At 46.7% G+C, this 72,089-nt stretch overlaps 1 long non-coding RNA gene across 1 annotated transcript; it reads right to left on the bottom strand.

Moving 5' to 3' along the window:
• Positions 1–36,734: 36,734 nt before the first annotated feature.
• On the bottom strand, positions 36,735–50,120 carry LOC132652255 (uncharacterized). The gene is made up of 2 exons (XR_009589725.1): positions 49,877–50,120; positions 36,735–38,079 (listed from the first exon to the last, which is right to left on the bottom strand). It is a non-coding gene; the product is annotated as an uncharacterized LOC132652255 (long non-coding RNA).
• Positions 50,121–72,089: the final 21,969 nt, after the last annotated feature.

The following is a 72,089-nucleotide window of genomic DNA, read 5'->3' as shown; positions in this document are numbered from 1 at the left end:
AAAGGTGACCTGTTCACTGGAGACAGCACTGTGGGAGGCAGTGAGATGCAGGAGAAAACGCATGCTCCTCCCCTCCCCACTCCCCTAGCCACAGATCTCAGCTCTGGCGCTCAGCTGGCTGCGTGCGTGGGTTTGTTTGGGGGAGTGACAGGGCCCCTTCTGACTTGGTTTGCATTCTGTTTAGGAAGGGTTGTGGCATCCAACAAGATTACTGCGGAGAATAAATAAAATAATGTGTCCCAGACAGCCAGTGTGATGGCTGGAATTTAGTATGTGTTTAACAAATGCTAATTCTTTCTTTGTCCAGCATTAATCATACAAGGAGCTGTGTATCTCACGCAGGACTTCACATTCTCTCCTTGGTCTCCTCTACCAATCCACCTCCCCAGTGAGAGCCCTTCAGCTTGAGCGTACTGAAATCCTCAGCTAAACAGAACTCTCAGAAGAGTTGAACTGCTGTGAGCATTTGGGTAGGTCGAAGAACTAAACACAGACTAAAAAGTGCCCACCAGCCATGTTGAGCAGACAATTCTCAGCCACAAACAAATGGTCCACAAGTTAGATGGATTAAACGTCTCCTCTGCTTACAGTCTTTTCAGTTCCTGATTGATTCATCAGGAGGCAAACACCGGTAAGTTAAGCAGAACTGGTGTAAGCATCAACCTTGTGTTGGGGGGATGTTGATCCTCCTGTACCTAACACAGCCACCTAACAGCTAAACCCTAGGGAAGGGGTACACATTCCACCAAAGCAAGCTGAAGACATGTAAACCCATGCAGCTTCACCGTTTCCCAGGCCATGTCTTGCCAAAACCTCCACTTGTGGCCCAGTGACAACGGGTCGTTTGCTCAGCAACCCAGCTTGCCATGCAATCTTGCTCGGCTTCCTTCCTCGGGAACAAACAGCGCTGCTCCCAGCCCGCCTCCCGCCAGTGGCCTGATCCCAGTACAGATACCAAGCTCCCACTGAATCAACCAGCTTAGAAAACTGAAGAATCAACAAAAAGAGGAGGCTGCAACCTTGATCTCCTTCCAAACAGCAACACGGCTGTTTGGGCTGGGCAGTCAGGAGCCATGAATGTAATCCTGACCAATGCTGAGATTAAATCCATGAATGGCTTGGCTTGAGCTTTTGTGAAAGATCAGAACTGTGTAGCAGAGCAGTGTTTACAGGTTTATAGATCTGCCTAGGGCACCCGACGCCCTTGACTATGATTTATTATTACAGGACAGAGATTATCTCAGACTGCGCTGGAAATGGATCTTGGCCGAGTTATTTAACTCAGCGGATGCAATGTGTGAGAGTTGATGGCCTTGTTTCTCAATTTGTCAGTTGTAAAGGGAGTCCCGGAGGCTCAATTTCAGACCCAGTATTGTTTACATAGCCCAGCAATAATACATCACATGTGGCAAAATATTACAAATTCATTTTTATGCTGATGATACGGCTCATGCATAATAGTAGCTAATGTGATTCTCCTTTTATTTGAAACTGCAGCAGTCTCTAAAGGCACAAAGGGCCCTTTGTGTTTTGAACCATAAAGAAGAGAAAGTATATGACAGTTTTTAGAAGGACTAATGAAGGGCTTGATCCGGCTCGGCTGCCATCTGTAAAACAGGCCTATTATAGCAGTTACGGTGATTATAATGCCATGCCATCTGAAGGTATCTGGCAGGATAGTCTCAGACTGTCGTTGCCGTCATTATTGTTTGGGGAGCCATGGAAAATGGCTTTCCATTTCGCTGTTCACATTTAGGTGATGGGAAAGGGATAACAGGGGAAGTGGTTTCCATCTGGTATTTATTCAAATGACCGGCACCAGTTACACGGAGGTGACAGTTCAGCATGTGTATTAAGTACAGAAGCATGTCATGCCTAAAACGCGGAGGCTGCTTTCAACAGTTGCTGAATAAACCAGCTCATTATGAGTCACAACAAATTGCTTGTGCTCTCTCCCTGAACAATCTTTAGCAGCGGAAAAAAAAATTTAAACAGCATATTTTAGAGAACTCAAAATTCCCCCAAAATAGGTAGACGCTGCTCTGAGTTTTTGAATGTGGAATCTGAGAATGTGAATCATAGGCAAATTTCTCAAGAAAGAACGGAGCCTTTAAAATAAGATTTCATGCTCTGTGACACTCACAAATCAAAAAAGTAAACAAATAAAACATCAACTTCCTTGGGAATTTAGTGTTTTAAATGAACATTTACAAAGGAAAAGGCTGAGCCATTTTTCACTTTTTTTTTCCTAGATATTTTCTAGCCCCACAAAACTGTATCTTTCTCCACACTAAAAAGATGGCCAGTGGCTGCCTTTCCACGGGTAATTTGCATTTAATTGTGTTTGTGTAAGCCATACATTCCACTCCCAAAGCAGAAAAATGAACCCTAGACATTGCAACAACTTGAAACCCCTACAGTCCATTGCCCTCAAAGAAAGATTCCCAGGAAAGTTTTATTGCAGCCTCTGTTTATTTTGGGGATCATTCTAACACACACTAAGTTATTTAGAAGGAGGTAGGAGAGACCCAAAGATGTAAACACAGCGTCCACAAGTAGCACCACCGTAGCAGAGGTTAGCAGAGGAATAGCGGAAAAAGCAGAAACTGATCCCAAGGCCTTTCTAAGAGTTTGCTTGACAATGGGTTCTATGTGCCAAAGAGACAAAGGACAGTGACAGGAGCTCAGGCTCAGCATCTGCTAGGCCTGCATTTGGGAAATGGCTCCTGACTTTCTCACCCGGCAGGCAGGCTTAGGAGAGCTATTCAACCCCGCACATCAAGTTGTATCTGCTGTGATTTAAACATGTCCTTCTGAGTTTGCAGGTCATAACAACCCCATCCTGCAGAGAGGTGACCTGTGTCCTCATAGAATGCATCATTGCGGGAGGGGCTGTTATAAGAGCAAGTCTGGCCCTTCTTTTGCTCTCTTTCCCTTCTGCTTTCTAACCTCAGATGATCAATGTGCTGGTCCTCAACAGATGTGACACCCTTGGACTTCCCACTTCCAGAATCCCTCAAGAAAAGATAATTCTTCCAGAAGGAGGCTGTTGTCCACAAAATAGACAAGACAGAAGTCTGTGGAGGTTTTTCAAAGACTCGGCGCCGACTTCTCAATCCACACAGGGCTGAGGAGGCTACTTGCAGGGTAGTTAAGGCAATGGTGGAGAATGGATGGGCAGTGCCTAGCGAAAGGGTCAGTCCTTCCTGGACTACTGGACTCACGGAGATGGCAAGCCACTCAACAATCATTCTGTTTTGTGTGAGGTTGGATGTCAAACTGAACCAACCCTGGGGTGGAGCATAAATTTCGGGTGGAGCCAAAATTCAACAAAGGCTTCCCAAAGGAAGTTAACACTTGAGTTAAGTTTCGCAGCACAGATAAAGCTGAGCCAGACAAAAGAGGGGCTCGCCTTCTGCCAAGGCAAAGAGGATGAGGCCGCGCTGTGCCCCGGACTGGCAGCCCTGTGCAGTTCCGCCCAGCACACAGGCAAAAGATTGGGTTGCTTTCAAGGTTTCAAGCTCAGCTGCAGAACACACCAGGACCTCATACATTCTCCAAGCAAATGCTGGAGTCTGGGTCATAGGTTTTTTTGTTTTTGTTTGTTTGTTTGTTTAAAGCCACCTGCAGGCAGGAAAGCTGTGCATCACAGTCATAACTGCCGGCTTGGGTTCAGTCTTCACTGAAGCCACAAGAATGTGTGCAAGAGACATTGGAAAACCTAGTAGGACTCGACTCTAGACTTCTGGGGTCAAAGTTTTAATACTTTTAGTGGTGAATTTTTTTATTTAATTGTTAATTTCACCCATTTTCACTTTCTTTTTTTATTCTTTTCATTACATGAGCCTTTTATTTTACCTCTTCTTTGTGTTTTTAAGCTTTAATCTTAAACACCACCTATTTTATTTCACATACCTTATCTTACAAGGATTTTACATTTTATTTTTAACTAGTACTGTATTCTTTTACAACAAGTTGTTTTATGTTCTCTCTGGCAATGCCTCAGTATTGTTTTCCTTTCTTTCTCTCTCAGTTTCCCTCTCCTCCTCCCTTCCTCCTTCTCCTACCTTGGTTTTCTTTCATTTGGTCTTGTTTTGGTTTGTTTTTATTAATGTCTAGGAAGACAAATGGTGCTAGAGAAGGGACCATGGTGAGAGGCACCCCACAGACAGAGGCCGCAAACAAACCAAACCTTCTCTGTCCTTCTGGACAGCCCTAACCCCTCTTTGCCCCTGCTGTCCTTGAAGCTGCTCTAAATCCCACCTCCACCTCACCAGCTTCTCCAATGAATGGTCTGGCCAACACCTTAAAAATACATTAAGGAAGAGAGAAAGGACAAAAAAAGACTTAGAGAACACTCCAAGAAAGAGAGAAGATTGCGTGCAGAGAACACTGAGTCACCCCTTGCCCAGGCTGCAGCTCTGTGCAGAACACACAAAACTTGCTGCATGAGGTTTCCCTCTGATGTCATAGCTTTCAGGCCTGCATGTTTGGAACCTGATGAGAGAGAAAGAGGAGGAAAAGAACGATTAGGTACCTAGTACTGTTCTGTCCCTAACGTGAAGGGGTTCTTTGGACATTGTCCCAGCCCATCAGATGCTCATGAAGCAATGGAATTAGAGAGAAGCGATCCATGGATTTCCAAGAGATGCTCCAAGGCCTTCCAGAGTAAGGATGCAGAGCAAAGCAAGAAAATGCCTCTTCTTGTCTTACCAGAGTCAAATGTTATTCCGATGAAAATGGGGCCTTGAAGAGCCTATGCATTCCCGAGCTGTAGGCTACCGGGGACATGTAAGAGTAATCCAGGTACATAGTTTAGGGGTCATATTTTTCAGAAGCACTAGAGGTTTTGATCCTAGGCACGAAGGCCAGGAGTCTAGATAGTTTGCCAAGAGCCCCAGGATATTCTGATGTGGGTGGTGGTGATGGCTAGCCATTTGGAAACATTGCCTGGACTGAACACTGGCATGCCTCTGCCCACATTTCTTGCTTCAGTGCCTTTGCGGGTTTTATTTGCATCACTCTTCTAGGGCACCTCCCTACCTAAGATGTGTTTTACTCCCTAAGTGTAAACCCAGCCCACAAGTCCAGCCTTTCTCTAGGAGACAGAGGGCAATGCCACCACTCAAAAGCTACAATCCAGGATGCTCTCGTGCGCCAGCTCCGCAGGAAGACCCCCTCTGGAAAGGAGGCGGTCAGCCTTGGCTCTGCCTTTGAGGCTCTATCCTGTGTTTGGCTGGTCAAATCAGGAGCGAGTTGTTCTGTCAGGCACAACTGCGCTAGTGGTTATTTGATGCATGCTGCTAAAGGGAAGCCTGTCACCAGCATGTATGTTCTGGGGCCCTGCCAGCTCAGGATGAGTGGCTGTTGTGTTGAGCTGTCTGCAGATTTTGGTATCATTGGTTTATTGTCATCCCCAGCTTTTTTCATCATCATCATCATCATCATCATCATCATTATTTACTACAATTTATTCACTTTGTATCCTGGCTGTAACCCCCTCCCTCATCTCCTCCTGGTCCCACCCTCTCTCCCTCTTCCCCCCACCATTTCCCTCCCCTAGTCCAATGATAGGAGATGTCCTCCTCCCCTACTATCTGACCCTAGCCTATCAGGTCTCATCAGGACTGTCTGGATCCTCTTTCTCTATGGCCTAGTAAGGCCACCTCGCCAGGGGAGTTGATCAAAGAATAGGCAACCAAGTTTATGCCAGTGACTGCTCCTGCTCCCCTTACTAGGGAGCCCCATGGAAACTGAGTTGCCCATGGGCTACATTTGAGCAGGGTGTCTAGGTCCTCTCCATGCATGGTCCTTGGTTGATTCATTGGTCTCTGCAGGCCCAGATTTTATTTTATATTTTTTGGTTCTGTTGCTCTCCTTGTGGAGCTCCTGTTCCCTCCAGGTCTTTCTATCTCACCCTTCTTCCATAAGATTCCCTGCACTTTGCCCAAAGTTTGGCTATGAGTTGTCTCCAGCTTTTGTGGTCATTGTTTAACAAGCTGGATGAGTACCCTTGAGTCCTGAGAAGGAATAGGTTTAAGGAAGCAGCTAAAATGAAGGGAGAGGTAGGCAAACATTGGAAGTGCGTTCACCCACAGTTCCTCCACTGTGAGTGGCCTCACCGACAGACAGGTAAGCCTTCAGGTAAGCAACCAGTTCTCTCTAGTAGTCCCATGGTGGAGTGGAACTTAAGGATGAGTTACAGCGGATTAACTCAGAACTTTCCCACCCAGCCAGGATGCAGCATCTCCTTCTCCAGAGCCTGGCCCCGTGGGTCAGCCTGACCACGTCTTCCATTCACCCTCCTCAACCTTCCACTTTGAGCCTGGGTAACAACTTGCAGTGTCCCAGCCTAGTCTGATGGTCCCTGCCTGCACTTGAACCAACCTCCAGGCATTGGACAGGGCCCATCCTGCCTGTCTCCCAACCTACCAGCCCCTTTCGAATCACATCCAAATGCTCCATCCAGCTAGATCTTCTCCCACGTTCCAGGCTTGGACCAGGAGGCTCAGCCTACACGCCGTCCACCTGAGACATTCATTCCCGACCTCTAGATGCAACCCACCCTCACACCTTCCTTTCCACACAAACACAGAACTAACCATAGAAGCCCACATGCCCAGATCTCATGGCAAAAAAAAAAAAAAAAAAAACAGTGTGAAAAATCATACCAGGATCTCCCCTTCCCAAATCTGCTAGTCCTGCAGAAAAGTTTGCCAATGAGAATTACCTAGATGATTCTCAGGACACAGAATTTAAAAGAACAATCATAAGCTTCACCCAAGAATTCAAGAATTTTAAAGAGGACATGAAGGAACAGCCCTATGAAGCTATGTTTATAAAACTGAAGGTCTCAAACTTTGGAGCTGGAGAGATGGTTCGTCCCTTAAGAACCCTTCCTGATCTTAAAGACCAAAGTTTGGTTCCTAGCACCTGCCCCAGGCTGCACACAGTAGCCTCCAACTCCAGCTTCCTGGCAGCTGATACACTAGTACAGACACACGTACGTGTGCGCCCATTCGTGTGTATGTGAAGAGAGAAGAAATAAGAGAAGAGAGAGAAAAATACGTTTTTAACAGAGAGAATAATTTTAAAAATCTTTAAAAAACTGTACAGGGGAATAGCAGGATACAAGTGTGTGGCGTTTGTCCTTGTTCGTCCATGATTAGACAGTCATGTTGATGAGTATAGGGGAATAGCAGGTGATCGGAAGTGGGAAATGGGAAAAGGAGGTTCTATTTAGGAGGAAGGGCGATAAATACAGACGGAGGGAGGAGCGTAAAATAATAGTAAGAATGTCTGAAGAAGTCATAAGGGAGTTTACTATTAACACCATCTTAAAAATACCTATAATGCATGTAATTTGACGTATAAATGCACACACGTAGTTGCGGCGAAATTTTCTCATCTGGGATAATAGTGCTGGGCCAAAGACCACTTAACAAAAACCTCAACAGCAGGTTTGAGAATTCCTCTCCTGAGGGTTGTCTAGGAGACTGCCAAAACATTACACCCTTTTACTATTGGCCTTTGTTGCTCCACAGAGGTGGAAGGTAAGTCCCTATTGCCCCAGGCACAGGGCCCAGCCGGCCATTGAGAGGAACTGACTAGTGTGCACGAAGCCAGAGGGTGTCAAACAATATTCCAACATTAAGAAGCATCCATCTGTCCTGCCTAGCTCTGATGCCGAGGAACCAAAACGGGACCAGCATGGCACGACAGCACTAAGGGTACAGCAGTGGCAACCATACCTTGGCAGTAACCAATGGCTCTCTAATTGGACTTAAGACCCTCTCATCACTTGGGAAACCATGCCTAGTAATGGAAACGTAACCAGCTACACAGGGCTGGTGAAGTTATGGATCATGGAGGAGAACCTGCAATCTCCACTTTACTAAAACAACTTAAGCCCTAACTACATTCTAAATATTTATCATCATGCCCACAAATAAATGTACTCCTCACCCCTCATCAAGAAGACTTTTTTGCAATAGATGGAGACCACTAAAGAAACCACAGCTAATCAAAATACATAATTGCGGAGAACAGTCACAAATGACACATCTACAATCCAACTCTTGTACCTAAGGCTCAGAGAGCATCAGGGAAATTGGGCCGTAAAAGCCAGAGGAACAGGAAGTTTGCTGTGAGATTTTTGTCAATAAATGTCAGAAATTACACCCATAATACCTCATCCACATGACTGTCTAATCATGGACGAACAAGGACAAACGCCAATAGCCATGCTAATGTCGATTAGGGAAGGTCCGGGAGGCCTCAATCCTACACAAAAACTAAAGACAACTAAGGAGTGCTGAGACCAAGAGAAATAGTCTTTTCCAGGGAAGAGCATACCAATTGGTTATCCATGCTGAATTGTCAGCACCTGAAAATATACATATAAGTAACGTTCAGCAGGTTGTAAATTTGTATGAGCATGGGGTAAGGGGGTCTTATAATTTTGTAGGGCCGAGCACTTAAACCCACGTCCACCAAGCTAGGCCTCCAGTCTTGATTTCATTTTTAAAATATTTCGGAGATGGAGGGCGAAGGGAGGCTGGAGAGACGGCTCAGGAGTTAACAGTACTTGCAGAGGACCTGGGTTCTGACCCCAGTACTCACATGGTGGTTCACAACCATCCTCAACTTCAATTCCCAGGTTCCGATCCCCTCTTCCAGATACTGCACATGCCTGCTGCAAATATATACAAGCGGGTAAAGCATTCATATATATAAAATAAAAACAAGTAAACCTTCATAAGTAAGTAAATAAATGTGTGAACTGTTTTAGTAGCCAGGAAGTTGGCCCCGTGGGAAAATGCGCTTGTCGCTAAGCCTGATGGCCTTGGTCCCGCATGGGGTATGTGGAGGAAAGAGAAAACCAACTCCTCCCAGGTTGTCTTCTGAGCGCCACTCGTCATGGCGCGCCTTCCTCGGTCCTCAGCTTCCTCAGCTGTGATTATGTGTTAGGATTATTTGCCCATGCTGCCATAACCAGTTCAATTTTTTTAAATACATTTTTAAAACATAAATTTCATGCAGGAAAAATCATGTTTGTCCTATCACCATATAAAACCGTCATTCACGTGGCAAATCTCATTGCACTTTCAACTAATGGAGGAGTGAAAAAAGCGGCGAGTGTGTGTGAGAGATGTTATTAAATCAGCCGACTCTCCACCGCAAAGCTCTCGCTCTGTACTTCCTTGCATCTGAACTCCTGACACCGTTGGTGGAGATGAGTCTAAGTGTGTCTGCTAACCAAGCACAGCAGACTTGGTCCCACACTGGAATGAGCATCAAATTGCCCAATATGCAAGCATTCTTCAAACTTGAGGGCTCCATGGTGGTTAAAGCCCACTTAATCTCAGCATCTGAAATGTGGAAGCAGGAAGATCGGGGCTTTAAGGCCATCCTTGGCCAGTCTAGAAACCTTACCATATATATATGCATACATTATACATACATACATACATACATACATATATATATATATATACATATATATATTCACATCTGTCCCTGCTGTCTACTATCTGTCCCTTCTGTCTACTACCTGTCACACCCTTTAAAACAAGTGACTAATCTGTGTTACATTCATGTAGACATGAAAGACACTGGGCTGGACGGATGGTACAGTCAGTAAAGTGACTTGACTTCAGATCCCCATGTGAAAGCCGGGGGCAGGAAGTGCACACTCGCAGCCCCAATACTGGGCTCTGAGGGGGTGAAGAGATGGATTGTGGAAGCTTGCTGGTCACCAGCCTAAGTAATAGGTGAGCCTCAGCTTCGACGAGAGGTCCCTTCTCAGAAATAAAAGGTAGAGAGTAATACAGGAAGATGCCCAACACTGACCTCTGCCTTCACACAGGCATGCATGGGGATGAGTACACACATGCACAGGTGCACACGCAAGCATGCGTGCATGTACCCACACGTATGTCACACGTATGTGTATGTGTGTGCACATGTGTACACATGCAGGTATGTGTGCACGTTCGTGTACAGCCTCGTGTGTACTTCCTTAAGCACGTAGGTCTGCAATTATGCTGTACTGTCTGGCCAGTGAGCTTCGGGGGTCTGTCTGTTTCTTCCTCCAGCGCATTGGGATTACAAGGACAGATCATCATATCTGGCTTTTTCCATGGATCCTGGGAATCAACTCCTGTCCTCTGCTTGTGTGGTACGTACTTTCCCAACTGAGACATCTCTGCTCTCCTCCATCGTATCTCACTATTCATCCCAGGCTGCTCTCAAACTCATAATCTCTCTACATCTGCCTCTTCATTAATGGCGTCATGATCATGAGTCGCCATGTCCAGCCATACATCTTAGATCGATGGGCCCCGGGTGTGACGACTACTGTCATGAATATCTTGATATCCATGACTTCTGTCTCTGAAAAATGCCAATGTCTTGGTCCAAGAATGTTTTTAATGTGTATTGTGTGCCCATGTGTGTTGTGTACATGTGTGCAGTTGCCTACAGAGACCAGCAGAAGGTACTAGGTCCTCTGGATTTCCAGGTGGTGTGAGCTGTCCAGCGTCGGGGATGGAACTCAGGTTCTCTGAAGAGCAGCAAGTGCTCTTAACCAAGGAGCTATCTCTCTACTCCCACCCATGTCCATTTTCTTGTTGTTGTTTGTTTGTTGTTTTATCTGTAGGAGAAACAGTAATGTTTTTCTTTTCTTTACTCATTGAAAGGTTTATTGCTGGGACCCCATAAGCAAAGACAAAATAGCAAAAGAAGGACACAACAAATGTACTTAACAAGGTCATATTTAAAAAGCAGGAATACAGATATTATTGCATCATTTTCCATGATAAAATGTCTCTTCCATAATAACAGCAGTGAACTAAGCTTTTAACCACAATGCTTTATTTATAGTAGGAAAGATACCTTTTAACAGCTCTAAAAATGTATTTTCCTCATTCTCAGGACCAAGTACGAAATACCACCCAGAATTTTCTGGTTGACAATGAACTTGGCTATTCTGAAAACATACCCCTGGGCTGGGGATATAGTTCATTGGTAGAGTGCTTACCTAGCACACACAAGGTTCTGAGTTCAGTCCCCACGCATCCAGCAGGCATGATGCTACATGCTTATAATCTCAGTACTTGGAAGATAGAAACCAGAGGGTCAGAAGTTCAAAGTCATTTCAGCTCCATAGTAGAAGGGCAACCTGGACCATGTTAGCATCTGTGGTTAAGAATGTGCATTACTGTAATGGAAGGCCTAAGTTCAGTTCTCAGCACCTACACTGGGTAACTTACTACAACCCGTGACCTCCAGCTCCAAGGCATCCGGTGCCCTCTTCTGGCCTCTACAGGCACCCGTGCATGGACACACACACACACACACACTTAAAATAATAATAATAATAATAAATAATAAAATAATAATAAAATAATAATAATAATAAAATAATAAAATAATCTTTTAAAAAAAAGTAACTTCCTTTTATATGCAATCAAATCTATTCAAGCTTAAATCTTTCTCCAAGCAGTCTTTGAGTAGCCTCCAAAAGGTGTAATTACAGTCTCAAAAATTGTGGGTGTGTTTAAAAATAGTTTGGATATTTGTTGGAACAAATTTATTTAGTTTTCAAATAAAAGCTCTTTTTTAATTCTTTTTATTAATTACAGTTTATTCACTTTGTATCCCCCCATAAGCCCCTCCCTCCTCCCCTCTCGGTCCCACCCTCCCTCCCCCTTCTTTGTGCATGCCCCTCCCCAAGTCCACTGATAGGGGAGGTCCTCCTCTCCTTCCTTCTGATCTTAGTCTATCAGATCACATCAGGTGTGGCTGCATTGTCATCTTCTGTGGCCTGGTAAGGCTGCTCTCCCCTCTCAGGAGGAGATGATCAAAGAGCAGGCCAATCAGATTATGTCAGAGGCAGTCCCTCTTCCCATTACTATGGAACCCACTTGGACACTGAACTGCCATGGGCTACATCTGTGCAGAGGTTCTAGGTTATCTCCATGCCTGGTATTTGGTTGGAGCATGAGTCTCTGGGAAGACCCCTGTGTTCAAATTTTCTGGTTCTGTTGCTCTCCTTGTGGGGTTCCTGTCTTCTCCAGATCTTTTTATGAAAAAATTATCATTAGGAGTACAAGGATTTAAGTATCAGTATATCATTCATAGCTTGGGTAAAATGTGTTATATTTGAAACTACTTTTCTAATACTCCAATTCAAACCAAGTAAGAAAAATAGTATCTATATCAGTGAACATCAAAAAACGGATTTGAAAGTATTACTCTTGACAGGCCACCAAGGAAGAAAGAGGATGTGCTCAGTCCTGATGTGACTGGATGTTCTAGGGTGGGCTGTGTGGAGACTCTCCTTTTCTGAGGGGCAGAGGAGGGGAGATGGGGAAGAAGAGGGAGTGAGGGTGGGACCTGGAGGAGAGGAAGGAGCAGGCTTTGATTAGAATGCAAAATGAGTATCTTAAGTAATTAAATTTAAAACAATCATTGAAGAGCCCTGAGTGAAAGGAAATGGGTTTTCTTACTATATGATTTCTCAGGGACTTTAATGTAGAGTTGTATGTTATCACCCTCCACAAGGCAACTATGTTATATGCTTTTGTCTTAGGCACCTTCCCAAAAGGTGGAAGAGTATATTTAACAGAACAAAAGCTGGCTCGTCTCAGATGAAAGATTTTGACCCCTAAATAGCCTTAGATCAGAAATCCTGTCCCACTGGGATACTGCCCTAATCCTGAGTGACTATTCCTAAAGCAAGTGTTCTCACAGGCCCAGCAGCAGCAGCAGAGACCCTCAGCTGGGCCTGGTCCCACCACCTGCGTCAGGTACACGGAAGCCCCCAAGGCTTTAGCAGTGCTCCCTCCACCAGTGGAAGCAGTAGGCTCTGCCTTCCAAGCTGCTGCTACCTCGGACCTGAATAGCTTCTGTGCAAGGAAGGAAACAGAGCAGACAGATTCTGATTCTGGAGCCAGATCAGAGATTCTGATTGGTCTGGTCTGGTTGCAGAAGACGGTGAGAGACAGCCATTCTGAGCATGGAGAGCCTGCAGAGGAGCCACCAGGACCTGAGCATAGAGAGAGCCTGAAGAGGGCCCACCAGGCCGACACAGTGTGGCAGGGGAGATATGGACAGGCACGGCCTGCTTGTTTTTAGACCAGATCCTTCCTGGAGCTGATTGATAGGGCCGCAGACCTAGCGGGACAAAAATCAAAAATATGTGGGCTCGGACTCCAGAGACAAGAAGGTTATGTTTTCAGAGGAGTCCACCGGAGGACAAGAGGAGTCATTATCCAAACCTTTATCTGTGAGCACATTTGCTGCCATCTGCCTATGGGCTCTTGGCAGTTCATATTCACATAGACTTCGAAGGCAAGACTATCTGAGCTTACTCTGAATTATACTCAACTGAGTGTGGTGATGCCCCAACCCCAATTCAAACTGCTCCTTACTGCTGCCTGAGAGCCCAGATTCCTATCACTAAGACGACTGCTGAGCACAGGTCTCAGGACAGATGTTTGTGAGAACGCAGGGCTGGTTGGAGTTGTAGCTCAATGGTAGGGTATTGCTTAGCACTCTTGAGGCCCTAAGTTCAATACAAAGCAATGAAAAAAATGCATGTGTTTTAGGTTTTAATCTCGTCTGGAAGATTCCCAAAGCCAGCAGCAAGAGAGGTCTCCATCAGCTCAAAGTAGGGAAACCAATGTCATCCTAAGAAAAGAAGGAGAGCAAGCCCCAGCCTCAGCGAGCTCACTAACTACCCTTACCATCAAGTTTGCTTTGAAAGAAACACCTATATAATCTTCATTACTGGAAAATTGATAGCACTGGTCTTCAAAAAGAGGCACAGTGTAAAGAAACTCACTGAAAATAATGTCTTGCTTACTCCCGCTCTAAACAACAGGTCAAGGTGAGGTCCAGGGACCCGTCTAAACTTCTCACTGGTCTCCACAGCTCCCGTTTAAGATTGGGAGGCTCAGCCCACCCGCTGAGATTCCTCTCAGCTTGTCGGAGAGGCCAGGTTCATTGAGAGAAGATCAGAACCAACCTTTGGCCTCTCCAGATCCGAGGCCCTTCTCACGACCTGCTCTTAGACACTGCAGTCCTACCACCACTGCGTAGTCTCCAGGGAGGACATTCTGCAGCGGTGGAGAGCTCACTTTTTCCCAGGGGCTCATGGGCTTCTTCTGCTGCTGGTGTAGAAGAAGAAAGGCAGCGGGGCACTGGCCACAGCTCTCCGTGTTGTGAGTATTTCCTCTACATTCCAGATGGAAACTACCACATGACAAAGCTTAGCTCCCTCAGTCCAGCCATACTTCATTAAAAAAAAAAATTACACTCCCTAGAATGATGCACGGTATTTATTACAGCAACAAAAGTCAGTGGTGCTGGGGTGGATGTGGAGAAACTGAAACCCTGGACTCCGCTGGCAGGGACATAGAATGGTATACTCACTGTGGGAAACATGAAAGGCTCTTGAAATAACAAAGCATAGAATTGCCATTTGATCTAGCAATTCCACTTCCGGGCACAGATACAAAGTAACTGAAATCAGAATCTCAAAGTAGAACTTGCACAGCCTCGTTCACAGCAGCACTACCCACAGCAGCCAAGGAGAGAAATGGCTCAAATTCTCATGGACAGACGAATTAGCAAAATGCTATATCTTCATGCAAAGGAATACTATTCCACTGTAAACACAAATAATGAAATTCTGACACAAACATCGCAGCTTGGTTAGGTCATGCTCTGTCCCTGAACTACATCCCCAGCCAACCCCACAATTTGGATGAACCATGAATAATCATGGGAAATGAATACGGCCAGAAACAAAAGAATGGGCGTTGCATGATTCTATTTATACAAAATACCTAGAGTAGCCAAATGCGTAGAAGCAGAAAGTAAAATGGTGTTAGTGCTGTGTGGACGAGAACGGGAAATGACTGTCTGCTGGAATACAGATGGGTGGCAGTGATGATTCACGCAGTGTAAATGTACTTGATGTACAGGAAAAATGACCAGAACATGTAGCCACAAATATCAAAGATCAGCAGTTAATCACATGGTTTAAAGTCTTTTTACTGTGTCAAAGTGAGGCTTTCTAAACTCGACTAAACTTGAACTGAAGATAGAACGCTACAACCTTGTTATCTTGGGAAGCCATATATGTCATTGTCATTTGACAAATTTTAGGGAAAGACTCTACAACTTCTTTACCTGCTGTGTAGAAGAGGATGGCATACCTCAGACATAACTAAGTGGCTTTCCCAATATCACATACAGCAGGAGTAGCCTGTCAAGTCGTCTTCTGGCTCCTGGCTGAAAAAACCCTGCTAGCCCAGACTGGTCTTTCTCCCCATCACCCCTTCTCTTCTCCTTTGGCACCTCAGATGTTAACCTCTGGCTCTCCTACTCAATTTCTTTCTCTGTGTTGTAGTACCTTTTCAGAGAGTAATAAAGCTTTTTTTTTTCAATTTTTAAGTAATGTTAGGTTTTATAGAAAAAAAAGAATAGAAAGTATTGGATATTGTTTTTTCTAAATAAATTTATAAATATGTGAGTCAACTGAAAAACAAAACGACAACAGAAAAAAAAAAACCTTAAGTCTGCAACCCTAAAGAATAGCAGGGAAATATCCTTCCTGATGACCCCTGAGGAGTCCTGCTGGGTAACACCCCCTCACCAGTGCCCCCAACACTATTGCCTTGCTCCTTGTGGGGCATTTGTTAGCTGACATCACACAACATCTTGGAGTGTCGACATGTAAGGCTGATTTTTTGAGAAATGACTTGTTCCCACCATCACAAAGTCACATAAGACAGTTCTGGGACCCTGAAATCCTACTTCTTCTTCTTCTTTTTCTTCTTCTTCTTCTTCTTCTTCTTCTTCTTCTTCTTCTTCTCCTTCTCCTTCTCCTTCTCCTTCTCCTTCTCCTTCTCCTTCTCCTTCTCCTTCTTCATTAGCTAATTTTTAAAATTTATTACAATTTATTCACTGTGGCCCTCTCCCTCGTCTCCTCCTAATCCCACTGCCCTCCCTCCATCTTCTCCCTCTATGCTCCTCCCCAATCCACTTGTTTCTCTTTTTACAAGTAGACACTCCACTCTGAGAGTCTGGTCATGGGCCTTTCACTACTTGCTCTGTTCTCTTCTGTTCTTTGACTCTTCTCCTTATCCTTTGAGGCAGAAGCGGTGAAAGGGAGGAGGGAGGCTGTGACAGGTTGGAGGCGCATCTGTGAGGAGCTTAGACTCCCTGGCTGCAGGAATCTATCTTCAACTCCTCTGACCCATTCAAGGTGAGTGGCAAAAATAATGACCTGGTGGAGCCAGCAGCCAAGCTCACAGAAGAAGCCCTTCTTTGTAGTCAATCTGGGAAAGTCCTTTCTCCCTTTTCTTCACATCAAACAGGTATTCCCCTCCCCGACCCCAGACCCCTGCAGTCTTTGATGTCTCTCTTCCTGACCTGGGTCTTGGTGCTGGTGGGAAGATAGTCAGGGTCAGACCAGATCTGCTGATCACCCACAGAATGATGGAGTTTGTTGTGTGAGGTCAAAGTTCAAGGAACTTATTACGTGTTTCTTTTAAAATATAGAATCATCAGTTTAATTAAAAATTCACAGGGCTAAGAATGGCCTGAAGTCTGCCCTCTGGGTAGCTTGCTGGGGAGGTGTGGAGAAGTCTAAGACAGTGAGTGATAAGCCAGCAGGGTGGTGAAGGGGTGGGGTGGGGGTGGAAAGCAGAGGGCAGGGCAAAGGGGGTGGAAGGTGGTACTGTCCTGTGTGGTGTGTGGAGAAGCACAATGACCACAGTGATATGTCAGTCAGGGCTCATCTTTCATCTGATAACAAAAGGTGCCAAGCTTGGCAGCCTGTGGCAGAGAGGAGTCTGCGCTCCACGAAACCCTTAGGCCCCAGCCTGCTTCTCCCACCCTGCTAGCTGTCCCCAGTCCTCCTGTATATGATCTTCACATTCAGGCTTACACTGAATGTGAACTGCTTACACCTCCAGACACAGGTGTAAGCCCTGGACATAAAAAACAGGTCAAGGTGTAAGACTTGGAGAAGGAGGAGAAGAAGAAGAAGAAGAAGAAGGATTTCAGGGTCCCAGAACTGTCTTATGTGACTTTGTGATGGTGGGAACAAGTCATTTCTCAAAAAATGGCAGTAAGACTGCCCAGTCCTAAAAAGAAGAAAAAGAATTTGCCTGGAAGTTTCTGCTCATGTCATTGATTTCCACTCATGTCTCATTGGAGAGAATGGTGTCATCGGTCCCCTGAGGTGCAAGTGAGCCGCTGTAACACGGCCGTATTGCTGTAGTGAACAAGATTTGAGAGCAGTAGGAAATGAAGATTGGAACAAGCCAGTTGCCAGGACTCCATCAGCTCCGTAGAAATTCCCACAGGGAAGCCACTGGGCACTGCTTACTCAGACAGCTGCAGCCCAGCCCACTGGCTGCACCCAGCCCACTGCCCTTGGAATTCTGTCTTTATCTGTTCAACCTAATACAACAATGCCTAAGACACAGGCCAAGGATGTGGCTCGGTGGTAGAGGACTTGTCTGAATTCTCAAGGCCTTGTGTTTAATCCCAGCACGAAAGAAAAAGGGAGGGTGAGGCGGGAAAATGGAATGTTTGAGGCAGGTCTAGGTTGCACTCTTCAATCAACAACAGAAGGAAAGAAGGATGAGAGAAAAAGGGAAGGAACGAAAGGCTTTTTTACATCCAGTGACTTATGCACAATAGAAAGTTATTTCTCACAGTTCTGGAGTCTAGAAAGTTCAGGATCATGGTGACATGAGGATACAGTGAAGGTCTTCTTCCTGCTTCATAAATGGCTCTCCTGTTGTTGCTTCCCCACACAGCAGAAGGATCAGAACTCCTCAAAGTCTCTTTCATAAGGACACTAACCCAGACCATGAAGCTCTGCGCTCCTGGCCTCCTCATTTCCCAAAGTCTTCACCTCTTCAAACCACCATGCTGAAGGCTAGAACTTTACCAAACAAACTTTAGGGAGACCCAGACCTTCAAACCACAGCAACAGTAACCTCAGAAACAGTATAAACTCATCTATGATTGGTGGTGCTCTCTTTAAACTTGGGCATAATTTGCTACATACAGCAATGGGAAAACAAATACAGAAAGTGAGGAGGAACTGAAAAGATGAAGATTGGGCAACTGACGAGGAAGGTGGATCTCACTTCCTGTCAGAGAGAGCAGACCACACAGGCCTTGAAGTCCTCTGTAGGAACCATAGTTTTCACCTCACGAAGGATGAGGAACCATTGCATCCCTTAGAAAGGAGGATCGTGATCTGGTAGGACTTTAAAAGATCGCATTAACAGAAGTTAAGGAGCATAAACGAGGTAGACGCCCTATACCGTTTAAGGGGGGACTCTGCTTGCACGTGAACACGTGCAGTCTTGGGAAGTGACATAGCATCGAGCTACTTCCTGTAAGGTCTAAGAGCAACCCAGGCTGTTCTAACCTTCTATCTAAAACAGCAGTGGCAGACCATGGGTAGGCCATGCCAACCCGGCTAGAGACAAAGTTTCTGGCATGGACCTCACTCTGTCCTCAGGAAATGCTTCGCTGCTCTGAGCCTCAGAGCCATGGGGAATCTGGGAAATAGCATGCGTGGAGATGTGAGACAAACTTCCTGGACCTCACTGCCCTTGGGAAACTGCTCACTGCAGGAGACAGCGGTTGACAGAATAGCCCTCTTCACCAGCCAGGAATCTGAAAGACAGATGATGCGTGACTTACACAGAGCCTGGGTTTGAATCTGAGCACCCTGATTGTCACCTCCATGCCATTCCATTCAGACATGATACACAGCCAAGGGGCCGCAAGGTCGCTGGTTCTGGGTGACAAAAAAAAAAAAAAAAAAAAAAAATCAAAGTTAAGAAACTTCAAATGAAAAAATAAAATGCAGAGACAAGATTAGAGCGGAAGATTATTTCACAAACAGTTGGGCCTTCTTGATCTCCCTGCTGCCAGTCCCCGGCTTGTCTGAGTCTCCTCTGGCAAATGCTTTGAGGTGTGAGAGAAGATCCTGCTTTTGCCTCTGTGAATGGCCACTTGGTTGTTCCATGAATAGGAAGCCCTTGGTTTGGTCACAAGTACTCTCATTCAGAGAAACGCTGCTGTGCGCTGGCTGTTGGGTCCGTTCAAATCAGGAAGAACGGGTCTGAGTCCTGGAGAAGTTTTAGACTGGTGCGGCTACAGTGTTTGAGCAGGTGGCTGTGGGACCAGAGGGCAGGTCCTCCCAGACAGCGCACACTCCCCTGAGCAGAGAGCCAGGAACTATTGGATCTGTTTCACCGAGGCAGAAAAGAGATGGTTATCAAGGAGGACACCCTTGAATTTGGTTTTGAAAGATTCGTAGAAGCTCGCCAGAAAGAAAGCCAGTGGAGACAAAGGACATTAGCATGATGGCGGAGATCAATAGGCTCTTCGAGAGGATTAAATAATTTGGGTACCTAGTCGGGGCTGTGCCAGGGGTGAAGCAGGAAAGGAAAACTGAGGCAGCAGCGCAGGGAGAGAGGCAGGCTGGGCTTGGATTGGAAGGCTTTGGGAATCAGGGGGTGTTTGCAAGCACTGAACTCGCCATCGGTTCACCTTTTGGAAAAGGTGACCTCAGGGCGCCTGTTTGAAACCCAAGCCTCCTCCAGCCTGGAGTTTTCTCAAGCAGCCAGCTCCGCAAAGAACTCAGGCTACCCACTTTATTGGACGCTGAGTCTGGCCCTTGGAGAGAGCGTTGGAGTCACAAATGAGACACAACATGAATAAATTGTGTGATCAAGAGACATTTAATCTGGGCCAAACCCATTTGGTCATGAGGGTGATTTATCAGAAAGCAAACACACTGCCAAGATATGGAAGGGGGCGCCTCCGGAGCTGATTTACGGGCCGGGCAGAATTCTAACATCATTGCAGGTCTTCCTGGAGCCTGCACAGCTTCTGGACCGCTCACCACTCTCGCTGCACCCGACCAGGCTCTCTGGTAGGAGAACCTCAGCTTTCAAACCACCCCAGCGTGTGCTCAGCACCAACCAACCAGAAAGGTCTTGCAAGTTGTTGTTGCAAGTTCCCCAAGTTGTGCTGATGTGACTTAACTTCTGAACAGTGACCTCATCTAGAGGCCACCCGGACGTTCTCGGAGACACTGGGCGCCACTGGGACTGAAGAAATTAATCACCTGCGTTGCTAGGCCCAGGAAACGGCTCCCATGGTTCAAGGAACATCCTGCCTAAATATTATTCCGCACCAGGCGTTTACTGCCTTCTCCGTTGCCTCTGGATTCTGGCTCTGGGCCCCCACCACACTCTGGGGGAGGAAGTGAAAGAGTGTCCCCACCACCCCATCCTGCTTCTCAAGTGACATCAGGCCGGGCCAAGTAGCATCCCGATCTCCCCAGCAATGGCGTGCCTGGCCAACTGTGAGACACGTTAGAGTCTCGGGGCAGGACCTGGCATTGTTGTGTAACATAAACGCTCTCCACCCGGGAAGCGAGTCACAAGGGGGTTGACTGAGGAGTCGGAGCAGTCTATCGCACTGTTATTGTAGCCTCCCGCTCTTCCTTCTGATTACTGTGCTCAGCATAATCTACGGCTCTAGGTGATAAACCCACCGCACTCAGCTTATAAGCAAACAATTCCTGGCTTTTTTTAGGCACTTATCTCCTCCGGCAGTCAAAGGAAAACTGTATTTAGTGTCTCCCTGGCGTCTAATCCTTTTTTTTTCCCCTCCTCCTCCTCCTCTTTTGACACAAGAGAGACAGATTTTATGTTGGGTAAAGGAGCCGAGTTTAGCTCCTTCCTGGATCATAACAAAACGGCTGTATACCAAGGAGCAGGCTGAGCATCCAAGGATGGCAGAAGAAAGGAAAGTTGTGGGCAAGGCTGGCTGGAGGCGGGGTCCTCATGTGGCCCGAGGATGATGTGTCTAGAAGCCCAAGCCAGAAGTGAGAAAACCAGAGTCGGTGTTGGGAAATAAAATGGCAGCGAGGCAAAAGACCAGTGGCAGACCCGTATAAAAACTGTTCCCAGGCTCGGGTACCGCAGCGATGCCATAGGAAGGCTGTGCAGTGTTTTATTTACACAGCATTTTCAAAACACTTCATGACATGCGCATAATGATCCCCTAAGGCGGGCTGAGGTAAGAGCTGCTCTCGTTCTTTAGATGGGGAAACGTGGATAAACACAGGGGCTGAAACGCCGGCTTCCTCACGCTGCACCACTGGTGGTTGCTCATCGTGGGCAGACTCACTTGCTCTCCACACAGCCTCCACAGTACGCACTCTAGAGCAAACACAGAAAAGTGACCCAAGCTTTCCTCCACAGGCTTAGGTGTTTTTGTTTTAGTTTTTTATTTTTTTTATCAATTATTCCCATATAGATGTGGTTAGTTGCTACTGAGAAAACGATCTTAGCACTTTAGAAGGAAAACCAAAACTACTTAGAAGTTCAAAGGTAAAGCTTTTGTTTCATGGACTGTTTTCTGCACTCCGCTTTTGGAGAAGGTCGGGGACTCCAACACAAACTGTGGAAAGGGTTTACAAACAAGGGTTTTCTCTTCATCTGATTACATTTTATTTATATACTGTGAGTGTGTGTGTGTGTGTGTGTGTGTGTGTGTGTGTGTTGGGTGTGGCCATGCATACAATCACGCATGTGTGGTCGGTCAGAGGACAACTCACCGAAGTCAGTTCTCCCCCTCCACCACGTGGGCCCTGCGACACAACTCAGGTCAGCAACCTTCTCAGCTAGTGCCTTTACCTCCCCAACAACCTCCCTGGCCTCAAAATGAACTTTAACAACACATTCAAAAGAGCAATGATGCTCCCACAAGTTTCCGTTTGCGGAGCTGATAGCTTTTCACACGCTTCTTAGAACAAGCACACTGGCCGCTCAGGGTGAGATTGCCTACCTGTCGGCCTGAAATGGATTTTTAAAGGTGAGACCCATTCTTAATTCCAAATTTCAGATCCAATTAACACACCAGAAATGCCAAATTTCAGATCCAATTAACACACCAGAAATGCTATGACAACTCTTGCCCCTCTCCATGACTTTAGTCCTCACCATGCTCATTTCTAAGGGAGTGTCTTCTGTACTGAGGATTATTCTGGAAAGCACCGTATGACGTAGACCCAGTTTGACTGTGTGTCCAAGGGAAGGCAGAGGCAGGCAAGGCTCTGGGATGTGGGGGCTATACCATCTGACCCCAAACACAAGAGACCACTAGAGCTTAGACCCAAGCCTCAGTCCTCATGTGTGAGAGGAATTGGTAATAGACCTAGGAGCAGAAAACACAGCTCTGCCTTGCTGAGGAGGAGAGCTTCTACATGACCACATGTAGACAGAAGGAAAACCAAAACTACTTAGAAGTTTTGGGACAGACGGTCAAGGCAATAAATGCCATGTATAGCAGCAAGGGCCTACGCAGCCCAGGATTTACTGTGTGTATATTACAGCTCACTAAAGGATTCGTCGTGAAGGTGACGCTTTGAGGAGAAACTTGAAGAATGGTTCTAGGTAGAGAGGGGCTTGGTGTTGAAGGAATACTTTGAACAAAGCTAAGGAGGCTATGGTTGATATACCAGTGATCTCACGAATAGTATGTAACACTCTGTCTCTGGAAGGTGTCAATGTGGCCTTATTTGGTAAGGGGGTCTTTTCAGGTGTCACTAAGTTGGGTACCTTAAGGTGATATCACGATAATCCAGGTGAATACCAAATCCAAATACAAATGTCCCCCAGAGAACAGGAAAAGGTACATTGGAGAAGCTAGCAATGCCTAAAAGAGCTTGTTTAAGGGTGCAGCTCTACAGATTCCTTGATACTGGCATCCGGGCTAGGGAGGGATAGATTTCCATTGTCTCAGGATCTCAAGCTTATAAAATCTAGTTGCTGCAGCCACAGCTCCCAGCAGAGATGTACGAGTGTCATTTTCTACCATGCCTGTTTGTCCCCAGATCCACTTCTTACCTTTGGCCTGCTTCCAAAACAGGGTGAGCATCTTCTGTCCATGCCTTCATGTGGCGTGGCCTCTGTCCAAATCTCTTTTTCTCTGAGAACACTACCCAAGTCAGCTTGGAGTCCACGCTAATGAAATCATCTTGACTAGTTATCATCTTTAAGACCATGTGTCCAAATATTGTCACATCCTAAGATATAAAGATGTGGGCACACGCATGTGAATCCTGGGAGACACAGCCCAGGCCATACCAGGATGTACGCGGTGGCAAAAGATTGAAGGACAGTGAGAGCCAAGACATGCCCAGTGGGAATGAAAGCAGCAGTACAATAAGTAATCATGGCATCCAGTGAATGGTGGCAGGGAGGAGCACTGGGTCAGGGTTGCAAGGTGCTGTCTGGGAGCCAAAATCCATAACCGAGGAAGATGCCAGAGTAGGGGATAAAGAAAGGAAGAGGACTTACAGGAGGTCAGTGGAGAGAGAACGAGACTAGCTTCTGAGTGCATGTGAGAAACCCCAGAAGCTCCCAGAAGGCTCAAACTGAGGAGCTAAAGGCTGGGAAAGAAAGTGTCAAAAGAAGAATATAGGAAACAGTAACAGCACTGTCATTCTCTTCAAAAACTTCTCATAATGTAGTTTCTTGGTGATCAAGTCATGTAATAGAATATCAATTATTAACACTTCTTGTTTATATAAAAATAATAAGTTGATAAATATAATTAAAGTTAAAGAAGAAGAAGAAAAAGAAGAAGAAGAAGAAGAAGAAGAAGAAGAAGAAGAAGAAGAAGAAGAAGAAGAAGAAGAAGAAGAAAGTTTTTCACTCCAGACATTGAATCCCTACTGGGAAAACTGAAACAAGAGAATCACAAATGAAGGCCTTCCTAGGAGACACAGAACTACCCTGTCATAATACATATATAGTTGTGGGTAGAGGCTATAGCTCAGTGGTATGGTGTTTGCCTAGTATGTTGAAGAGCCTAGGTTAAACCCCCAATACAAGAAAGAAGGAAGAGGGAAGAAGGAAGGAAGGAGGAAATAAGACAAAAAGGAGTTTTCACTATTAACACAACTCTGAAAGTGCCCACAGGGAGATGAAACCCCTACATTGAAAGTCTGTGCACTGAACGGCATTCAGTCAGTTCTTCTCACAGCTGATCCTCCACGCCGTAACACAAGCACACACACTGTGACTGCTCTCCTTCATGTCGTGTCCCTGTGGGGCTAGGAACAAAACCTGAGCATGCAGAAAGTCAGTGCGAGAGAAGGGGAGAGTCCAAGGAAGCAACAGAAGCTATACAGGAGACTGAGTCCTACACAGAACAGGCATCCCTACATGCCAGCCACGGGTGGCCTCCAGCCCCTCCAGCGCTGTGGTCCCGGGGAGCCGTGTGCACATACTTCTGCAGATGAGCCGTCATTTATTAATATGAGGCTCTGCAGGGGGAGGCATGGTAAATTGTAATTCGCAAAATTTATAAACTGAGATAGTACTTGCCAGAGGTCCTGTGAATTGTAATTCTCTGGACCTGACAAATGAACTTCTCTGAGCAGCGACAGCTCTAGCAGAGTGAGAGAAATAAATCAGCCGGCTGTGCTGTGGTAAGAAAGCAGTTTTATTGGTCTGTGGATCTGGAGAAAGGTTGATTAAGTCAGATTTGGAATCCCCCATGGTTGTTTTACAGGCTGCTTTATCCTGGAGACCCACAGCCCCCACCCAGTACCATAATCTCCATGGAAAACCAAGGAGTGAGTTACACAGTGTTGAGGATAGCAAACAAAAAAACGCATCTCTTTACAGTCCTGGAACAAGGTGAGTGTGACACTCAAGAAGGCGTCTGTGTGTGAAAGCCCATACTCCAGAAAGTTCACAGATGGCTTTCCACAATGGCGCTAACTTCTTCATCACTTGGAGGGGAAAAAAAATAAACAAACCAGAAAATACTTTGAATTGCTGATCCCATTTGATGAGAATATATTTAGAAACGTGGGACTGGCCAGAAGTGAGCTTGTGTCCTCAGGAAGCCTGGGTTTCCTTGGCAAGCCAAGGGTAAACCCCAGAATGCAATGGGCAGCAGTTAAGCAGCAAACACTAGAGCAAACTGCTTTTAATTATATTTATGTCCTAAGAGAATCAATTTCTTATCAAGGAACTAATGTGCTAATTACACTCTGGCCTCTTGGTTGAAGCAAGTCCCTCAAAAACTTCGTTCTAGAGAACAGTTTGGTTTCACCAAGTGTTTGGGCTCATTTTAAAACGGAGTCTTCAAACACAAGATGCCAGGGAGCCAAGGTTTGTCAGTTACCAGGGAGGAACTGTTGAATTCAGAAATGCTTTTGGGGGACCCAGAGAGGGAAGGGTAGCAACTCCAGAAAAGGCAAGGCAGGGAAGCACATGCTAATCGGCAGCTCTATGCTGGGCAGTGGACTCTAGGGGGAGAGGGGGTCGCAGAGGTCTTCTGGAAGCTGCTATCCCCCAGTCACACAACAGTGGTTGGAAAAGGCAGGAATTAAGTGACCTTTAGGGTTGATAGACTCTTCCACATGAAACCGTTTTCTGCATGTCCCCAGCCTCTCCTTCTGCCTGAAGATACAGACTTCCTCGCGTCTCGGACTTGATCACTGTCTTCCTCATTCTCCATCACCTCTAAGGAAAGAACTCCCTACCTCCTCCTCCCACGGCACGGGAAGCTGCTTCTGTCCTGCCTATGAGGCGGGACTGCCTTGTTTCACCAGACAGGATCGCTTGCTTGGCCCTCCCCTTTGACCTCTAGGAAGCAGAGCCTGCAGGGCCGCGGGACCTTTGCCAGTTTCAGAAGCTGGCTGCGCCAGGGTGAGGAAAGGCAGGTCACAACCTTGCTGCGGCACAGACCTGAGCAATTTGTTGCAGCCACGGGAAACTTCCGAAATGTCTTTCCCAGAGGCTGTGGCTCCAGCAGGAGCCTGGGAGTGTTTGTGTGGCGAAGGGCACGGGGATCAGAGGCCGGGACTACCCAGGTTCCCTGCGGCAACTGGAGCAAGAACTTCAGGGGGTCGGGCGCATAAACCGCAGCAGTGAAACCTGATTTGTGTTTTACAAATCCTGGGGATGTCCACTTCCGGAACTCTCTGTGTCTGGGCCAATCACCAAGATTCCTGAGGTAGAGGCAGGGCAGGAGCCGAACATCTCTCCTGTGGAGATGGATAGGGCTCACCCTCCCCCCACTTCACTCTGCCTGCTCTGGCTGAGACTCCTACCCAGGACTTGCAGTCAGGAGCAGGTTTCGAAGGTTTCTTCCATCTCAGGTCCCCCAGATCCAAAATCATCCTCCGTTTCCCTTAGGCTAGATCAGCCCTAGAATAAAAGCCCAAGTCTCCCAAATGGGACTGTTAGTATGCCAGACTGTGAATCAACGGTGTGGGGACAGGACTCCTGTATTGCCAACAGGCTGTGAGGAACCAGGACGCTGCTGCTGGTTCGGGGATCAGTCATGAGGAGCCAAGACGAACAGGCAGGCTTGCCTCCTGAGGCTGAAGTTGAAAACCTGTGGCTGCCTCCTCCGCAGACCTTTTCAGCCCGTTGCCTGCGTAGACTCCAGACAGGCATCCTCCACCCTCAGCCCGCTGGGGACGCTTTAGCCCTAGCTCAGATCCCCCCAGATATGCCCATGCTTGCCATCCCCCCTGCTGACAAGACGTGGGTCCTTCTTGGTCACTGGAATCCTAACCCCGACAAGTCCTAGTTTTCCCATAAAGCCCACTGTCTTCCTGACGAGAACTGAGCTCCAGGGTGCAGCGCACAGAGGAAACTGCTCTCAGGAAGCAGTGCCAACCCCAGGGGCTGCATTTAGAGCACAGAGACATAGAGAGACCACCGCGTCCCTCCAGCGCAACAAGCTGCTGTGAGCGGCCTGGGCTGGGACCGCTGCTCTCTGGAAGGCCCTGGGCAGGAGAACATTCACTAGACCTCAGGATGTGACTATGTGGGGACCTAGCGGCCTTGTGCAGAATACCAGTTCTTCCGGCTGGTACAGGTCGAGTTTGTTTTTTCTACCTCAGCTTCATGAGGCTGAATTCCAGCTAATGGAAGTTGGATCCTGAACTTGATGCTTTTCTATTGGCTGGACGCTCACCTGGGAAATGACTGCAGGACCCTCAGCCTTTCTCATTAAGGGTGAAGTATTCAAAGGCTTCTCTTTCCACACAGCCCTCTAAGAAGGCCCTTCTGCAGCTCTCCTCGGTCTTCCTGTTTTACTGTAGACAATAAAACTGTACCAGGGTTTCCTGGCTAGAGAGTCTAGGCTGGTCCTGGTATCCACAAAGAATGGCAATCATTGATTAGAATAGAATAGAATAGAATAGAATAGAATAGAATAGAATAGAATAGAAGAATAGAATAGAAATTTCCATCTTACCTATCTTGTTTGCAGAGAGGATGATCAGTTTTCACTGAGAATGAGGGAGGCTGTCATTCTTGCAAAGCATAATAGGTTTTCTCTTCCCATTCTTTGTTGTCTGCTCATTTGAAGGGGCGTGGATAACCCGATTTTAGGATCACTTGGATTTCAAGAGATAACACTGACTTCAGGCAGTTGTGATAAAAATAATAATAACACATAATTTCAAATAGCCCCACAATGAGTCAGTCTGAGCAGCCGGACGTACAGTTCCCGCCATTATTCTTTGGGACTTGAATTAATAACTGGATAAAATGGCCCCCTCAAGAAGCCACTCACAGAGTTAGCAGCAGGGTTCCAACTCGCTCGAGCCCAGCCTTTAGAGACACACTAGATGTGAATTCAAGTCTCTCAGAAGGAGCGTGTTCCCACTCCAGCTTCACTTCCCAGGAGCAGCGAGCAAAGGGCAGTGCTATAGGAGGTCAAGTCAGATAAAAGTCTGTCAAAGAATCTCCAGGATGCAGATGTCACAGCTCACTGATACATGTCACAAGGGCCTAACCTAACTATCCAGCAAAGTTTCCAGGTCTTAAAAAAAAATCAAGTTATCCTGATGACATGTCTTTCTACCCCGCCACTGAACCACTTTGTAACACTGGGTTTATCATGTAAGAAATCTGGAAAATGGGGTTGTGAACTTTGTCCCACCAGTCCTGCAGGGACATTGTGATGGTCAAATCAGACTATACCTCATCAACCACCATGTCAACTCACAAAGAGATGAGCACCCTTCGAGTGGCCAGCAGTGGCTTCTGCAGGTTGGGGAATTCAACTAAGTTCAAAATGAGAGAAAGGGAAGCAATGTACGTGTTAGAGGGATCAGAATTGCCTAGATCTCCAGATCTCTCCCCTGTGGTTTCATATTCAGTCCTCAAACGAATTCTTGCATCAGTCCTCATCACCCCTATCAGAGACCCTGGCTAACTTAGGTAGCCTGTCTTTTCTCCGCCCCCACCTCCCAACTCCCATACCCGCCCAGGGAAGAGCTACCATTTTGTCCCAAGATATTACATGGGTGAAAAATGATGGAGAAAAAGGGACAGGGGTGCAGGGGAACAGAGCCTGTCAGAGTCTATGGCTTCCTGTAGGGTTGGAAGAGTGGAGACCCGTGACCCCAACTGTGGAAGTTCCACCACCACCATCACCACCACCACCACCATCACTACCCCCCACCACCACTATCACCCCACCACCATCACCCCACTCGCCAGCAGCCCTCTCGAGAGGTAGCAGGGCATGAGCTGGAAATCAGAGCTGGAGCAAAGCTTTGCCAAGAATCGGCACAGCATCTCGTTTGTCCCTGTGTAAACCAATGACCAGAAGACCCTCTCAGAGCAAATTCTGAACAATATCCCAGAATCTGGGAGACAGCACTCCAAGGAGGTCTGAGGCTGAGTTCAGCCCAGCAGATTGGCTGTAACACTGAGTTGAAATTAAGGCATCAAAAGGAACCTGCATTTCTTCTGCCCTACCATGTGGTACAGTGCTTACCTGCGTGCTGTCTTTCCAGAACCATCTTTAGGATAGTTCTGTCTTCCCTGTATACTCCAGGTCTTAGAAGAAACAGTTCTAAGAATCAGCACATGCTTTCTGAAATCACTGCCTTCTCTAACCTCCGGTGAGAGTCCATGCTGGGAAGTACCAACCCAGCGAATATTTCCTCTATAATCTGAAATTCAAGCCCTGAAATCCCCACTCTACCCTCAACATTTCCCAACAAACCTTGAGCGTAAAAGCTTTTTTCTTTCTACTGTCCACAAAGCAACACACAGTAATTGCACCAAGAAACAGACACAAAACTTTCCAGCTGGCAAACACTGCAGATTATTAGCAGGCAAGAAGCGATGCTGGGCCATGCTAACCGAGGAAGGCTTGCAGAGGTGTTACTGTCTTCCGTTTACACTGAAAAAAGCTGAGAACCAGACGTGTTAACCAACTTGCTAAAGACATCACACATCCGAGCAGCACAGCTGAGATTAGCATCCAGCGCTGGGGCTGAGGTCAGTGGTCAGCGTGTGTGAGGCCCCCTGAGTCACTTCCGCTGGGCTGTGACTCTCAGTTATCTGGTGTCATTCGGCAGTGCGACCCTGTTTCCTCAGGCACATGTGTAAAGACTTTGAAGCATGACGACTGCCATGTTTGTATAGCTCCGGGGGAAGCTCTGGGTTCTAGTAGAGCTCACTGAGCTGAACTATGCCAATTACCTCACTGAATGTGAGGGTTGGGGTGGGGCCCTGGTGACAGGCTATGATGTATTGGATGTCATACTCTACTCTGGAGCTTCACTTCAGCTCTCCAAAAAGTGCCGTGGCTTCGTTTGGCCCATGCTCTATTTGCAGAGGCAAATGGCAGGGGAGTAGCCATCACTCTAAGGTCACCACAGGCTTGGAAAATGTCATCTCTTTCCTGGAGGCCAGTGACTGTTACTATACAAGCTTACACACACCCAGCAGTACCTCTCTTCGCTGTCTGTCACTGAGTGAAGGGGACCTGCAGATTCCTGAGCCCAGGCACAGGATTCTGGGGGAAAAGGACCCTCTCTAGCTTTGATCTCTAGCTGGGCCTCAAGCAGGTGAACAGTGGTCCCTTAAGGAGGATGAGTGGGCAAGACAAGCTCATCCTCTGACCACGCTTCTCCTCAGGTCGGTCCCCAGCAGACGCCAAGGTCAGGAACCCACCTCAGTCATCTGTTTGGCAGTCAGGGTCACACAGGGCATCAGGGTCAGGAAAGTGTGTTGATGCTCAGGTTGCCCAGGGTCGAATGAGTCATCCAGGGACTGGCCAGCTGGACCACAGTTCTCTTTCTCAAGTCTACTCTAAGCAGTGTGAAGTCTAATCTAAGCAGGGAATGCTCCTGGCACCCAAGTGTAGAAATCATAGAGGCTTCTCAGAGGCCTGAGATTTTGAAGGGTCACCTGGCCACGTAGAAAGAAAATTTGCCTGAAACCTTCAACATGCTAGAGTGCCACTGAGCTGCCTTGGATTGACCACCCCTGGATAGGTGGATCTCTATCTATGAAACAAGGACTCACTGGGTCTCTGTTACTGTAACATTGAAGCTATTGTTCAGATCCCTCCTGCACAAAAACAACACCTCCTCTATTGAGATGAAGCCCTTTAATTGAACCCAGACAAGCACATATGACTTAGCTTGGGCCAGTTGCTGAAACAAAATACCATAGGCTATGTAGTTTATGACCAACAGAGGCTCATTTCCCATGGTTCTGCAAGCTATGACATCCAAGGTGAAAGCCAGCAGTTTGTGCCATCGGAGGGCCTGAACTCTGCTTCCTAGAGAGAGCTTTTGTGATGTGTCCTCACATGGTGGGAGTGAGCTCGCTCCACTGCCGTGGCTTCCAAATGCTCACATTCAAAGGGAGGGGGGGCGCGCAAAGCCAAACAAGAACTAGATTCAGCCCTAGAAGCGACATGTTGCTGCTCTGCCTGTGCTGATGGTGGGGCGGGGGGCGTGCTCCAGTCCCCAAGCGGGGAATGGAAGATCACGCATTGGCCTGTGGAGGGGTACAGCTGATGAGGCGGACGTCACTGCAGACTGCAGAGGCACAGCTTCAAGCTGCAAGGCTTGGACTCTCCAGACAGTCTGCAGAGGAGCCACTGGGGGCTGAGGGAAGCCATCAATCTCCCTTCCATTTCAATCTGAAGGGGAAGCTTCCTTGGCCCAGAGAGGGTCACTCCTTGTTGCGACAATATCTGACAGGGAAGTGACGTGAAGGTTCACTTGGGCTCAGCTACTGGGAAATAATACCAGAAAAGGGCCAGAGACATGGAGACAGTTTGGCTCCCTGGGCTGAGAGGGTGACGTCAGCCATGCAGATAAATTCCAAAGACTCTCTTGCCCCTCAAACAATGTTTTACTAGCTTGTAAAATGTTCCAGAGCTCTGTCCATCCTGAGGACTCCTGGGGGCTATCCAGGGCATTCTGGAAAGTTATAGTAAGACAGTGTCTGTCCAGCTCTCCTTCACCCAGAGCCTGATTTCTTTTTTGACGTAGACTAATTTCTTTCTGCTCCCTGATTCACTGTTAAATGGGAACACTTGTTTCAGCATTAATATTGAATGTCATGGAAAAATGAGCCGAGTCTAGATGGCAATCGGAAGCATGTCCGAGCTGAATGACGAGCACGCATTGAAGTGGCCCCGTCTGACTTCCTGTGCCCTAGCAGGGTCACTGGGCAAGCTCTGCCTATGGCCATCCTTGTCTTCATGCTCCCAGGTTAGCAAAGCAACATGAACAAAGATAGGAACTGTACTGCTCATGAGTAGCTAGCAAAAGAGCTGTTTGTCACCAGACATTCTCACTGTCCTTTGCAGGAAAAGAAAGTGGGATTCAAGTCAGGAAACAAAAGTGGAGATGGAAGGGCCCAAAGACAAGAGGAAGAGCTCCCTTAGTCTGTGAAGACCCGGTGTTGTTTAGGGGGGCTTGGTCCCAGAAGGCAGAGACAGCCCATCCAACCAAATCAAACATTTGCTACCAGTCATGAGTCCTTTACAGGGGGTGCGAGCTAGGTTTATAAAGAGCACTTGAAGATATATAATGTGTGACTTGTTGCTGACAGAGCTGAGTCCTGTCTCATTATTGCTGTTTTCCAGGCGAGGAACCAGACGCTTGGAGAAAGTACCTTCCCAATGTCATCCAGCTAATAAGTAGTAAAAACAGACCACCCAGTAACCCAGCTCGTCCGAATCCAAGGAAATGCTCTTTGCCCTACATTTCCGAACTTCATAAATAGATGAGTTAACCAGAGCTTGTGTCATTGGACATCAAAGGAGACATTTGTCAAAGGAGACTAAACATACACTCGGGCAACTAGAGGAGGGTTCACAAAAGCCTCCCCCACCAACTCACATGTGATGTTCATGGCAGAGAGCTCCAGAGGAGGTGCTGCCAAGAAACCTGGTCGTCAGGAGAGAGGGGCGGGGCGCGCTATATGCCTGGCCCTGGCGGGCAATCCCCTTGAGATGATGACTGTCCTTTCCAAACAGTCACTGGGACCTGAGATCCCAGAACCTCAGGGAACCCCTGATCATCGCGGCCTTCTGGATGTTAGGATCTAGTGGTCTTAGGGTTACAACCTAGGCCCCTTTCCCAGGATACCAGAGTATGTGTGGCTCTCTGCCACACTCAACCCAGCCCAGAACTGGTTCAAGAGGTGAAGAGGGGTCAAGGCTACACCCCCAGGTATGGACACTGATGTAGGTGTGATGTCCTTGGGAGCACAGGCCAAGGCAAAGTGTCTCATTTTGTCCAACACAGTCACAAGTCCAGACCATAAAGGAGAAAGGCAGAAAACCAGTAGGTAAGGAAAGCGCACTGTCATCCAAGGACAACAAAGTTTATGTATTCCCAGATGTGGGTCCACCCACCCAATCAAAGCCAAGGCCCACTCCAGTGAAAAGGACTTTTCTCCAGCAAAATGGGAAAGCAACTTCGTTGGGCTAAATTTAGATTTCACCCACAGAGGATACATTCCGCTTCTCTGGGGCCACTGACAGAAGAAGAACAAGGTTCAGTGTCCCTGCTGGCTCTGGCCAGCTTCAGGAGTCTGAAATAGCCTGACTCGTCCTCTCCCTGGGGCTGGGCTTTGCCCCAGACTTGCTCACAACTTGTCTATATTTGCTTTTGGTCACTCCTCTGTCTTGACTTCACTGGGGAGCAGTGACTCAATACCCATTGCACTAAAAAGAGCAGGGTTCGAAGTCACCACAGCATGACCAAAGGCTAAGTCTCCTCTCCACCCAGGTAAACTAAGGCTGTCTCGGGACTACATCGTTGAGAGAGCAACCCTTGGCAAAGAAACCAAATCCATATGAATGAAATGGTTCCAAAGAAAGAGGAAAAAATTACCACAGTCACACAGGGCAATAGTGAGAGCACTGGGCAGGGGGGTTCTCTTGGTGCAGGAGGACCCCTCCTCGATAGTCCTCCTCCCTGCAGTAGCCTCTGTCTTTACCGGTGCTTTTCTGGGTGGTTAAAAACAAGCATGACAGACTATCAGAAAGTTGCGGGGAGGGGGGTGGTGAGCTTGGTCCCCACCAAAGCAAGTCCGACAAAGTCATTTTGTTTCTCTGATCTGATCTTCTTTCTCAAATCAGAGGGAAGGTGGAGGTGGGGGTGGGGGTGCTCTCAACAGCCAAGACCTCTCCTCTCATCTTAACCTGCCACATCCCACTCCATCCTACTCCATCCCCGTCGGCACTGATAAATTCAAGAAGCGCTGGCAAGGCTTGGGGCTGGGAACAAGCTGGTTGGCGCTTCCTTAATCCCCAGCTGTTCTCACTAATAGAAATAATAGGTCCTGCTTCTTTCTATTTCAGAGGAAGCAGGGCTGTCTAGCTCTAGACTAGGTCTCCTGGCTGGCTGCTGTCCCTGTCCTAGCGAAGGGATGTTCTTGAACGGTCCCAGACTGGCTCAACAGGTCAGGCACTTTCAAGAACTGTCCCCGCCAGTCCTCCATGAACACACAACATCCAGCAAAAAGTCCATGTGGGTGTTGCCTCAGGAGCAAGTCATCAGTCTTGAGCTCTGCAGCTGGCTCAGCCAACCAGAAAAATTAAGACCACAAATCCTGCTAAACAAAGTAAATAAGCTTTTCAGCAGCTAGACGCTTCCAAGAGGGGCTTGCGTTGCAACAACACAAAGTATTAAACAAGAATACTGGGCGACTGCTGAATGGCCGCAATGGGCATGTGTGTTTCCTTCAAATACAAATAAACAGGAATAATTGTAAGTTGCCATGTGTACGTCAACTCCAAGGGAAGACATTTAACTCAGCAGGTAGGAGCTGTCGCCCTCTACTGGATGGAATGTCACAAGAATGCCATGACTTCATACTTGGCAGAGGCTGGGACGTTTTTTTACCTTCAAGGAAGGAGGTGATCGCTTTGGTGGTCATGATGAGTTTCCCATGGAGGGGGAGGAGGAGAAAGAGAAGAGAGAAGAAAACACAACAGGGAAGACACAGGCATCGCGGTGCTGCCTTGCAGAGTGCAGACAGAATCACCTGAACGCCTCCAGCGGCCCTCACGGGAGGTGCTCTTGCTAAGAGATTGCTTTAGCAAAGTATAAACCGGAGTCAGAAAGGGATAGGGATACGATTTGACTCTGGCTTTCTAATCCAACCCTAGAATGGCTTCCTTTTCACTCCTTCCTTATCTGCTGGGCTTTATTTAGATTTACTTAAACACTAATGGGGGAGGAGTGAGGGATTCTGGCTCTCTAAAACCAAGGGACTAGCAGAGAGCAGAGTATCTTCTATGAAGCTCTCTTAGGGCTGTAGAAAAAGAAGAAACTAATAATATCATGATGTCAAGACACTTTTATTTTTAATGCTGCATGGTGGCTCAAGCATTGTGGGAGTGACCGCTGGAGCAGGTCACGGAATGCACCTGATAACAGAGACAGCAAAGATTCCACTATGTGGAAGAGAACTCTGTCTGACTGTTATTCCTTTAAGCTCACCTGACCACTGGCACAGCGTGAGCTACTTCAGCCTGCAAACTGCCCAAATGTCCTTCTGTAGGAGAATGGTAGGCGCTACTTTGCTGCAAAAAGAAAGCAAGCATTGATTTGTGAAACAACTTGGGTGTATAGGAAGGGCATTATGGTGAGGAAAACAAGCCAATCTTAAGAGTGTACACTCCGATGCCAGAGAGCTGTGGTTGCCAAACTTCTTCATGCTGCAACCACGTAACACAGTCCCTCATGTTGTTGTGACCCCAACTATACAGCTACTTTCGTTGCTACTTTATACCTGTCATTTGCCACTGTTCTGAATTATAAATATCTGTGCTTTTCAATGGCCGTGAAAGGGTCGTTCTGCCCCATGCAGGTCCGTGACCCACAGGCTGAGGACCACCGCCGTAAATGAAGGCAGCACTGTGAAGGTGGAGAGTGGGAGACTGGCTGGCTGCTGCAAGAAAAGAGGAGAGAGCTGTGACCGCTGGGGGCGGGTCCTGTGCTGCTGGGGCAGCTCGGGGGGCCTGACACTGTGGTTGTGTGAATCTACCGCACAGAAAACACAGGAAGGTGCAAAAAGACTGTGTGTGAAGGCTCGAGAGTAGGAACGAACGCCATCTGCATGGTGCTGAACGACCCCGAGCCTGTCAAAGTTCTCACTTCATCAAGTGATCAATCGTTGCAGGCCAAGCAAGTTGGGGGGTTGCTGGGCTTTCTCTGCACTGTTGTTAGGATTTACTGCAATCTGTAATTATTTCAAAATGGAAAGAAGGCAAAGACAGTAGAGAAGGCGTCCTTAGAGCTGCTGAGCTGCCGAACCACTCAACAGTCCTGCTGTTAGGTCTTGTTTTGCCTGTTTGTCCAACACAGGGTCTCATTCTGGATCACAGGCAAGATTGGAGTCCGCTCTGCAAGTTAGACGGGCCTCAGACACCCAAGGGATCCTCCTACCTTAGCCTCCTGAGTGTTGGGCTCAGCGCGGAACTGCCATGCCTGACTTCCTGCCCTTACTCTGAGGTCCTGGGCTTTGGAAGCTGGTGTGGTGGGAAGACAATGAGACAGTGACAAGGAGCCATACATGTAAGACCCTGCTGTTCTACAGCTGTATGAAATAAAGAAGGCAGAAACCAGGATCCTAACAAAAACCGAGTTTGCAGATCAAAGAAAAAGCCCTGCATTGAAAACCTACTCTCTGAAGACAAGACCTAGAGCCTCAATCATGGAGAAAGCATTCGAGCCAGGAAGCACAGCAGGCAGGACCCTCACCCCACGGCCCCACTCCCAGCAATGGGGCTCTAGTGGGTTCAATGGAACTATAACAGTTTGAGTGACAGCTGCTCTCAGGGGTGAGGACGCAGCAGAAAAACCTGGGGCGAACAGAGCCTGAGGTACCGTGTGTCACCTTGGAGAGCCTGTGGTGGGATTCACAGTGCAGCTGTGAGGATATGTTCTGTAAGGACAGAACATGGGGGAGGAACTCCATCAATGCTAAGCCGGAATGTTAAGCCCATGTTTGGAGATCGGATTGGCTGGGCCTCCAGGCTCTTCCAGCACTGATGTCCAGCACTGCCATGAGTCATCTAAGCTGATCTAGTCACCGAATCAGCAGCCATGGGTGCTCTCTGCTCTCTGTTTCCTGGCAGCCAACATGAAATCACCTAGTTTTGTGCCAAGTAGTTGACATTCATCGCGGACAGCTTATGTTATTGACTATAGTTTTATGTGTCTTGTCCCAAAACTAAATTTCAAGTTTCCCCTGAGACCATAGTTGACTGTTACTTATAACCCTTGATGCTCTTTCACACAACACATGTAACAGCAAATTTTAACGGAACAGAGTTCAGTGACAGAAAAAAATTAACAATTTTAGTTTAAATTTTTAATAAGTTTAACCATTTGAATGTACAAGAAGTTCTACAAAGTAAAAACTACCACAAAAATCAATATAACAATAGCAAGTTGAGTAGTATATTTGTCAAATACATGGAAGATAACCGTGCAGGCATGGATGAGCACAAAGCAAAGCCAAACAGATGACTGACAAGTACGAGAAAAGACAGGCACGGGTCGTGTACTTGGCAGACACAGGACCAAGAGAGGTAATCTACCAGATCAGCAAACACCAGCATGACACCAGTGTTGGTGATGATGTGAGCGAAGGGTCACTCCTATCCTCTGCTCATTCCCAGAAATGATGACAGCGGAGACGGAGTAAAGTTGTATCATACCGGATACCGTAGCTCAGCTATTGGGAACAACGTGAATAGGCGTCTCTGAGGCAAACGTGGTCGCCTTCCTGTATACAGCCCGCGGTGCGGCTGGATCGTATGGGAGTTCTATCCTCGGGTTCCTGAGGGAGTTTCTGTGCCAGCCTGCATGGTAACTGCATTAATTTACACGCCCGCCAGTAGAGTTCGAAGGCTTGTCCCCAACCCTGCACCCTCCCCGGCACGTGATGCTCTTTATCTTCTGAACTTCACCGTTAGGCCAGGGGCAGATGGACTCTCGGTGTTGCATTTCCCAGGTAGCTAAGGGTGTTGAACATGTTCTCCATGTATTTAATCAGCTGTTTGTATGTGTTCATTTGGGAAGTCTGCTCGTGGCCACTGCCCACTTGTTGGGTTATTTGCGCTTGTACAGTTCAATTTTGGGTTCTTTTGTTTTGCTGTTCTTTACAGTCTAGACAAACCTCCCACTGGGTAAATATTTAGAAAACCATGGCTGTCTCCCAACTGCTTCTTTGGCTGAGCAAGAGCTCTAAGCAGATGCTGTAGGATTTTCCTGTTGCTGCGGTGAAACATCATGACCAAAAGCAACTTGCAGAAGGAAGAGCTTGTTTGGGGTTATGGTTCCAGAGAGAGAGTGATGGTGAGGGAGGCATGGCAGCAAGTGGCCGGGCCAGGAAGCTGAGAAATCACATCTCTATTGACAGGAAGGAAACAAAGAGCGTGGGATGGAAACGGGATGCAGCCACAAACGCTCAAAGCCCGTCCCCCGTGAGATATTTCCTCCAACAAGGCTCCGTGTCCTAATGGTTTCATGTCCTCCCAACACCGCTACACCGACTGGTACCAAGTGTTCAAATGAGGAGCCCATGAGGGCGCTTCTCAGTCAAACGATGCCCACACACAGACCAGAGGCGGAGGAGTTACATTGTACATTCACGATGGAGCTTCGCTCAGTCGTAAAGAAGACAGAAATCGTGCCCTCTAAAGGAAAATGGATAGAAACAGAGACGATCATATTGAATGAAACGAACGAATAAATCAGTGAAATAAGTCAGCTCAGAAGGACTAACATTGCGTGGTTTCAATAGTGGGTAGAAGTTCAGACGAAGGAGGAAGGAAAGCAAAAAGTAAAAGGAGAATTACCGGGACGCAGAAAGGGATTGGGAAGGGAGGAGGTACTCAGTAAAGATATTATCAGAGTGGGTTGCACGCATATATAGCACTCGTTTTAAAACTCGTTTAATTTGGGGTTTCTTAAAGCCTCTCCCTTCCAAGCCCCCAACCCTAGGTAGAAGAGAGAGGGTTAGTGGAGACAGGGGGCCACAGACCCTTTTACTTCTCCCAGCTGTTCAGAGTTGATGGGTTATTTTGGGAGTATACCAATCTCCATCAACAACAAACGCAGCAAGCAGTCTCCTCCAAGCCTCTGCATCGAGACATTTCTCTCCATCTGTCAAACCGCCACACCTTCCGACTCTGGTCTCTCCAAACTGCCACAGGTTGCCTTTCTCTGGGCTCTTCTATTTCTCTTTCTCAGAGTCCTAGGCCACACCCCACAGACCTTACCAGGTAGCAAAGACCACGCCCTGCAGGAGGCAATCATCAGCTGTGGACAAACCAAAGCCCAAACTAAAATCCCACATTTGGGATTAAAACAAAAACATATTTCATAACACGACTGAGTTTTTAAAGAACCCAAAACTTCTATTACATGCATATGATGAAATGTTATCCTGAAACCCTCCACCTATGTATGGGTAACGCATGCTGATAAAAAAATATAGGTAGGAAAATTGATAGTAGGCAATAAAGCTCTTCTATATGTGCCCAAATCATTCATTTGTGAAGTGTTTTTGTTTTTGTTTTACAATTACTTCTTTATTGGAGCAGGTAGCCTGCATGTTCACGGCACTTAGGAAGAGGTCAGAGGACAACTCGGAGCAGTTGATTCCCTCCTTCTGCCATGTGCTTCCGGAGCTCAAACTCGGGACGTCAGGCTTGGCACCAAGCCTATACCCCTGCTGAGCCGTCTCAGCAGCCACTTGAGGCGTTTGTTTAAAATAACAACACTAATAAGGAAGCTAATACAAGAATGCTCCTTTTAGGGCCTGGAAAGATAGCTCAGCAGTTCAGGGCACTTACAGAAGACCCAAGTTTGGTTCCCAGCACTCACGTGACAGCTAACTGCCTGTAATTTCATTTCCAGGGGAGCATTCTTCTGGCCTTCAAGGGCACTGTACACACGCGGACCCAGACAAACACCCATACATATAAAATAAATTAATCTTAAAGGTTATTCGCCATGGGGTTATTGCTAAGCTGTAAATTTGGTTGTCTATTAATAGAAAACTTAATAAGCATCAGCTTTTATCAATGAAGTATTATATTACATATAAAAAATGAACTAGATTTGTAAATCTCTAAGATAACTTATTGATTCATGTCAAGTATCGGAACAATAAAAGGACCTGTACAGCATAATAACAGCTGTTATTTTTGTTTGTTTGTTTGTTTGTTTGTTTGTTTGTTTGTTTGTTTTTCAAGACAGGGTTTCTCTCTGTAGCCTTGGCTGTCCTAGACGCAATTTGTAGACCAGGTCAGCCTTGAATTCACAGAGATCTACCTGCCTCTGCCTCCCCCGAGTGCTGGGATCACAGACGTGCACCACTGTGCCAGCCTGTTATACATTTTTAAAACAAAAAAAAATAATTTTGCTCACAGATATATAGCAAGTTGTTTTAAAATGTTCCCACATTTTCTTTCTTTTCTTTCTTTTTTTTTAATTTTCTTTTTGAGGAACAAGAATGGGATTGAACAAGAATACAAATGAAACTGCATCTATATTTTGTGTCTTTAAAAAGATGGATTGATGGAGCTGTAGAGCCTGCTCAGTGGCTCACTGCTGCTCTAGCAGTGACCTGACCTCTCTTCCCAGCTCCCACATGGTAGCTCACAGCAAACTCCAGCTTCAGGGGCTCCAAACCCCTTTTTTCTCCCAAGGCCAATGCAGACTTGTGGTGCACAAACATACACACAGACAAGACACATTAGTAAATAGGATAAATAAACCATAAAATCTTTTAAGGGACTGGAGAGATGGATGGCTCAGTAGGTAACAGCACTTGTCGCTCTTGCAGAAGACATGGTTTTGATTCTCAGCACCCATGAGGCAGCTCACAACCATCTGTACCTCCAGTTCCAGGGAATCGGATGCCCTCTTCTGACCTCTGCTGGTACCAGCCACTCCTGTGGTACACATAAATACTTGCAAACAAAACACACACACACTCGAAAGAAACCAGAAAAAAAGAAAACTTAAAGGGATAAAAAGACATTGAAGCATCTTTGGGGAGGAGCTGAGAGGAGTTAGATGAAGGGAAACCATAATCAGAATATGCTGTATTAAAAAAAAATCTATTTTTTAATTAAAAAAAATGATAGGTTTTATGGAGCAGAAAAGCTTTTCAATGTAAATGCAAATTTTAAGCATTTAAATGTAAATGTCAATCTATAATGCCTGGTTTAATAAGCAAAAGTATGGATCATATGCACAATTTGGCATATAGCCATTGTGTAAGAGGAGGCCTGTAGCCTTGAGAAAACTCTGAGTAGGACCTCAAAGTGAGCTGTGTCCATGTGCTAGCCATGCTGCTCCATGACAGCCGCCAGCTCCTAGATTCCTCAGCGCAACATCAGGCATAACTTACTGTGACCATTTCATTAATTTACCAGATTCTGTGATTTGATCAAACTCAAGTCTTTGTTGGTGAGAGATCCAGGAAGTGGGCCCTTGCTGGGTCAATGTCAAGTCACATGATTTTTACATTGAGCTACAAGGAGTTGTGGAATGAAGAAATGCAAGAAGTTGCTACAGAGATGGGGTCAGGTTTGCGGAGAAAGCCTGAGCCGACCCTGAAGCTGCGCCCAGTGATGTTCTTAAATGCGTTTGCCATTGAGTTTCCTGAAAGAGGGAAGCGAGTAAGAAAGCTGACGGCAGCTGCTCACAGCATGTAGAGTAGGTGATTCCTTCTTCTTCACTCAGGCCAGCAGAGCACAGATGGTAAGTAGGCAAGAATCGTTTCTCGTACAAAAGGAACCTTTAGACCTGAGGATTTTGTGGGAAGCTCATGGCATGTAAAGACCGTACTTTTTCGCTCTGTTAAAATTGTCAAGACCTGGTGTGTGACTGTTGGGACAGTACTATTGTTCGTGCAGACGATGAGAGGTAAGACTTGTGTTTGACAAGAGGGACACAGGTGAGGGACGCTGGCCTGGAGTCTCCCATAGGGAGTGAACTTCAGCCAGGAAGCTGCAGATCCACCATGATGGAGGAGGCTGGATGAGGCACCCTGGCCTTCCCAGGGAGGAGGTAAGCACAGCGGGAGGTCACAGGCAAGAGACTTAGGGTCACACCCAGGGCATCACTTTAGGTGGGCTGGGGTTAGGCTGGTTTGAGGCAGTGGCAGAGGTGGTGCAGAAATGGGGAGACCAGTCAGGGGCAAAGGCCTCCACTCTGCAAAGAAATTCACTGTTAAAAACGTGTTTCCAAAGCTGGACACTGTACAAACTGTTCAGAGCTATACAGTTACTGACTTATTTTTGCCAGAATCCTGAGGCCTTGTCTTTGAGACCCGGGAAGGGAAAAGCTTTACTAGATACAGCAAATGAACAAATACTCACATACACACATTCACATGCAGGTATATACAGATACAAATAAGCAAGGAAGGAGGAGCCCAGAGCCTGGACCAGTCAGAATCATGATGCAGCAGCCTACTCCGGGTCCCCTGCTGGGCTTTAAATATAGCCGCAAGTATCCTAAGGAGGAAGGGAGGCAGCGAGTAGCTAGCCCAGAAGAGAAGGAGGCGATGTGATCAGAGGAAGGAAAGATGCAGCCACCAACCATGGAACTCCAGAAGCCAGAGAAGAAAGAACAAGCTAGAGCAGTGATTTTCAACCTCCCTAGTGCTGCGACCCTTTAATACAGTTCCTCATGCTGTGGGGACCCCAACCGTAAAATCGTTTTCGCTGCCACTTCATATCTGTAACTTTGCTACTGTCATGAGTCATATTGTATATCTCTGATAGGTGACCCCTGTCATGACCCACAGGTTGAGAACCGCTGAGCTGGAACCTCCAACAGGAAGGTGGCCCTGATGCTGCCTTGAACTCCAAGGGAGACTAATACGGAATGTCTGGCTCCATTATCTTGAGAGAATAAGCCTTTGTTATTTTAAGTTGCCAACTCTGGCTTAATTCTTTACAACGGCTGTAGAAAACTAACGTAACAAAGTAACATTCATATTTAGGAAACAGTCACCACAAAGCCTTGTCTATAAAAGTCGGAGTCAATCAACAGCAGTTTAAACAGTCATGACAGTTTATCTAGTATACTGTGCAACTGTTATAAATAAAATGAGGCCAAGGAGACAGCTCAGTGGGTAAACTGCTTGATATGCAAACCTGAAAACCTGAGTTCAAATCCGCAGACCCCAGAAATGCTGGGCAAGGTAGCATCTTGTAATACATCTGTAATCCTCCTACAGAAAGCCAGGAGCAGAGACAAGTCCTCAGGGGCTTATGGGCCGCGTAGCCTGGCGTATGTAGCGCCACAGAAAAGAGACGGAAGACAAACACCTAGGCACAAAGTTGACCTCTGACCTCCACATGTTCAAGGGGGCACATGTGTGCCTGCACTCATTCATACATATGGAAATACAAACACACACACAGATTTTTTTAAAAGAAAACTGAAGGTTATTGACGTGGCCTGTGTTCATGATACGCTTACAATGTGGTTAACAAATCCAGTCATGGTATTTTCATACTGAATTTTTCACTCTTTATATTTATTTATATTACGATACAAAGGTTGTAGGTGCACCGGGTGCGTGCAGTTCCTGAAAAGTCCAGAAGAGGGCACCAGACCCCCTGGAACTGGAGTAACAGGCAGTTGGGAGCCACCTCTGTGGATCCTGGGACCCGATCGCAGGTCCACTGCAAGACCAGCCGGCGCTCTTCACCACTGACCAATCTCTCCAACCCACAGACTGGATTATTTTTTCGAGACAGGTTCTTGTGAGGCCCAGGCTAGAGTCAAAGGTGCTCTGTGGCTGAAGATGACCTTCTGCCTCCACTTCCTGACTGAAGGGAACCAGACCTCAGTTTCCTGATCTGAATGCTGTCCCCCTGGCAGTCTGTGTTGCTAAGTGGCACGAAGCACGGTTCGGACTTCCCTCTCTCTCCCAAGTCGGTCTGGTTCCTGATTTGTAGGACGTTTTTGATGAGCTGGACCTGCCGCCTGCGCTCCTTTCCCTCGTTCCTCAGTGCTCAGGGGTGTGGTGGGACTTTCCGTTCTGGGCTGTTCCTGTGTCCAGGCGAGCTTCACTATTCCTAAATCCTCACAACGGAAACACCTCTTTTTCTGCAGTGTCTCGGCTCTAGCTTCACAGTTCGCTTTGCTGTTGTGTTTACCCTCCTACGTAATCTGCAGAGGCTCCCATCTTTATGGTGTTCACCTTCCTAAATAAGACCGGGTGCGATCCCCACTGTTCCGGGGTGTGCGAAATTTTAAAGATGTCTTCACATGTTTTGGATATAAGCTGTGGTTTAGATGAAGGCCAACCCCCAAAACCTTCATGTTGAAGTCTTGGTTCCCATTAGTGGTGCTGCTGGGAAGTGGTCAATCATTAGGGGGTGGGGCCTAGTGCGAAGAAGTGATTTTGATGGGGGTGTGAAGAATGTGACGTTGGGACCTTTCCCATTCTGCTTCTCTCCCTCGCTCTCACTCTCCCTCCCTCTCTCCCTCTGTCCCTCCCTCTTTTCCTTTCTCCCTTTTTTCCTTCCTCCCTCTATCCCTCACAGAGCAGCTCCATCTACCGCGAGCTTCTGGTCATAACGCACAGCCTCACCGCTGAGCGATAGCAATGTGCCAGTCAAACAGAGCCAGAAACAGCTAAAGCTGTGAGCCAAAAATATTTTATCATCATAAGCTGATCACCTCAGGTACTTTATCACAGTGATGGAAAACTGATACAGCACCTTTATGAAATTTATTCCCAAGTATTGTATCTCCTTTATTACTATTAAATTTGAGATTTTAAAATATATTTTCTGATGGTATCTTAAGACGTAAGGCCCGTCCTTGTAAGGCCCGTCCTTGCTCTTTATTAACTCTGTGCTCTGTCACATTACTGAATTTTTAATTTTTTATCTCTTTTTCTCTCAGATGGTTCTTGTGAAAAGGGCGTTCGGGAACCAGACAGAATCTTCTACAAATAGCAGTCAGTTTGCTTCTTTCACTCCAATTTTCATAGCTCTGTGTGTTCAGTTATCGGATGCTATCAGTTTGTGTGTTCAACAACATAATTTTCAAAGTGGTATCCACCTAATCATCTTTATTCCAATAGGAATTCAACAGGCATTAAATATGGTCTGCGTGGCATTGCCAATGACACACATGACTCTTATTAATATCTCAAGTATTTTATCAAGAATCAACCTGAGATTGTATCAAAGGGTCTAGAAAGAAACAATTCATTTATGTATTTCTTGATCATGTCGTCAGTTGTGCATGCAGAGACGGTTAATCGTGACTGTCAGCTTGATGAGATCTGAGATGATTAAGAAACACACCCTCAGGTAGGTCTGTGAGGTCATTTCCTGGAAGGATTAATGAAGGCAGAAGACCGTCCCCCAGAATGGGCAGCGCCCTCCTGCACCAGCACAGCTATAAAAGGGTTCGAGGAAAGTGGAGTCACTTTTGCCCGCCTGCACTCACGCCCTGTGGTGGGTGCATCTCCTCCATTTCTGGTTCTGCTGATAACATCTTCTGTTGACATCAAGACACAGACCAGTGACTCCTCAGGAATCCTCTAGACCTTTAGTGCTGTATCAAGACTTCTGAGACACCCAGGAGTATGGACTAAGCAGCTACTGGATTCTCAGCCTTTCTGGTGCGCTGACAGCCACTGTTGGACCCAGCCCATCTCATGTAAGCCGATCAGGTGGATCCCCTTTGTAATAAATAGATATTCACTCTTTTGGTCCTGCTGCTGTAGAGAACCCTAGGGCATTACTTAGCTATGTTTCCATTTTAGTGTTTTCTATTTTGGGATTTTAAGATAAATACTTATTAAAAAGATAACTATTTTTCAGTCTTTCAGTTCTGCTATTAATAGCTAAAATTGTAAGTTACGTTTGTAAAAATTGGATATTTTCCTTCCTTGGCTCTGCTCTCTGGTTTTTCTAAGCTATGAAATTTTTTTTAACATAATGATGTGGTAGAATTCCCCATGAAACATTTTGGGCCTGGTGTTTCTGTGGTGGATTGCTCTTTGACAACTTTGCATCTTCTGTGGGGATATATTGGTTTGGATGCTCTTTCTTTTCTGGGGTCATTTTGCAAGTGTGCTTTTCTGAAACCCGTCCCTTGCATGTGATGTCAAATTCATTTGCATTTGATGATGCATCAAATAACGGAGAGCACATTTTTATGAGTTTTTAATTCCCTCGATTTCTATCTTTATCATTTCTCAGTTTTACAGACAAGCAGGAATATTCTATTATATAGCCGATAGAAAGGAAAAGCTCTTTCAGCTACAATTCAGCATCTGGAGTCATACTGACCAACTGAACAATTTTCACTTGAAAAACAACAACAAAACTCTCTACATAGGAACAAAAAAAAGTAGGCCACAACATCAAAGATTTAATAATACGTTTTAGGAAACAGGAAATTATGTAATGAATCTTGCAGAGGTATTATGGGGGCGGGGCACATGCATGGGGATCAAACCCAAGGTCTGATATAGCTAGGAAAATGCTTCGCCATTATGCTACATCCCCTGTCCTCACATTTTTCTTTTTATTATTATCATTGTCATTATTTACAATTTATTTGCTTTGTATCCCACTTGTAGCCCCCTTCCAAGTTTCCTTCCTGTCCCACTCTCCCTCCCTCTTCCTCCCCTATCCTTCTTTCCTAGTCCACTGATAAGGAGAAGTCCTCCTTCCCTAATGCCTGACCCTAGCCTAACAGGTCCCATCGGGACTGTCTGGATCCTCTTCCTCTGTGGGCTGGCTAAGTCAACCCACCAGGGAGAAGTGATCAAGGAGCAGACAACCAAGTTCATGTCAGAGACTGTCTCTTCTCCCCTTACTAGGGTGTCCACATAGAGACTGAGCTGCCCATGGGCTACATCTGAGCAGGAGATCTAGGTCCTCTCTATGTATGGTCTTTGGTTGATGCATCCGTCTCTGCAGTTCTCCCCTTGGCCCTGCTTTTTTGGCTTTGTTGAAGTGTTTGTGTGGCTCCTGTCCCCTCTAGGTCCTTTCATATCCCCCTTCTTCCATAAGGCTCCCTGCGCTCTGACACTGGACCTTGTTATGTAGCTCAGACTGGCCTCAAACTGTTGATCATTTCACATCTGTCTCCTGAGAGCTGCGGTTTCAACTATGCATGCACCTGTAGAAGATACATTGCAAGTATCTGTAAACACATTACAGAAACTAAGGCTTGTAGGAACTAAGCAAGATATATGGCCGTATAATTCAGGGAAAGACGGCATATTAAACACGGAATTTCTAGAAGACACTCCCCACACACATGACACATAAAGAAAAGACACTACGGCTTCCTCCCCCCCCCTTTTTAAGACAGGGTTTCTCTGTGTAGCCTTGGCTGTCTTGGACTCACTTTGTAGACCAGGCTGGCCTCAAACTCACAGGGATCTACCTGCCTCTAACCTCCCTGAGTCACCGAGGCTACTTTGAAGTGAACCTTTGAGGATGGCTGAAAGTTTGTTTCAGGACCCCATGGAACCTGTGCATATCCTCAGGGTCCTGTAGCTAGGACAACAGAAATGCTGCGTGGGTAAATGGTATTCCGCAGTGTTTAGGAAACAATGGCAAGAAAAACAGTCCATAAGCATCCTGTCAGTACAGCACCAACCACGGGGTGCCTAATCACACGTAGTACTTACTTGGCTGAACTCCAAGATACTGAAATGGGAAATACAGAGGGTGTGCTGTATGGGCAGAAACTGACAGAGTTTGATCCCATGAGCCCTGCAGTGTGGCCTACGGGAAAAAAAGCTTGCATGTTGCAGGTAGAACCAATCCACATGTATCTAAGGAGGGAAACGCTTTGACCCCTGACATTCCACCTGCAGAAACATAAGCTCCCCTCCTGGCCAGCAGGGAGCAACAGCCAAGGGCAGCTTCTGACACCAGCTCTGCTTACAGCGAGCTCCGTGAACCCTCACCGGAAGGGGACAGTTTTCACACAGTGGAGGACAGGAGCCGCTACATGCTCACACTTGTTGCTATTGGCCAGAGTGTCCTCACAGCTGTTTCTCTGTCCCGGCTTCCACATGGAGGGATCTCTCAGCTCACACCACTCAGCGGCCCCAGCCATCTGATCTCAGCAACACAACACCTCAAACAATGAGAAACCACAGCCGAGGACGCTCCTCCCTCCCCTAATGACTTTAAGATGTGACACGAAGTTGCCCTCTCCTCCCTCTTCTAATTCAAGCCACTCTGCTAATTCTGTGACCCTCCGATGTGATTGCCTTCGCTGTAAAATTTTTGTTGACGTGTCTTTCACTTCAAATCTATGCCACGTTTCTAGAGAAAGCGTTTGTGCAAAAGTGATTCCCTCCCCCCCCCTTTTTTAGGGCGCACCACCTACCTGCGAATACAGTCTGAATTCTAACTGGCCATAGGAACAGAGCCATGAGCTTTTTTCATCAAAAGTGGTCACGATCCTAAGAGAAGATGTCCCATGCCAATCTCATTTCTTGCCATGCCCCATCCCCACCTCCAATCACTGCAGCCTTATGTAAATAATAATAATAATAATAATAATAATAATAAACAGCATCTATAGGGTTAACTCCCCAGCAAACTATTTTGCTGACCCAGTGTGAGATGGACTGGAGCAAATTCAATTTAGCCGCAGTCAACAGGAAAGTAGGAAGGAAAATAGGATTTAACAAACAAAGCATTTTTTGAAAAATAGGTGGAGGGGAGTCCACAGCAGGAAATAATTATTTGGGCAATTGTTCACTTTGTTAAAGGACTGGCCCGGGATGAATATCCATCGGGACGCTCTGCTGTGCTCATGGTTTCTCTGCAACACCCTGTCTGCTCTAATTAGCTACAAAAGTGGTTCTCCGGGCTGGAGAAACGTGTGACTGTGGTGTGTGTCGGGGGAGCGAAGGCAGATGTCACTGCAAGCGCAGTCTGGCACCAGCTCGCTCCGGTGAAACCTCCAGCGTCTGGCCGGAATGGAATCAATACGAAGGGAAGCCCGCATGCCAACACAAGTGGTTTACAAAAATAATTCCCTGACCATTCCATCTGCCTCGGATTAAGCATGTTAAACGGCTCCCTTCGAGTTAGCATTTCCAACATACAGATATACATAAATAAACAAAGCCACACATTTGATCAAGTATTTGCATTTGAAAAACAAAACCTCCTCACCTCCCTCCTCAGCTCAGACTCTTTCATCTCTCCCTTCACTCTCCCCCTTAGAACATTTACACTGAAAACATGAAATCTGAAAGAAACTCCGAAGAGAAGCAAGAACCCCCTTTGGAAAGGAAAGTGAAAATAATATTTTCAGAATTAAAAAAAAAAAACTTTCAATATGTAAGAGGAGTCTATAGCCTTGCCCCAAGAAGAGTCAGCCCAAGGTTCAACTGGTGTGACAAGCAGAAGGGGCCTGGAGAGCCCGGGCCTAACAGCTTACTCTGTTCTCTGCTCCCGCTGTGGGTGCCGAAGGCAAACCAGTAATCTCTTGATACACAACCACCTCGCAGCATGGAAAAATCCACTAACACACTTCAAGTCACTTAAATTAGAAACCAAGAGGGTGGTGTGACACAGATAAATCCATTCAGCAGTGAATCCATTCAGCAATCGCGCCCCAATTCGTGCACAATTCTCGATAACCCAAACACCACCCTGAGAAACAAGTTATTTTGTTAGTGCCCTGTTGGAACAGGGGAGACCGCTGAGGCACAGCATAGGAAGGTAGGCCACTCAGGGTCACCAGCCAGGAGGGACAGGAAACCTGGGTTGGGGTCTGGACACATGACTCCGGGTCCTACTGTCTCCTGCTCCTCTGTGTACACAGGAAAAGCAAAAGCGTCTTGGAGCCATTTCTCAGAGCCGGCCTTAGGAACAGGCGCTCTGGCTGGAGGCCTCTGCTTCCCTCGGCTTCCCTGGGCTGTGGGTTCTGAGGGGTTCTGTGCCCAGTTTGTCCTTTGCTGCCACACTGTGCCTGCATCTTCACCTGCATGAAGAACTGTGGCCTGGGATGGTTAGACAGACAGGAAGCTGCCTGTGTCCTGGGAGCCAAATCCTGGGCTGAGTTAAGTAAAGACACTTTTGGAGGCTTCAAGTTCCAGCTTGTGAGCTCAGCTCGGTGGGACCTTTTGTCCCTGTTCCCACACACTGCTTAGGTGCCGGCTGCCCTACAGGATCAAGGATCCCGCACGGCTTCTCCTGCGTTAAGCCTGCATGTGAGGGCCAGGCTGGTGGCTGTTTGGGGGGCCTGACTCCAGCAGGCGGCCATGGGTAAAGGGGGTTCAAAGGCCACTTGGGCGTTTCAGGGTGCCTGTACTCAAGGAACTATAGGACCAACCGCTAGAACATTGTCCTGACTGTAACGCTTTGGGACTTGCCTAGCGGCAGTCCGGGCTGGAGAGTTTCCAGCACCCAAGGTTGAGCAAGGGAGGTGAAAAGCCGGTCTAACATTTCCATTTACCTACTCAGTCTGTCTGAAGAAGTGTCATTAATTCGAACCATCTCAACCGAGGCTTGATGATGTGTGAGAGCGGAAGCCGCAGCACCAGGCCTCTCGTATCCTGAGGACTCTACATGCTTGCAGCGATCGATGATTTCCCCCACCCCTCCACCCACTCTGCAGACGTGCCGCGAAAACCACCCGGAGCTGACCACTAATGCGCACGTGTGCGCGTGCGCGCGCACCCGGCTCCTGCGGCCGGCCGCTGCGTGCTGCTCGTCCCCACACCTTTCCCTGGCTGCCGCCATCTGCTCCTGCTCCTCCTTCCCCCCACGTCCTCCCGCAGGGAGACCTCAGGACCCAGGCTCCAAGAGAAGAAAATCCGGGAAGCTGGGGTCTTCTCTCTAGGAAATACCTCCACGTCAGCCGCTTGCTCAGCTTGGCTTGCTTCTTGATGCTAATACTTTTCTTAGGCGGCGGCAGAGCTCTTGCTGAGATGCTAGCTTGCCTTGATAACGCTGAATTTTGCAGCCAGAAGGAAAATCCATCCCTTTCTGGGACCGAGTCTGAAAACTTAGCGGCGCATAACTTTAATATTTTAGTTGATAATGTGCCACGGACTCAGAACTTTCCATTTCCTCTCTGTCCTTTTTTTCCAGTGACTTCAAAGGCCTTTATTAAATGTATCAGAACCTGAATATGAGTTGTAATGCTAAAAGTGATTTTTTTTTTTAAATTACACTAGACCCATTCAGATGAGTCCTGTGCTCCTCGGGGTAGACTCTTGTGCAGGATTGGATCTTAGCTGCAGCGAGCCCCCCTCCTCCTTCGCAGGTGCTGCCAACACACACATATATTCGGGTATTTGCACAAGAAGGGCTTTCGCAATTTCATTTTGCGTACGCACGTCATTTCGAACATCTTTCGTGGTGTCATGCTAAAATTTGTGGGGAAAAAAAAATCCCAAAAGTTGAGTGTCAGGTTTGATAGCTTTAGAAAATGGGCCAGTTGAGCTAGGCAGAGTGTTGGGCGCCTGTCATTCCTGCACCCCCAGGGGGCTGAGGCAGGAAACGGTCCAGTCTCAAAACAAGAGCGATTAACAGCACTAAGGTAGCTGGAGGACAGAGCCGATGGTCCTTGACTTAAGGATTTGACTGACAGAGGTTTGGCTTTAGGAGGGTGTTAAAGCCTACCCACGAAATCACATTCATTTCCACTTTCAGTCCACTGTCTAATAATGCACACAAAGCATTTTGTTGTAAAGCAGACTTTGTACCAGATGATTTGCACAACTGTGCCCTGCCATGAAGTCTGAAAGATGCACATATTACGTGGGTAGGGATGTCACTATGATGGGGGGGTGGACCTGTATTTGAGGGTTCAGATAAGATCCCTCTAGAGCAGATTCCTGACTGGAGCAGACGCTGTTGCATGAACGCAATGACAAGAGGCACGCTGTTCTGAACAAGCCAGGCATCCCTGGCTAAGTGACGAGCAGCGACATGTGGAACCCCCTGCTTCCTCGTGAACAAAACAGAGATATTAATAGCTACCTCGCCCAGTTCCCAAAGCCATCAGAAGGTGAGTTCCTGAGGGTGGCTTCAAATGCGTCCTCAGAAGTCATCTGAATCAGAGTCCGGGGCCCAGAATGGATCCAAGCAGAACCTTCCCGAACAGTGAGGATGCAATGTTGCTGGAAGCGTGCTGGGGCTGAAACCCTCCCCGGCTCCTGGCAGCCCCTGAGGACCTCTGAGACCCATTGCCCACCCTAGACGCTGACCTCTGAGAGCCACCGCCCACCCTGGACGCTGAGCCCAGCATTAGACTGTAAATCCCCAAATAAACACCAGCCCACTCTCTCTAGATTTGCTGTCAGTCACAGGACCTGCCATTTGTAGACGTATGACCACCGCTAAGATGTTTATCATTTCCAAGAAGTCGTCTCCTGTGGGTGACCCTGACCTCTCGCAATTTACTGTCCACAAGGGGATTCAGTGTGTTCATGATCATTATGGTAGGCAGAATTCCAAAGACATCCCCATGATTTTTATCCCCCGCCCCCACCCCCACCCCCGGTCATTCAATCTGACCCTAATCTACACTCTGCTGGGAAGAGGCTTTGCAGGTTGAATTAAGGTTACCAATCAGCAGATTTTAAAACAGGGAGGTTACCCTGAATTGTCCAGGTGGCCTGACAGGATTACTTGGGCTTTGTGTCCAGAAAGGGAAGGTGAGTGAGTGAGGTGTGGCAAAGGGAGAAAAAGATAGATGAGCTAATGGGGTGGTCCAAGAGACTAGAAACTTGAGAACTCAGCCCACCCTCAGTGGCTTTGAAGATGCAAGGATACAGTGGTGAAATAGGTGGGCTCTAGTTCTTTTCTGGTCCTCGACCAGGAAGGAATCAGAGGCAGTAGTGTGCTGTGCACTTCACAGAATGGAATACTGACTAAGTCTGGAGTTAGGTGTTCCCCAAGGGACTACATCCCAAGTCCCACAAACTCCTTGATTCTACTCTGGGAAAGGCAGTAGGGACTTCTGAGCCTCTGAACTGTTAGATAACTGAGGGATGGGTGCAGTTTTCAAGCTGCTAAATTGGTGCTAATTTATCGAGGCAGCAATAGAAACCTAATATAAGCTCTTGGATGTTTTCCTGAAGTCTTCAGCCTTCCAGAAAAAAAAAAAACAGATCATTTCTGGGTGTTAGTAAATATCATCCCAGTCCGATTCATTTGGCAAACACATGGAGTACCCACACGCTGGCAGAAACCCGGAGAGAGGAGGCGAGATGGGAGGGTATGGAGAACACATTCCCAGGCAGTGGTGTGGGCACAGCCTGCTTTTTGGAAACAGCCACAAAGAAACTGACGTGGGCCCAGCAGTGGGGCCTGATACGGTGCACTGATTGAACTCATTCAGGAAGTGCTTACATCCCTTATGCCTAAGTCAAATATCAGACCAGTTACACTGAAATTCAACCCATTTTTAACTTCTCCCAAGCAATATCCCATGTTCGTTCTATGCCTTCATTCAACCATGGAGAAGACGGTGGCTAGTGGGAAGAGCTATCTTGTCTGCAGGAAGAACTTGTAGAAAACTATCAGCAGTCCTGTTCGGTTGTTGATAGGTTGCTCTGATGAACTTCATTTCCTTGGTGAGGAGGATTGCTTAACCCAGGGAGATGCAGACACCGGTGTCTTGAAGGTTGCCCTGTGTCTTAGACCTTAGCAGATGACATGGTTCAGAGTTGGTGTTTAACACGTTTGATAAATGATCTTACCTCACAAGTGGTGATCGGCTCCAGCCAAAGGGGTGCAGGGAATTGTACTTCCTGATGTGGAAGAGCCTGGGCATTTGTATCAGGCCCAGCCCCACCTCTCACGGAGCACATGGAAGGTTCTGTTTAGACAGGGGGAGAAGGTGACAGAAAAACTGTTGGAAGATTTTTCCCGTAATCCAATATATGGATGCCAAGAGGGGCAAAATCCATGGGCCAGGTTTCTCTAATGACAGTGACAAAGGCTGAGACATAACGGGATTGAGCATTCTACAACTTGGGCTACACACACTCCTGCCCCCCAACCCCCATTTATAGACTTCCTTTAGCATCCTAATCGGATCCACAGTACTTTGGTGTCCAGGAGAGAGATCTGGAGTTTTGGTGACATAATCTGTTGGCTAAGTCCTCTAGGTACACTGGCTGTTTGCTGGGGGGAGGGTTTAGATGCCAGGCAGATTCAGAATAGCCACTGCCTTCCAGGTCCTGTCCTCTGACTGCCTGGTCCTTGAGATTTCTTTTCTACTCAGGAGTTGGCCCAAGAGGCCAGCATTCTGGAGAGCGAGTCGCACATTCCAAACAACGGAGAGTCACCACGTTTCAGACACACAAGGCGTGTCTGAATCCAGCTATGTGGATTCACCTGAGGTTGGTTTACAGCTCGAGCTTCGCAGCTCTGTGGCTTCAGGTTCATGATCACATCTGAAACTATCTGGATGTGTTTGCTGTTGTTTCAAGGGCTTCGTGCGTGAATCTGCTTTTATTTGGCCTGAGGCCAAGACAAACACCATTAGCGTTCTGAGCACAGGTTAACACGACAGTCACCCAGGACCGCTTTTGAATGCACAAACGCTACATTGTCCAAGGCCTCTTTTGCTGCTATTCCCTGGGCAAGGTCGCTCAAACTAAAGCGTCTCAGCTGTTGTTGCTGCTGCGGCTGCTATGAGCTGCACCTTTGCCGACCCCGCAGCGATCCCTTCTAAGAGCTTAAAGAGAAATGCAGACACAGGAAAGCAATGTCTGGGGAGGTGAGGCTGAGTATCAAAATTGCACAACTAAAAGGGTTTTACAGTTAATGCAGCTTTCCCCGCTGCGAAAGGCTACCTTTAAAAGCTGCCGTTTCCTCTGCATTAACTAAAAATGGACACATCTGTTGAAAGAAATGGGGAGGGGAAGACAATAGCTATTATAATGGCCAGGGGAAGTGTGTGTGCGCACGCATAAACCAATGTGGAAAGTGCCAAGAGGGGCAAGATGTGGAAAGCTTGCCAGGGAGCTGCTGTCAGTTATTATTTATACAGCACCATAAATGCATGGCCATCAAAGTCAACGGCCATCTGACTTCACTGCTACTTAGGTGCTGCCAATACAAGGCCTCAGAAGAATGGCTCTCCTATTTAATATTTAACCAGATGCTTCCATTTTTTTTTTCTCTGAAAGTATCATTTGCTCCTTATGGAGGAGGGGGAGTGGCAGGCTGACTTACCACTTCAGTGATGTGCGAGCTAATGCTGGCCCTGATGGAAGAGCAGTTCTCGTCCTTCAGATTTCTCCATTCGTAGCCCCACAATGTTAGTAAACAGCATGTTCCTGCCAGCTCGGCCCACCCCTTACGTTACTGTAACGGTTAGCTTCCTGCTAGAGCTTCGGGGACTACTCCAATCCACGTAAAAGGAAGCTGTGGGGCGGGGGTGGTGGTGGATTGTATGTCGAACAGAAAGCCTGCATTATTTGGGACCGCTGAAGTTCCCAAGAAAGCGGACAGTTTCCAAATGAAATTGACCTTCTAGTTCCACTCCACACGCAGTGAGGTGCTGGGTGCGGGCATCCGTTTACCCCCAGATTATTGGTGGATCTGCAGCCGTCGGCGCGAGTGCATCCTGTTCGCGCCTCTTCATCGTCGTCTCTCCCAAGCTGCTGAGAGGATTGTCTCAGCTCTAGCTGGTAACTGCAGCTGGTACAGAACGTATACATGTGTCGTCATGGTCTCTTCTCAAAGCTGACGCAGATGGCTGCGCACGAGTCAATCAGTACGATGGCGGACAGGGACATTGTAAGAGTTACCAGGAGCCTTTGGCCTCGCTTGGAGGGCATTCTTCTCTCAGCCCCCTCTGTCTGATGATGCTTTTAACCTCCTCCGTGTCATCTGTTTGACCCGTGTCTGTGTGTGGCAGGCCTCAGGCCTGCCTGGCTTCTGCGTACAGTAGAGGGATGCGCAGAAGTGGCCGGCCTGGCGTTATTCTAGTTCTGTTGTTTCAGCCCAACTGTCAAGTTCTTCCTCCCATGTCTTTCACACATCATTTCCTCTCAGGCCCATATATTTGAAATGAAAAATGTAAGGGCATAAGACAGCCCAAGAGTAAGCAAGCAGTGCCCCCACAAAGGAAGACTGTCTGTGCCCGTGCTCTCGGTTTGCTTTAGCCTCCCCTTCGGGCCTCTTTAATCCATCCCACCCTCCTACAGGGAAAATAAGAGGGACAGAGAAAGCCTGAACAATGAGGCATTTCTCTGCTTCGTCTCTGCCTCCCTCCCCCCACAACCCCAGATCCCCTAGGGCCAAGAATGACCCCATCCTTCATGAAATTTCAGATACTATTGAAGGGAATGCCAGGATGACTTCATGTTCAGACAGACCTGTATGAGCTCCTGAGGAAAATGGGATCAGGCACAGAACGGCTCCTTGTCCCGGAGACGGTATCAGAGGATCCCATTATCTGCAGGAGGGATGTAAAACGGGACCGGGCTCCCACCGAGAAGGCCACAAGCCACACCATTTACATGAAATATACTGTGCTGGGCCCGCCACACAGCTGACTGGCTTTGATCTTGGCCGATTTTTGAATCATGTGTGACTGAAGAATTCTTCACAAAGAATTATTTCAACTCTCCGAGTTAATGAAAAGCCAGCCGGTACAATTTATGGAAGTAAGAGAGCAACTCTGGAAGGAGGGGGAGAGTCATAAAAACAGCCCCAGGAGCCTTTAATGTGACAGTCTTCACGGTCTATGTGGCTCTCAAACTCCACATTTTCCCCTCAGATTTATTGGGTTTATTAGAATTCATTCTTCTCAACACCAGGGGTTGTGAAGGCGGTCTTAGGGAGAGGAGGAAAATGGGTGTGAATCACTAGTGTACCAGACTGATAGCATAAATGCAAAGCAGCAGGCCACGGTGACTAGGCAGTGGTCAAACCCACGTGTTCATGCCGCATTCCAACAGAGACGCTTCTGCGCTGCCGACGCCACATGATGGGATGGGGGTTGGTTGATTGGCACCACGGCACCAAGTTCTACAAAGCCAGCCTGTCCCGGTGGTATGGGATGCTTCTGCCTCCCTGCCTGCTTCGTGGTAAGTGTGGGCAAGGGAAGTGGGATGGGCTCACGCAGCCAGTCTTCAGGGGCTGGCACAGTATTTGTTCCATAGCCACGTGCTAGACTCTTTGGAGGAAAACGGATTAAGATACCAATCACCTGCAGTGCAGAAAACCGTTCTCTGAAGCAGAGTCTCCTTCACGTCCACACACCCTCTCCCAGAAGAGGTTCCAGAGGCATTGGTCTCCTGGACCTCTGCATCTTTGGTAACAGGAAGTCTGAATTATTTTGCTGGTTTTGCTCTCAGTAACAAACTTCCCTTCAGTTGGTTGGCCTCTGGAGAGCAACTAGATGGTGCTGGACCGGACAATTCTTTTACTGCGGGAGAAAGTGTCCCGGAATGAAGGTTGGATGCGTGGCTTTAGCCCTGGATACTCTGGAGTCCACTCTCTTGCCAGTTTTCCCTTTCTGCCTGGGAACTTTGCACTTTGAATTATTCCCCAAGTTTCTGGATCGTTGTGGGGAGAGTCACAGCATCTCCCCCTTGGGTTTCGATACTACCCAAGGAGACAACAGATGATACATTCTCGTTCACAGAAACTCTCAATTTTACTTTCCTAAAAGTAGGTGCCTTGGAAAATAGATTAAAAATTAGGTGTTTTTTTTTTTTCACTTGATTTTAAGAAACTTCCCAATTTGGATAGGAATGGGTCATTTTCCAGACAGAGCAACTACCACGTGTGAGACCTGCAGGCCATGCCCCGCACTACATAAAAAAAAAACCAAAGAACCAAACCCAAGCTGAGCTGCAAATCGTACCCATCTATTACTCATTGTATGAATTTCCAAGAGCTATTTTTTTTTCAGGCATCTGTGTATGTGTGGGTACCACACAGAATTTAATGTACTTCGGTCAGTTTTCGTTTTCAAAAGAAACAGGCCTAGTGAACTTGAACTGTGAACTTGGCATACCCCAGACTCATCTTCAGGGCATCTCAATTGAAGGGTTTCCCAGATTAGATTGGTCTGTGGGGGTCTGTCTTCATTGGTCACTGATGTAGGTGGATCCATCCCACTTCGGGCAGCATCACTTCCTTGGCAGATGGTCTTGGACTGTATAAGCCAGCTAGTGAAGCCTGAACCTATGAGTGAACCACCAAGCACCTTCCCGCCATGGTTTCTGCTGTACTTTGTTGGCTGTGAGTGAGTTCCTTGGTCAGAGGCTGTGTAGAATGGCAAGCCGGCCATCCGCAAGGTTCTGCCTTGAGTTATCACCCGGACATTACTAGGTGCTAGACTATAGCCTGTAAACTGAGATAAAACTTTTTTCCCGAGTTGCTTTTTGGTCACGGTACTCAGCACAGCAATGGTAATCAGACTAGAATGGAGAACTGAGCAGCATTCGGTCATATGTGACTGGCTGAAAGGTTCAAAGATAGGAAGTGTCAGACTTTGCACATCAACTCTCGTATTACGTTTTTAAAGGTTTACTTATTCTTATTTTGTGTATATGAGCATTCTGCCTGCAGGCGGGTGAGTGCACCATTTGCAGGCAGTGCTCTTGGAGGCCAGAAGAGGGTGTCGGCGCCTCTGAAACGAGAGTTGGAGGTGGATGTGAGTTACCACGTGGTGCCGGGAACTGAACCCGGGTCCTTGCGAGAACAGCTAAAGCTCTTAGGCACTGAGCCATCTCTCCATCCCCAAACTCACATATTCTTACTCCACCAGACTCATACTTACTGTCGCCACATACTGTTTGTTTACAGCCTGTTTCACTTACAAAATTCAACTTGCAAGGTTGAAATTAGCAACATCGTATTCTTAAATAAATGGAAGGTCTTACTTATAATCTGTTCCTGAGAGAAATATGCATGATTTTTGTCACTGAAGGAGCATAAATAATGAGCTCTTGGGTAACCAGTAAAAAAGCATGGGATTAAGGGATGTTGATCATCAAGGGTTGAGGTTTAGAGATGGCTATCAAATCTCCAAGATTTGGGTCTATTTTTTTATTATTATTTTACTTTTATTTATTTGTTTGTTTGTTTGTTTGTTTTGTCATTTGAAAAGAAAATCCACAAAATACACCGTGTCTTAAAAGTAACCCAACAATAATTTGTGAATTTTTTCCACTGCTAGTTAGAGGTAAGTATAATTAAACTGCTTCACAGGCCATTTCTTTCTTCTTCTTCTTCCCTATACAACATTCCATAACATGAAAGCAACTCAATCTGTGAGCTCCTGCCCTCCTCCAATATCAGTTTTCAAAGACAAAAGGTCCCCGTTCTGGGCCTCCCAAGTGCTTGCCTTGGCAGCAAAGATGGAAGCACAATCCTTTCAGGCTCTCTCCTCCAGAGTTGGGTGGATGTATTGGTTTGCTGGGGCTACCATAACAAAACACAAAATGCTCAGCTGAGTGGCTGAAACCACGAAGCTACAACACATCCTGTATCTTTACGTTCCTCCTCTTTCTCTGAGACACTGTCTAAATTGGCCTTTTGGCTCTGAAAACTTGCCTGGAAAAGGTCGGCGCTAGCCATTGAACATATGAATGACTATTAGCCCGTTCCTCTCATTCCCATTAACATACTTTCTGGAAACGTGAGACAAACTAGCGAGGGCCACCTCTGTCCCCTCCCTGGAATGATCTTTTCTTAAGTAGATAGACTTCTGAACCAATGTTACAGAATGATGCCCGGATGCACATGCCATCTGACTTCCTTTTAGTGAACTTCTTAACACTGACCTGAAAGGAGAAAGGAACGGGACAGAAGAGGTGCCATTCTGTGTGAGCTGCAGTCTATCGCTTAGCAAGATGGAAGTGTTCCCCACTTGGGGCTTTTTCACATGTGCACAATTCCTGGGTAGCCCCCGCTCTTTTCTAAGAGCCCACGTGCCCATCCCCTGTAAGGTGAGTGATCTGCCTGTTTCCCACCTCCCACCCCGTCTTCTTGTCATGGCTATTGCCCAGTTGCTGACAGTCTCCTGCAAAAACCTGTGTTCCTGGATGAGAGAGGCCATATTTAATCACAGCAGACACTGCACAGAGAACAGTGTGTGTCTATGTGCAGGGACAGTAGCCCATCGGAACTCAAGTGGCAGTGGATACGGAGCTATTCCTACAGAGCAGAGGGGCACAGACATTCCCCACCCCCTCCTTCTTCCTTTCCTGAGACTGGGACCTCTGTAAAAAATGCCAAGACTGCTCACCATGCCGTCTATCCTGTGAATCAGGCAGGACATGCACAGCTCCATAGCAGAGACCGCGAACAGTGAATGTCTCACTGGAAAGACAGAAAGGATGCTATAAATAATTTTGAGCCTCTCTTAATCAAGAGTATTAAGATTTAATCTGTGTCTTCCTTTAACTTGAACTATAATTGCTGAATCACTAGGTCAAACCGATAGTAAATACATACACATTTCCCTTTGTAGTCATCTATAAAATAGCATTCACGGCTATTTTACTCAGACATATTTCTCTTCTCCCAAGATGACTGTATTCGCTGGCATGAGGAGGTCTTAGAAATGTGTTTATACTGAAGCACTCTTGAATTTGACTCCCAAAATGGCCTAAGTCTAAAGGGACTCCTACTTATTAACGCAGCTCTAGTCATCTGAATGTGCTTTTGTGGAATGAAATTCTCTGTAGCTTATCTCCTTATCTACTCTCAGGGATGCCAAGAGAGGAAGAGCTGACTGCTTTCGGTTCCCATGGAGGAGCCAGCTCAGCATGTGGTGGAAGTTTTGGCAACCTGAATTAAGTGCCTTCCAAAAAGCTGTCTTCAAGCACCCTCTGAACCCACCTTTGCACTCAAGTTTAAGCTCTTAGTGTGGAAAAGTCAGAAAAGTGTCCCAGAATCCCAAGATGTGCTCTGCTTAAATGAAAGTCTAAGCTTGGCCACATCCTTAAAGCTATAAGAGAAGAAAAAAACTGAGTTTTTATTAAAAAAAAAAAAAGCATCCAAGCACTTAAAATAACAAAAAGCAAACAGCCTTCACTTCCCAGGCACTATTCTGAGCTGGGCTACCTAGCCTTCACCTTGCTAAGAGTAAAGAAAGCCTCTAGCATTTAAGGTTACAGTGTAGCTTCTGCTCCGTGGGAATGAGACCAGGTCAACAGTCAGTGGGAACTTGACCCTCTCACTGCCATCCCTCCAGGAAACCCTAACTTTTATAACTTGCCCTACTCCTGGAGACTCAGGAAACCACTCTTCCTGGGCCAGGCTCCATCCTGGGAGCTGGCGGTGGGGTGATCTGCTCTGTTTTCTTTCTCTGAGAAAACAGTTCACACTCCTGGGCAAAAGAGAGTGAGTGGTTGCATTGTGCAACATGCCATCATCTCTGGACCGTGAGGAAGATGACTCACTGAAACCTGGAGGCCAGGTAGATGAAAGAGTTCCCCTGTGACTGAGTAGCTGGCACCGGGGACAACGCTGCCAGTGCCCTAAGCCAAACGCTTCAAAATGGATCAAAAGCTGCAAACTCTTTCCACGGCTTTTCCTAGGTATTTAAACCTTGGCTCACAATCAGCACTGTGAATCCTTTGCACTGGCCATTCCTCTCTCCTAAGCCTCCTGCCCTCAAGTTCCTGTAGCGTCACACCATCCCTGCTGCTCCCCTTAGCCGACCACAAGGGCCTGGCCCTCTGTAAATTGTCTTTGCAGACCTGCAAAATCACAGGTCGTGTATTGCCAAGGTCACCTCCTTAAGCTCTGTGCTTCATTCTCTTTTCTTAAGCCCTCCCTGCTCAGGCTGAAAGACAGATTGTTATTCTGCTTTATTTTTAAGATTATATTAGACCAAGAACAGTCTCACAATCTCTAACCAGCAAAGCTGTTGTGTCATACATCTGAGGCCAGTTGCGGTGACTGTGTTCAGAGGTCTCCTCCTCTAATTGTTCTGCCTCCTGCGGAGGTCCCACCAGCCTCAGCTTCCTCCCGAATCAGTTCCTCGCTGGACCTGCCTTGCACCCTTTGAAGCTAATGCAAGCGCTGGGTCTAATGAACTTTGCTGAGGGTCAGTCAGTAAATGGCATATTAGTTCTCAGGCATGTCCAGTCTTCTGACATTGGAACACAATGTTATTTGTCATGACCAAGTTAGCATGGACGTACAATGCGACAGAGTCTCCAAAAGAAAAGCTCTGATACTATTCGAAGTAAGTTTACAGTTTTGTGTTGCCTTGGGTCTTAAAAGAGACATGGACTTTCAAGCCCTGCTGAGACTGTGAAAAACTATGTGAACTAAATGCATTTTGTATTATGATATGGGCCACTAACCTGTTGGGGCCAGGGAGCAGAATGTGGTGGTTGGAATGAGAATGGCCCCAGAGACATATATGTGAATGCTTGGTCCCTAGTGGGTGGGAATGCTTTGGGAAGGATTAGAGGTGTGGCCTTGGAGGAGGAGGAGGAGGTGTATCACTGGGAGTGGACTTTGAGATTTCAAACACCCACACCAGGCCCAGTGTTTGCTCTCTCTCTATCTCTCCCTCCCCCCTCCTCTTCCTCTTTCCCTTTCTCTCCCTCTCCCTTCCTTTCCCTTTCCCTTTCTCTCTCTGTCCTTGGGTAAGGTATAAGCTTCCAGCTCCAGCCTGCTGCTGTGCTTCCCACCATGATGGCTATGAACTTGCCCTCTGAGACTGCAAGCAACCTCCCCTCCAATTAAATGTTTTATTTGGAAGAAAACAGAACGAGACAACAAGCAAACAAATGAAAAGAACTCACCCTTTTAACTTAATAACTCAGAGTTGCCGATAGAATGGAAATGATGTCCAGAATGTCTGAATCTTTACGAGCCATGAAATCTTGGGCATGCTACCTGACCCCCCCCCCATAGCTTTGTGTTCTGATCTGGAGATGGGGGAAATGCTCATCTCCCAGAGTTAGTGCTGAGGACTAAGCGTGGTAATAAAGCAAGTGTGGCCTTTGCTAAGTTCCCTGCACACAACTCAATAATTAAATGAATGGTACAGAGTTCTAAAAATGCTATTTGATATTTTTATTGATGTTTTCAAGTCAGCAAGTATTTTTCAAGCCATGACGGAGTACCAAGTGCACTGTCCTGGCCTCTTGGAATCCATCAGTGAAAGAAACAAAGATTTGCGGTTGGTAGAGTTCACATTTTGGTTGGAGAGATGCACATACAAGAATGAATGAATAATAAAAAATAAAAAGAACTAATGAATAGGACAAATGGGAGAACAATACTTGCCCATTTAAAATAAACAGACAAAAAGTGAGCCATATTAGAATATGGGTGGGGAACATTGCAATTCCCAGTGGCAGAGGAGCAAGCCTGGCTAGGTCTCATTGAGTGAGTAACCCATGAACTGGCCAGCCTTAGAGGAAGGGGTAAGACTGAGTACAAAGTCCTTAAAGCAAGATAGCAACACACTGAGGAACAGCAAAAAAAGGAAGAGTGTAGGCTGGTCTAAGTGGAAACGATACGCACATCAACTCTTCGAAAAGCTGTGAGGATCCCAAGTACTCTGCAGGAGCTTTGACTTTGAAAGGAATAGGAAGCCTTGGCAAGGTTTTGAGGAGAGGAGCAACACAATCTGATTCAGATTTGGAAAACATCATACTGATCTGTTGGAAGGCACAGAGGCAGGCAACGCTAAACCAGGGACATGGGTATCAGGCAATGGCCATGCTACAGAGAAACAGGATAGTGCCTCACATGAAGCAAAGGAGGATAAGTTATTAGACTTATCTAATAGATAAGCCTAATAACTCTATTAGATAAGTTTCTTGATGGGTTAGTTTTGAGGTGTGAGAGGTAGTTGCAAACACTCTGAATTTGTGATGGATGAACTCTAAAGACATTGTCCTGGGTGAAATAAGCCAGATGCGCGCGCAACGCTGAGGAAGTGGAGACAGGAACACTTTTCTGGAGTCTGATAGCCACTGGTCCTGTCGAGTTGGTGAGAGAGCCTGTTTTATGAAAATTAAAATGGAGCATAATAGAGGAAGACACCCCAGTATCACTCTGTAGCCCCCAGGCAGAAGTGTGGGTGCACATATACCAACACACACATGCGTGTGCACACACACACCATATGACCATATGCACGTGCAAATTATGTTTGTTCTGGCGTGATTCAGTGGAGAGGTTCTCATATGATGGGAGTGCATGCTGCCAAATGAAATCATAAAAGCATGAAAGCAGTTCGAAAGGACCAAGGTAACCCAGAAGTTAAAAATTTCAGGAGGATAAATAGGAAACAGAAAAGGAGCTAGGGAAAGACTAGCCAGTGAGCAGCCATGAAACCAAGAGAGATTCTATTCTCCTCATTTTCCCAACGTGACAAAGTATCTGACATAAGCCAAGTTGAAGAATGGAGGGTTTCTCCTGGTTTTAGGGAGTCCCATGCTCTTAAGCAGAACATAACGGTGGCAGGAGATGCTGAAGGAATGCTGCTCAGCTCCTGACAGACAGGAAGTAGAGAGCAAGGGAGGGACCAGAAATCAAGTATTGCCTCCCAAAGCACACTCCCTTAGACCTACTTCTGCCAACCTGGCCTCACCTCCCAAAATTTAAAACATCACCTCTAAAATAGTGCCACCGTCCGGGGACCAGGGCTGTGGAGGCGGCTCATATTCCAACGGATGCCCTCCTGCTGTGGGTTCCCACGGTCTGGACATCATTTCACCACGCCACTCTCTCGTGGCACGGTAACACCAGCATATGCAGCCGCTTCTGCTAAAAGAGTCGAAGAGAAGAGTGTGTTTATAGCAGCCGGCTGAGGTCCACGCTCCCGCATGCAGAGAGCACCTTACAATAACCATCAAATGAAAGACAAACACAGCAGTGCCTTACTTCACTCGGTAAAAATGAACCCCAAGAAGTTCAGTGTACATCAAAGTACTTAGCAATTTTTCATACCGTAATCCTCTGTTAAAATTGCCTGGGTAGGAATGCTGCTTAAATCAACTCCGTGGAAAGTTATTTGATAAAGCAAAGAACTAACTCTCTTCTGCCACCCGCACACAAAAATCACCCGAGTCAGCTGTTATTACAAGCTTAGCTTTTAACATTTATATTTGGAATTCATATGACATACCACTAAAATAAACTTGAGAAGCCATTTTAACTTTGTATTTTTAATACACATACATATTTAGATCTCTATCTCTATTTGCATATCTGGTATATAATCGGAATTTAAAACAATTGCCAGAATATTTGCAAATAAGCTAGAAAGCAGGGTTACAGCATGCATTGCCACGCCCAGCGGGGTTTTTTTGCAGGAGTTTTTGGAATTGGAACTCAGGTTCCCATGCTCTCATAGCAAGTTTTTCCCCACAGAGCCATCTCCCCATTCCCTACACACAGACATTTCAGTGAGAGTGAAAATATTGTGCTCAAATCTTTGCCCTCAAAATCCTCCCAAGCGATTCTTTAATTACATGAAAGAGATTTTCTCTCAGCCTCAAGAAGCTTTGTAATCTCATTAAAGGAAACAAACTCTGACTCCACAGTCATGGTTAGAAAAAAAAAAGGTATTTCTGTATGTTTATTAGATTAGAAAAGGTAATTATGTCAGAGGCCAAACTAGCAGACAGTAATGACAAACTCTGAAGCAAAACTCCCTCACGACCTCTCCTTCCCTCATTAGGTTAATCATTGACAATGAGACACAGTTCCCCAGGAAAGGGTGGGTGACTTTCATGACCAGGCAGGGATTCACATTTTTGGAACTGTCTATAAAAGAAACAAAAATCAAAGGATAATTAGGAATTGCTACTTAAATAAAAAAAAAAAAAAAAAAACCTTCCTGGTATCACCCTAGGACCTACTCTCAAGCCTTCCACATCCCTGGCTTTCAGGCCCTTACACGCTTTCTTGACTTTATACCTTCTCTTCTGTGGAACCTTTGGCAGGATGCAAGCCCTCCAACAACCCCAGGGATTTCATGGAGGTTCTCCATAGCTGAGTTACGCCTGGTCTTCGGGAGTATTCTGGATATCACTCAGTCTCTCGGAGGCCTCTTTCGGCACAGTGGGAAGCCAAGTCACAGCTCCTGTAAGTTTCAAGTTACCACCTGAAAATTCGTTTAAAAAAAAAAAGTGCTGCTTGCAACCAAGAGTCAGAACAGTCCTTCTCAGTGTAAACCCTGTCTTTCTGACAGGCTGTAACAAAAAGGTTTAACGTAAGCAGTAACACCTCACAAAATCAGTGACCCCCATCCCCCGTCCTGACCGGCTAGCTTAGGCTCTGTAGGTACCACACACAGCAGCCTCTGTGTTCTACATCCTCCCCTCCACCACCCCAGGAACCCCACAGTTTCTGAAACTGAGCCCAGAGCATGTTGCTTTAACACCCAGGAGAGGAGCAGAGTCTTACAACACACTTCTTCCGTAAGTATGGCAACTCCGTGGGGCAGATAGATACTTGGTACCAGGCAAAGGGTAGAGCTGTGCTTCATGGTTAACAAATGAACGCCATGTTTACTTTAGTCATGCTCTGAAGGTCTCTCTGGGCTCCATATTCTTGGAGCAAATATGCCAGAGAGTCTTAGGCTTTGAACTTGAGTCTGGCACTGTCATTAAACTGACAGGAGTCTTCATTCTTTCCTCTCTGAACTTGCTGTTCCTTCTAGAAGAATCCGGATGTGATGTATACCCGCAGCTGCTGGGCCTAACACTGCCTGGATGTGAGGCCATATTTCATCTCCAAATATTCTGACCAACGAATAAACTGTGAATTTTATTACGTTCCTCGTAGGCTGCGTTGACATTTAACGCCACCTAAGAAGTTATGCAACAAGAAATGAAGGAAGGGAATAGGATGAGCAGAAGTAAATACATTTCTGTTTACTTTTGCTTAACTCTGTTTCACCTGGAAAATAGATTATTGCTTTTCATCTTACTCCAAAGTAGCCAAATAGCATTTTCCTAAAAATCTGCAGCAAAGTGGGCTTTTTGGTCTTGTCTGTAGCTGCTGTTTCCTTGATGGTGAATTTTTGCTTCAAACACCACTATTAGCCAGGTTAATAACTTTATAGTCTGTGAGCAAATTAAAATCTCCCTAGGTAGAGGGAGAAATGAAAATAAATGTAACTTGTGTCTGGAAATTCTGGAAGGGAGCGTTGATCGCTCTCTCAAAACAGTGACCACAGAGTACTATATTCTTGAAAGAAAGGGAGTGAGGGCTGAAGACACAGCTCAGTAGCAGACTGCAGAGCTCATCGTACAGGCTGGGTAGCAGAGTGCAGAGCTCATCGTACAGGCTGGGTAGCAGAGTGCAGAGCGCATGAGTACGCACTGGGAAGCAGAGGGCACAGCTCACGGGTACACACTGGGTAGCACAGCGCACACCTCAATTTAGCTTGCTCCCTCGAGGAAAAAAAGAAGCATCTTTAGATGTCTAAAGCTGTCTTTAGATTTTTGTCCCCACAAATCTTTATTTTTTTTTCCCCACATTGAAAATTCAAATACCTAGGACAGGTTATGCTATGATAAGTACACTCTTAAGTCGTGATCTGCCTTTTCTAGACCGGCAGAGATCACATGGCTTCTGATGGAACCCAGTCTTAGGGTATGTGTTCTGTGAAAGAATCCTTACTTTGTATAGCCCAAGAGAAATCCAAGAACCCTGCTCTGTTTGACACCATACAATATCTAGAACACAGCACTCGCCTTACTTTCCTTAATGTATTCTTTTTTTCTGTATCTAAAATGGATTGAGCTCCCATGAAAGAGCAGACTGCATATTACTTGCTGCACTGTTACCAGCCCTGAATGCAGTGTCATAATATCAGTAACAGTCCTTGGATAAATATCTTTTGAATTAATTAAAAAGTGCCTACGTAGAGCATTTATCACTACATTCTAGCATCTTTGGTACAGGAAGGTACTCTGCATGCTACCTAAAGAGTAGTGTCAACCACAAGCCAGCCACAAACCCTTGACCAACAATGGTGGCCTACCTACAAGATATACTAGAGCAATAGTGGCACAGACTTTGAGGAAGCAACCAAGCAATATCTGATTTGATTTAAGGCCTATTCCACAAGACTGGACACATACCTAATATTTCTTGGATGACCAAGAACCAGAGTTTTAACAGCCCAGACAGCTAGGTAAAACCGAGTAATGCTGGTCTTAAAATCAAACAAAACAAAACAAGAAAACATAGTGATAAAATGACTCCTGATTGTATTCTGCTATACTCATAGATGAATGTCTTGTTCAGTCATCATCAGAGAAGCTTCCTCCTGCAGCAGAAGGGAACAAACACAGAGAACAACAGCCAGACGTTGCACAGAGACTGAGAGACTTTGGAACACCCGGCCTTAAATGGGATGTCTCCATTAAGTCTCCCTTAGGGCTCAGAAGAGAAGGCAGAAGAGTGTAAGCACCAAGGAGAGGAGGGCACCAAGAAAGCGATGCCCTCTAAATCAACATGACCAACGCTCACATGAACTCAGAGAGACTGAGGCAGCATGCACAGGGCCTGCATGGCTCTTCACCGGGGCCTCTGCGTATGTTGCACTTTATGGGATTTCTAAGTGGGTCTCTGATTCTGGTGCCTTCTCTTGGGCTCTTTTCCTTCTGTTTGTTTGTCTTGTCCAACTTTGACGTAATAGTGTTGTTTTATCTTGTTATATTGTATTACTGTCTCTTAAAAGCCTGTTCTTTTCAAATGGAAGACAGAAAGGGAGTAGATTCAGATGGGAGGAGAGGTGGAGAGGAACTGGGAGGATTAGAGAGAGGGGTATTGTAGCCAGGCTATATTATATGAGAAAAGAATCTATTTTCAATAAAAAGGGAAAAGTGATTCAATTAATGCTGAAAAGAGACGATGATCTTCTGAAATTTCTTTCTAGGCCATCTTCAGATTCATTTTGAAATGTGCTTTTTTTCCCACAGTGATACTTTATGCATAAATAAAAGAATATATATCTTAAGCATTTTGTTAATAAGACATGGTCATGAAATTGCCACAATAAGACTGGTATCTAAAAGGGTGGCATGAATGTCTAACAGACCATACATCAGAATCCACCAACAATGTGACGCTAGAGGCTTATCTTCCCGTAGGAGTAGCCAGCCCAGAGCCATATTAATCTCTGTAGTCACCATCATTTTATAGATGGGCTTTTTGGGGAGGAGGTGGACAGCCACCATTCTAAACAAGCAATCACCAGGCCATACTATAATCTTCAAGGGGAGACACTAAAGGAAAGTGGTCTACAACACGTGCTGACAGAACAACCCTGCATGATGCCCTGGGTGCTAAGGAAGCCTGAGAACTTTCAGTGATTGGGACATCCTCTTGGATGGACAATCTAATTAGGAAAATTCACATTAACCTCAGCAGCAGAGTTTCAGGGCTGAGCTAGAATTCCCTGTGTGACTCAGGGGAGAGGGCTACATCTCAGTTCCACCCCAGCCCTGGGCAGGATCACCTTCTCAGGGAGTCCAGGGGCAGGCAGAGCCAGCTCACAGCAGAAGAAGAAGTCTTCTTTGTGTGCCAGCCTGAGCACAAGGGTTTTCATAGAGCGTGGCAGCTGTTTTCTTAGAGAACTCACAGAGAAGTACAGCGGAGTGTAACCCAATAGACCACATTAGTGTGTATTTGTGTGTATAATACATACATGCATATTAGATTATATGCTAATCTAATAGACGAATGGCAGGGGTCAAACTGAAACAGCTAAGGGGAAGAAACCAACGAGAGCCAACGTAAAATCAGCCAAAGATGACAGAGCACGAGAGAACCTCCACACACACAAGTGTAAACGCGCACACTTCCCTGGAAACTATACCTGATTCATGCGACAGATGTAGCCATCACGTCTGGACTCCTGAGGAACTGAGAATCCCGCAATGCCCAGAAGGCCCCATTTAGCTAGAGGCTGAAAGAAGAATCTTGACTCACATAGGTGGACTGAGTCTTTACCAGGCAGCCCACAAATTAAAAATCTTCTTTGTCCTCCTGTACAACACTGCGTCTTCCTCTATGGCATCTGGTTATGCCGTCTCTCTAACATCACATTCAGATGCCCCTGTTCTTTCACTAACTGCTGCTCTATTCTCAGCTGCCACCACCCCTTGAGAGAGCAAGCCTCATCACACCACCATGCTCCCAGGCTGGATTATTTGTTTATCACCTGTACTCCCATAATGCACCTTTTTATGCTTAGCCACCTTGAGTCCTAGTGGTGTGTTCCTGTGCCTGCCTCTCCTGCTAACCTGTTACCATGAATCCGGGGTTTCCTTATCTTGGAATCAGCATTCATTTTGCCTGGCACTTAAAGCCAGTTCAACATATTCAATACGAAAGCGAATGAACTGCTTCGTTCTTAAACAAATCACCAAAAAATTTCATTAACAGCTCAACTATTATCATCACTCCATTCCACCCACTCCAGGCACCCCTGCAGCCGATGAGAGAAAAGACAAAGTTGGAGAAATCTTTAACATGCTGAACTCCAGACACTTCAGAGGGACACAGTAACAATTTGCAGCCCTAAATAATTTGGGAGACAAGTATTTTTCTTTTGTATTAGATCGATAGGTTGAAGAACAAACTGAAAAGAGCTACCGTTTGAAAACTACTGTAAGAAACATGAAAGACCTATGTAGGAAGAACCCACATAGTGAAAGGCCCTTGGACTTGGGCTCCGTTTTTTTCACTGCCCAGTCTCCTCCCAGAAATACTAGGTGGCATTAGTTAACATTTGATGATCATTGTTTCAGATAACTAAACATAGCAAGGATGTTTAGTTAAAAATGACCTTAACATGCCATGGAAGCCAAACTCAGCACCATGGAAAGGAGAGAGTCCTTTGATGGCCTGGTCTTTATACAGCCAAAAGGACAAAGACTCCACTCCTGGTGTCCTGCGACAGGAGGGTCATTTCTGACTCTGTGCTCTCAGAGGTGCCCACAACAGTAAGGCCCAGGTAGGGCCAGCTCTCCCATCTGCCAGAGGTTTCAAGGGTAGAAGGGAAGAGAGGGGATCTCTCCCTTGCTGATGCCACCACAGTCGCAAAAAAGCTAAGTAACAAGGAGGACCCAAGGGAGGATGCTTAAATCTCCCTCAGAAGGGAAAATAAAATAGACTTTGGGAGTAGTTGAAGAGAGAGAACTGGGGGTGGGATAGGAAAGAGAGCGAGGGTGGGGATGGGGGGAAAGAGCTGAGTTGGGGGTAGTGGGAGGGAGGTAAGAGGGCTGAGAGAGAGAATGAAAACCAATGGGGGCATCATTGGGCCAGCCTAGAGACCTGTGACAAGGTGGTCTCCTGGGAAGATACGGGGGTTCCTCTAGCTGAGACTCTACCATCAGGGGATATGAAGACTCATAGCCAGACATTTCACTGGAGGGAGGGAGACACGAACCCACAAACAAAACCTTCATCCCAAAATTTACCCTTCTTACAAGATGTGCAGGAATAAAGATGGAGAAGAGATTGGGAGAAAGCCAAACAATGACTGGCTCAACTTGAGCCCCACCCGATGGGAGAGAGCCAACCCCTGACACTTATTAATGATACTCTATTATGCTTGCAAGCAGGGGCCTAGCATAACTGTCCTCTGAGAGGCTCCCCTCAGAAGATCGAAACAGATGCAGAGACTCACAGCCAAGCATTAGGCAGAGTTGGGGGAAAGGATAGAGGGACCCAGAGGGGACCAACAGAGTCAACTGACTGAAGACACATGGGAGCTCACAGGGACTGAACCACTAACCAAAGAGCATGCATGGATCAGACCTAGGTCCTCTACACACATGTAGCTGATGGACAGCTTGGTTGTCATGAGGGCCCCCTAGCAATTAGAGTGGGGGCTGTCTCTGATATGGACTCTGTGGCCTGCTTTAGGATCACTTTCCCCTAGCTTGGATGCCTTGTCTGACCTTAATGGAAAAGGATGCATTTAGTCCCGATTTGACTTCATGTGCTGGGGTGGGTCCCCTTTTCTGAGGAGAAGGGGAAGAGGGAAGAGGACGTGAGAGTGATACCAGGAGGGAAGAAAAGGAGGGGGCTGCAATGGCGATGTGAAGCGAATAAATAAATGGATATTTTTTTAAAGTTGCTGTGTGACTCCAGGTTGCTCAAGGATGCACCATGCTAAGGTAACCTCGATAATAGGAGGGGAGAGGCCATCTCTGCTTCTCTGCGGTAGGTGTCTAGGAAGCCCAGAACAAGAGACAAAGCACTGCCTCTGGAGCCTACCATGGTCCAGGAGCAGCAGAGGCAGGACAGAGGTCACACGCATGTTCTGCTCTGCCAACCCTTCACCATGGGCTCAGGAGCCTGAGTCTGAATGAGAAGAACTGCGCCCATAAAGAGGGCAAGTCAGGAAGAGATGTGAGATGACAGGCCAACAGCTAGCGCCTCACCTGGGCAGCCCTTTGCTCGCCCGACCCAGGCAGGGAGACAGACACCCCAAACAAAGGGTACCCAAGCGAATATAAACAGTCAAGTGGCACCAAACTGGAAAACCAGCTTCCCATTCACCTCGTTCTGTGCCAGAGAGATCCTGTAAGGCATTTCACAGTGCAGAGCGAGGATGTAAGGAGGAAGCTAAACCCATTTATCATTAATCCTGTTCCTGGGTGACTAGCCAGTGGGAGCAGAGCACACTTTTTGAATTCTGGCTCTGGCATCATTTCAGAAGCATTTGCGAAGAAAGCCCT

Source organism: Meriones unguiculatus, chromosome 1, assembly GCF_030254825.1.
Source record: "Meriones unguiculatus strain TT.TT164.6M chromosome 1, Bangor_MerUng_6.1, whole genome shotgun sequence".
Classification (NCBI taxonomy): domain Eukaryota; kingdom Metazoa; phylum Chordata; class Mammalia; order Rodentia; family Muridae; genus Meriones; species Meriones unguiculatus.
This window is presented reverse-complemented; position numbering and strand designations above follow the sequence as displayed.